Here is a 71,549-nt window from a genome sequence, read left to right as displayed (position 1 = left end):
ATACATCTAAGTAAGACTTAATTGAGAAGGAATATATCCAAATGAGAATAATTGAAAAATACAATCTGATCTATTATAATTGACGGCACGATAATATTGAATCACTTTTATAAACGTTAGGAATAACAATTTAAATGTTAAGAACACAAATAAGACTTACCCCAAACGTTAGGGATAAAAACGATACTTTATTCTAAGCTCTTTGAACCCCAGGAAATTTTATAAAAACTAAAAAGTCAAAATCTTTTTGCTCCAAACAAAATGGGCCTTTGCTCCCACTAAAGTAGACTTTTCACCTCCAATAAAATAGTGTATTTTTTTTGTGATGAATTATTTAATCTGTCGAATTAGAACAGATTAGGGATAAAAAAATTGGTTCACTTCACTGTCCAAAAATAAAAATTTGTGCACTTATATACCACTGAAATGTTTTATTGCCATGTTTGTACAATTTCGAACAAATAGATTACTCCCGTCCAAACAAAAATAATAAAAGAAAAGAAAAGGACAAATACATCTTTATCTTTTTGATCAGCGGATATTTAAATCATCGAAAATTTAAAAATACATTTAAATTTTTGACCTTTTTAAAAGCTGGACTTATCGATCTTTTATGTTCATTTAAGTCCTTGACCTTTTTAAAATCTGGACTTATCGATCCCTCATATTCACTTGGGTCTGTCAAACTTAATAGAAAAATCTGTCCTGATTGATTCGAAAGTACACATGAAAGAGTTTTTAAAATTGGACAAATTAAACTCAGGGATCGATATGTTCAGATTTTGAAGAGGTCAGAGACTTAAATGTATTTTTAATCTTCAAGGACTTAAATGTCCACAGACCAAAACGTCACGGATCGATTTGTCATTTTCTCTAAAAAAACTACTCTTAAACATATACATTTAGGAGTGATTACATATATCCTATCTGTAGGAATTCAATCAGATCGGATAGAGTTACCAATTCGATCTGTCACGGGTAGGATTCTCGTGCGGATCGAATAGGGTGCAGGTTAAGTCTCAATCCTACCCGATCAATCTGCATCATACATATGTATATGTTATATACTTATATAAAAATATATTTCAAATAGATATTAAAGTAAAGACCTCTCACTAAATACAAAAGATCCTTAGTCACTAAAAAAATATCATTAATTGATAATTTAATATTTTTTAACATAAAAATAAATTCTATTTTAAATTATCATCAAGTTATATAATAATGTTACATCTTTTTGGTAATTTGTAGGTAGGATTAAGTATCCGCAGGTTAAAAACAAATGAAATTAGATTGGGATATTCTCAACCCGCAAATAGAATAAAATTAAATTTATATAAAAATTTTAACCTGCAAATAAAATTAAGATTAGATCCAAATCCTACCTTACTCTAACCATTACCATCCCTAATACACCTTCCTAAATTTTGTATATAAATTTTTTAGCCTTTTTTCCACCTTTTTTTTTCTTCAAGAATCAACAATAAAGATAAGTTACTATAAAATATAGAAGACAAAAATAAAAATGTACACTATTACAATTGACTTTCAAATCATTCTTCTTTTCTTTTCTTTTTTTCCCCCTCTTTTCCCCTTCTCTTCTTGGCCAGTTCTAACACGCTGACAATACATGTTAAGTAGTATCTATCAATTTAGATCCATCCAAGCTTCTTTTGACTTACTAAAACAGAAAAAGAAATATAGCAAGCTGAAAACTATTTTCCCTATGGGTACGAGGAGACCTACTATATCAAATACTAGAAAGAATAATATAGACCAAAGGCTTGAAAATTACTCATATCTTAATAATATTTGTTTGACAAAAAGAAGCATAATGGATCGAATCCACAGACAAATTAAGGTGGCTAAAATCGAATTGGACATTGTATTAAAAAAAGCACAAGTTTAAAACTGCAATTGAAATTCAATTCAACCAGTATTTTTATTAGATTAATCTTTATATTTTTGGTATTTTTTATTGTATATCTCTAACAAAACCATCCTTATATATATATATAGAGGCACACACACATATCTTTTTCCATTATTAATTATTTTTTCACAGGATTTTATTAATAATTTTTTTAAATGAAGTTGCAAGTCACAACTTATACAAAACAGATTTTGTTTTGTTAAATAATTTTGGGAGAGTTTACTTATACTTTTTGGTCTTTATAATCTTTTTTTTAGTATTTTTTTTTAACTTTTTATTGTACAAGGCAATATAGCTCTTCCGTTTTAGAAGTCAAGCATTACTACTTACTTCGTTATAAAAATAAGAGAAGGAAAATATGAATAAGACACGTAATGTGTACTACAGTGTAGTAAATTATTCCTAGACAATATTTTTTTCAACAAATAATCAACGTCAAAATATCTCCAAAACTAATTAAGTAACCAAATTGACAACGAAAAATAAAATACGACAATGTAAAGTTGCATTTTGGTCTTAATTCGGAGCAGCAATTAGTCAATTACTATTTACTACTCATACTTTTCTAAGTGGTGTTGTATATCAAGACACAAAAAAGACCAGCATAAAAAAATGTATATGCAAGAAGAATAATATATATATATATATATATATATATATATATATAGTTTCACTATTAAATTTTTTTAAATCCTTTACTCTTGATAACTAAGCACTAATAACTACAAATATATATTATAAAACCAGATTTGTTAGATAAATAATGACTTGTATAAATAATATAATAATGAGTTTTAGAATTCACCCAATAAAATAAAAAAATACTCTACCTCAAAATTACTTTTTAAATCTTAACATAATAATCATCCACACATCTAGTAAATTAAACATCCAACCATTGTTAATTGTGTATGAGTAAATCGAATCAAAAGAAATAATCATTTAATAAAAAATAATAAAAATAATTATTTGCATACATATTGAATTGAACATCTAATATATCTATTATTCATATTATTTAGTATTTTCATTGTGTACCTATATTTTTTTTTATAAAAAAAATTCATGAAGCGGCACCTGTGATCTGAGGAGACAAGAAAGCGTGCGTATTTTTTGGTACATTGTACAGGCTGAGATAATAGATAATAGATTAATAATAAATTCCAACAGTTATGTATTGTTGTGGATCTAGTATAGATAGATTCAACAAAACGTAACTAGTCAAAATGAATATGAATCCACTTGTCGAATGTAAGAGTAGAGTCACACAAAAGTTGCATACTCTTCAATTGCTACACATATAAATTGTAACAACTCTTTGGACTTGGAATTGTCTTCTTATTCAAAGCATTTGGTCTTATATCATCTCTTGCTAGTACATTAATTTAATATAAAGTTTTAATTCTCTGCTGATTTACCAGAATATACAACATAAAAAATATATAGCACACTTCCGTTTGGACTATGAATTTTCTTCGGCTGCTTCACATCATATCAAATATCATACCTAAAAAAAAATAATATCAATTTTACGAGATTCAACTCTATATATATCGTAAGATATTTAATTTTCTTAGCAACAAAGTGTATCTGATCATTCTCTATAACTAATTAGTCACCCTTAGCTTGCATTGGCTTCTTTAATTTCTTCCACAGAATGTTTTCATTTCTGTATTATCTGCTTCTTCTTGCAGTTCCTCTAATGGCAGTAATGATATTTCATCACTTCAAGAAACAACAACACAGAAGAACCACTCTACCACCAGGTCCTAAACCACTTCCCATAATCGGAAACCTCCACCAACTCGACAGTTCCAACCTCAATGTCCAACTTTGGAACCTCTCAAAGATCTACGGCTCCATATTCTCCCTTCAAATAGGTTTCAAACCAGCCATAGTCATCTCCTCACCGAAACTCGCAAAGGAGGTTCTCAAAGACCACGATCTTGACGTTTCAAGCAGACCTCCCTCGCTCGGAACCACCAGACTCTCTTACAACGGTTTCGATTTGATTTTCTCTCCATACAGCGAGTACTGGAGAGAAATCAGGAAGATCTGCGTCGTTCATTTCTTCAGCTCCAAGCGAATCTCTGGATTCTACCACATCAGAAAATCTGAAGTGGAAAGAATGTTAGGCAGGATATCAGAGCACGTGAGTTCTTCGAAAACCACGAATCTGAGTGAGATATTGATGTCCGTTTCGAGTTCTATAGTGTGCAGGATTGCGTTCGGAAGAAGATACGACGGCGAAGGAGCGGAGAGGAGTAGGTTCCATGGGTTGCTGAATGAGATCCAAGCTATATTTCTTGCTTTCTTTGTTTCGGATTATATTCCTTTCATGGGTTGGGTTGATAGGGTAAGTGGCTTGCTTGATCGTGTTGAAAAGACTTTTAAGGAGTTGGATGAGTTTCTTCAAGGAGTAATTGAAGAGCACGAAGAAGATCATAATAATGGAAAGAAAGGGGAGGACATAGTTGACGTCTTGTTTGAGCTTAAAAAGCAGGGTAACTTGTCCATAGATATCACCAATGATCATATCAAAGCTATTACCATGGTCAGTCACTCATTGTTAATACTATCGACAAAATCAGCTTCCAGTATAAAATACATATTAGAATATAAATACACATTAAAAAAAATTAAACCATACATATTTTATATACAAATACATTGGTGGTTGATTTTAGTTTACGAATAGCATTTTTTGTAATAATGCAATTAATTGGCACTCAATGATAATTGCAGAACATGCTTGTAGCAGCATCAGATACAACCGCAGCCACAACAACTTGGATAATGACAGCATTGATGAAGAATCCAAGAGTGATGAAGAAAGCTCAAGAAGAAATTCGAAGTTTGTACGGCAAGAAACCATTCATAGAAGATGAAGATATTGAAAAGCTTGTTTATCTGAAAGCAGTGATCAAAGAAACATTAAGATATTATGCACCTGCACCGTTGGTACCAAGAGAATTCAACAAAAAGAGCAGAATAGCAGGGTATGAAATTGAAGCCAAGACTATAGTATACGTAAATGTGTTTGCCATCCATAGAGACCCTGAAACTTGGAAGGATCCAGAAGTATTTGATCCCGAGAGATTCATAGACAGCAATATCAATTTCACTGGACAAGATTTCGAGCTGATTCCATTTGGTGCCGGACGAAGAATCTGCCCAGGGATACCGCTGGGATCTGCATCCGTAGAGCTTATAACGGCGAACCTCCTTAATTCATTTGATTGGGAAATGCCTCAAGGGATGAAGAGAGAAGACATAGATTCTGAAGGACTTCCCGGACTTGCTAGGCACAAGAAAAATCATCTTTGCTTGCTTGCCAAGAACCATATCTGAATAATGCTAATGTCACATGTTCTTGTTGTAAATGTTCATTTTAAATAAAAGTTACACTACCACTTATATATAGCGAAAGTCTATGGACAGTACTTTTATTAAAATATGGCAAAAAGAAAAAGTGAATAATTTTATACTATTTAATAAAATTTCACATTATTAAAAACATCAATAATAACTAATTGATAACTATAAATCACAAAACTTACTAGTTTCTTTAATATATATATATATATATATATATATATATATAAAAGAGATAAGTTCTATCTTTTATGAAATTATAATTATTTGATTTATTTATGCACATTATATATAATTGATTATAAATTATAATCACATTAGTTATTTTATATTATGTGACTTACTTTTATATATATATATATATATATATATATATATATATATATATATATATATATATATATAAAAGTAATCTTATTTATTATTATAAATATTAAATAACATAAGTTATTATTAGGTAATTTACATAAATAAAATGAACCAGAAAAATGTTATGTAAATACAACAATTGAAAAAACTAAACGCAAATGCAATAATTATATATAATTCGTGACACCCTAAGACGTTCAAAAGTAAAAACACATAAACCGCTACACCCTATAACGGTTCATGAAGAGAGAGACCCAACGTGTATTCCGAGAGATCCTAATTATCAACGGCATGCTACTTGATAAATTTTCTTTGTTCCAATTTTTTTCATCAAAATTTTTTAAATTTATTTCAATCACTAGCAAGGTGAATATTTTGATTTTTTTTATTATTTGTAGTACTCTTTTTCATATTTTAATTTTTATATTTTTTTTTGTTCATATGATATATGTGATTGATTTTATGAAATTTTTATTTTTTTTTATCTATATGAATTTTTTTCTATTCTTTAATGTATTCTATTTTCGTTTTGTATAAAAAAAATTATTCGAGTTTGTAAAATTTGTAATTATACTTATTATATAATACGTTTATTATCAAAATTTTGCATAATATAAATTATGATCCTATCAAAAAGTATAAAATAAATAAAAACTAATTATAAATAATAATAGAATTATAAATAATAAAAATTTATAGTTTAAAATAATATTAAATTACAAAATACTGATAATACTAAAAAAATTATAGAATATTTTTTAAAATATAATAATTACAATTACAAATTCTAAAAAGTCGAATAAAAAATAAAATTTAATGTATAGAAAATATTATTATAAATGCTAAATAGCATACGTCATTACGTTTGATTTGGATTTAAACCAGAATAAAATCAAATATTTTATTTTATTTAAGTTCTCAGAATTTAATGAAACCAATAGTCAAATATAAATAGAATTTCCGAATTTTGGACTCTAAAATTATATTTAGTTATGAGAATATGACATGACAAAAAATATTAAGAATAAGACACAAACAATAGGGACATAATCACATAAATATTAGTGTTCTTATTTTTTGTTTGATGATAAATTTAAACAAATTATAAAAATCTAATTTATTTTTATTTTTTTATATAAAAAATTTGAGAAAATAAATATAATAATAAAAAATATAATTATAAAAAATTGATAAGAATAATAAAAAAAAATAAGTTGTATTATTTGTTATTGTCTTAGTATTTTTGTCAAGAATAATATAAAATATATTAATTCAGTATTTTTTAATATAATATTTTTGTTTATCTCTGATCTGTCAATATAATTTTGTGTCTCCGTATTATTCGCGTTATAAACATACACAACTCAATATGCTAAAATTATTTTACAACTTTTGTCTCACTAGAGGTATACTATTTAGCTTAAAATAAGGATTTGATATATCTTAATTGAGGAATATAAAAAAAAAATTACAAAATCAGACTCTCTTGATCTCTTAATTATGCTCATAAATTTAAGTATACTGTTACGGTCTCATCCCTCTTCTTTAATGATTTAACATAAATGTTCTTAGGTTAAGAAATTTAAAAATTTTTGAACGCTATCATGTTTTTGTTTCAAATGCCTAACATTAACATGCCTATGTTGTTTACCATTTGCTTAAAGAAATTAAAGATATTTTTGTAAAGATATTTTCGTAAAGATATAATTTACTTAATAGTTATTTATTTTTACTTTTAAATTGATAATTTTTGCTCTAAAAAAAAAAAATCTGTTCAAAGAAACGGTTTTGCTGAAAATTTAACTCATTTTTTTCCACCAATAATTTCTCTATTCTAGATTTGATATAATGCCTGATGTTAGTTAGAAATGGAATTTAATTCACTATAAAATTATAAATAATTAAGATTTTGAATAATTCTAGTTTGAATTGGATAAGATTGGATCACAATTTTCATTAAATTGATTTGAATTTAAACACTCCCATACATAAAACTATTTTAAACTGAGCAAAGATATATGATATATCTACCAAAATAAAAAGTTAAAAATCGATCAAAGATATTTAATTACCAGTTTGAAGTTGAGGATTAACCTCATTCTTTTCTTTTTGATGTTTGAATTTCCCCTTGTCATTTACATGGCCGAAATTGATCGATGGTGGAACCTTCATCCTGATCTTCTGTATCAAATCACGGAGCATCTGTATTTCTACGATGATTACATTCGACTTCGATTGGTTTGTAAGGAATGGAACTCTAAACTTTCAAGCATTCCACATCATAAAAGAAATCCGTGGCTGTTGTTACCTGGCACTACTCACGACTCTTCTTTGAGCCATATTCTTGACAAGGAGCAGATCTATCATGTTATGTTTCCCGATTTTGATATTAATGACAACTTAATTTATGGTTCTGGCTATGGATGGTTGATTACTGTTGTAATATCCAATGGAGCAATACGAATGTTGAATCCTTTTACTAAATCTCATCTTGATCTTCCTCCAATTTCAACTTTTCCAGATGTGGTTCGTTATCACCGTGACTGGTGGCACGGGGGTGAATATGTTCTGGTGGAACTTAGTGACGGTTCGATCTATACTATTGACGCCCTTAGTTTTCATAAGTATGAGATTTGGAAGATTGTGATATCCTCCCCTCCTGACAATGAGGATTTCATGGCAGTGGCTATATATGGAGAGTGCGGCAACTTGGCCGTTTGTAAGCTGAATGACAAGAGATGGACAGATATTCCAATGGAAGAGATATCGCCATTGTTTCAAGATGTCATATTTTTCCAAGACAAGATATACGCTGTAGACTTTGATACAAATCTGTATGAGTTTGATAAGAAGGTCATTATGGACGAATTAGGGAAGAAGCCTCGGCCTCAACTAGTGCCACTACTAACCTCCATTGGAGGAATATGTGAACCCCCACCTCCGGCAAAACTGGCCACGCACTATAATTGCAGCATGAACAAGTATGTGATTGGTTGTGTTGACGGCAGTTTGTTAATGATAGTTAAACATGATGATTGGGCTATGAAAATGCTACACATCTGCAATAAATTTGATGTGTTCAAGTTGAACAAGAATTCAAAAGAATGGTCAAGAATCCATAGTTTAAAAGATTTTGCAGTAATGATTGGATATAATTCCTCTGTTCAAATATTTTCTGGCAATTTTTCATATTGTAAGGCAAATCATATATACTACACAGACAACCAAGTAGAGTTGCACACTCCTGGCGAACCCAGCCTGCAAGATATGGGCATCTTAAACTTGCAAGATATAAAGACCACCAACAAAATACTATCAAATGTGGAATGGGCGTGTCCTCCAACTTGGTTGTTACTCTAATTGAGGACTCCTTTATTTATTTACTTACTATCTACCAGAGTTTTTCAGTGTTTTTTCTTGCATTTATGAAGAAATTTCTTAGTCTTCTACTTTATAGGATTTAGCTAAAACTAGTTAAAATAGAAAGTTTATATTTGTGTGTTTGTTTATAAATTTATATATTATTTTATTATAATTCAATTATTTCAAGTAAACTATGATTGAATAATTTGGTATAATCTTAATCCTCGAGTAAACTCTTGCACTTTAAGTAGTCTCAAATCTTAAATAGTTTTAAATTTGAAAAGAATTTAAACTTTAGATAGTCTTAGACTAAAATAAATTCGACATTTCAATAGACTTAAAACTCAAGTAAACTTAGACATCAAATATAAGGTAACTTGGTAACCACTAAGAGTTTATTTTGGAAGTTTTAAAAGTAGCTTTTTTGAGCTTTTGAGTTATAAAAAGTAGTAGTATTAATGTCTGATGTAATTTTCAAAACCAAATTGTAGCCTCCTAAGAAGTTATTTAGAAGCTTATAGAGAAATTAAAAAAAAATGACTCCTCTCATAATAGTACTATTTTTTGTCATATTTCTATAAAATAAACACTTTTAAACTTAAAAATCCAAACACAAAATAACTTATTCATAAGCTACTTTTAACATAATCATTTATTGTTTAAGCTATTTTTTTAAAAGAAACTTAATTAAATTATTTACTTAAATTAAGTACAAGTCTAACTCATTTTTATTTTCTCAACCATGATTTATTTTATATGCACATTATTATTGACCTTATCGATTAAATTCTTTTCAACGTTGACCATTGACTACTTTTAACTCCGATTATTAAGTTTTTTTTCTTACCTTCAACTCTTAAGATATTTTTTGTTGTCTTCAACTCCAGCTATTTATACCAAATTTTTTACACAATAATAATATTTTAATAATCACCAAATAAAAAAAAAATTCATACATAAGTTAGATATCGTAATCTTTTGATATTATAGAATCTCCCTCTATAGTGAAAAGCATGTATAACAAATTTAGTAAAATCGAACATCAATAAAACATATGATTAAAGAATTTTTATTATATTACTATTATTATTGTTTCTAAAATTTAAACACAAAATCATTTTTTTGTTTTGAAGGAAAGAGCTCAACACAATAATAAGGTGGAGCAATTAAACAAAACAAATAAACAAAAATAAATGCTCATTAAACAAACAGACATCCTTTTATAATCATATCTAACAATATTGTCAACAATTAAAAGATTAAACTCAATCCACTCTTATAGCTCCTAATTGATTTGTTAAAAAATTTCGTAACACCTCAGAAATTCCCTAGCCCTCAGGCCACCAGTCCTTTTTTATCATTTTGAGAAACCCTTATGAGTGATCCAAGAATTTAAACTCTAGAACAGTTTCGGATTCCCTAGAAATCTACTATTCTCCACAATCAAAGGACAATGATCAGATAAACCTTTTTACCCGTCTTTCTGCATCGTCTCAAAAAACTCTTCAATCCATTTCACGCTAACCAATACTCGATCAAGGCGACTGCACGATTGATCCCGAAACCACGTAAATTTTCGATCATTCAACTCTAGAACCACCAGCTCCATATCTTGTTGATACGAGCCCTATGGGACAAATTGAGAACTGTCATATGCCAATTGGTCCAATTACAAGAGCAACAACTAAGAGAATAAAAGAAGGTTTTGCAAACATGGCTAAATCATGCGTGCAGGAGATGCATCAAGAATTGGGCAAGACAATGATTAACGATTATCAAAAGTTACACGTCTTACTATTTTACAAGATGCATTGAATACTCTCATTAGTCAAGATGAATTAAAAGAGACATCACTTTCTTAGAATTTATTCTATGTTTATTTTATTTTATTTTATTTTATTTTTTTGTTATTTGTTTGTTTTAGGCCAAATTATGATTTGGCCCATATTTTATTCTAGTGAACTTATGAGTTAGGGATTTAAATTTAAGAGGTATAAAAATCCTCTAAAACCTGGTAACCATTTTTTCACTTAATTTATGAATGAAATTTTCTTTGAGTTTCTTTGAGAAACTTAGGTGTAAACAGGTGAGGTAGAGTGATTCCCTTAGCTGTTGCATCAGAAAATCAAATTGAGGTAAAGGAGTCCCTTTCTTTGATCTTCCATCTTATCCTGGGTTACGTTCCGTATCACTTGTATCCATGTTTTAAAAACTACTGCTGATAATATAAACATACTAGCTCATTTCTTTTCTTCCACTTGCACAACCTGATTAAAGTCACCCATGTAACAAATAGGGACTTGACACAAAACATAGATAAAACTCAACTAGCAGAAAGCAGAATTAAAATTCTTGTTCGTCAACACCCCTTCCACACACAACCATCTCTCCCCTTTATAGCAGTTACGCAAGTCAAATATCAGTATGTCCCACAACAACAAAAAACCTCTAAAAGCACCGTCCGGAACTCACAAGAACCCAACCCACTGCATCATTTTTCCAAAATTACACTGCATCAACTTTGTATCCACCTGCTTTTTCGTCTCTATTAATCCTAACATGTTCAAACTATATTTTGTCTTAAATTTTTCACCATACCCAAGCTTCCAACACCCCCTAAGTCCCTCACATTCAAAAACTAAAATCATTTAAAAATTGTATTACACACCTTATTCCAATTTTTAGGACGACTCCTTCTTGCTTTCTCTTTTTGTTTTGCTTGAGTTCATTCTGAGTTTGAAGAGCAGCCATAATGTCATCTTCTTCATCATAAGGAACAACTACTGATTCCATCGCCAAATCCCAAGTTACTCTATTATCCTCCAAATCTGCAACGCAACTACCACCTTGCTCTACCTGGTACGGCTCACTGTCAACGTCATTATCCGAACGTCCCGACTTCTCCAAGTCCCTTATAGCCCCTTCCTCTTGGACACAAATTTCCTCCAACAAAACAGTTTCACCCCTTGAATCTAATTCCTCCGCTTCACCATCCCTCATCAAGCTAGCTCCAATGTTCCTTTTGTCAGTCACATTCACCCTATTTGCTCTGGCGCAAGATCCATTCAACCCCCAGCTCATTCCTAGCTACTGTTTGCCCTACCTCTCCTGCGCTTACAGCGTCATCCACTGCACCAGCCTCATATCTTTTCTTTGTCAGTTCCTCATCAGAATATGCCATCAACCCAACACCATTTACTTTGTTGGCTAAGCAGTTCTCCACCAGACTCGCCTTTTGCTCTGCACCACTGATCAACTCCTTCCCGGCGCTGGTCAGCTCAGTAGTGGCTCGACAAGCTCCTCGCGGTTTTCTACTATCCATGTCATATTCCTCTGCCCGACGGTCATCACAGCCGCCACCACCAACAACCAGCCGTCCTGCTTCCTGCCCTCCCGTTCCCCCACCATTCTCCTTGTCGCTGTTGGGCCTCACAAACTCTACAGCCGCTGCGTGAAGGACAGAACCTTCCACCCTCTTCTCTTCCAAGATCGCGCAGTCCCCTTCACCGGCGCCCGCGACCTCCGCCAAAGCAGACTTAGGAATACGCAGAACAATGTACGCACCATCGCACCCCACCTCAAACTTTCCTACGGTGCAACTGAAGCCATGGCCATCCCCAACAAGAAGTTGCTGGCCTCTTCTATCCGTGTAAAGCGCCGCTGGATTGCTTCTGGTTGTGAGTACCTGACCTGCTAGGGCTCCAGGCCTATTCCATCATATGAGCTTGTTTGGTATTGGCCCATATCATACCATTTATCTTTATCATGCTGAGCACTTTTATTGGGTCCCTTGTATTTTAAACAACCCATATTAGAGTTCAATTTTACTAAAGTAGCCTCCCCAAATCATACTCCCCCATAGTCCCAGGATACCGTTTTTTCAGACGTGGCTTCATTGTTACTTAATGGGGATCCCAAAAAATTCGTAGATACCATACCTGCCTTCCTAATCATAAGATTTGTTGTTTTTTTGTTTGAATTCCCATGCTGCCATTCATCCAACTCCTTGATTGAAAAGACCTTTCTACCCTTATCATGATCTTCTTCTTGTGGCACCTGTGTCAACATCTCTACCGCCATGTCCCAACCTAGTTTCGAAGATTCCTCCCTTCCTTCATCAACTTTGTTGTATCCTTCTTCAAAGGCAACTCCTCCTTTTGTTACCGGTCCTATCTTCTGCAAAATATTCACCTCGCCTACACCGACTTTTTCCACGGTCGATGTACTCTTTCTCCAATGGATTGTTACTATCTTCATCCTCCTTATCCTTTTTCGCCTTAACGTCAATGTGCCTTCTGTACTTAGCCTCTCCCACAAATATCTCTTTTTTTTCCGCAATCGCATTCGGTTAATCTCTTTTGTTGCTTTCAAAGTCCCTCTTTTTGTTGTGTACCTTATAAAACCAAAAAAAGTGAATTCTTTCATATCTCTCCTTACGTGACAGGTATATGTCCTTTATCTGGCATGTCCACTTTAACAGATGAAATAATTCTATTTTCGACGCATCATCAGGTAGGTTATCCACAAAAATTGTAAAAGAGTCTTTTTCAATTGTCGATATTCTTCCCGATTCCAAATCCACGGATCTCGGATTTGGATTCTCTAAAATTTGAGTTTCAAAGTGTGATCTCTCACCATTTATTTTATAGGTGGGACCAAGAATAAATATGAAAGAGAAACTATTAAAGGATAGAAGATCATATTTTACTCTCTAAAGTAAAATTCAAATTTTAGAGGATTCAAATCTACGAATCTCTTACATGATATGTTTGCCTAACTCTAAACCATCTTGTATTTTCCCATCCATTCCTCTCTCCCACGATCTTTCATTGAGATTTTTTCTCTCTGGAAATTAACACAAAATCATTTATTAAGAGATAAAAACTTAACTAATTTTATATTTATTATTAGAATTTAACTAACATGTGACCTCATGATAAAGTTATAAATTAAATTTTTTTTTTAAAAATAATATAAAATTTAAATTTTAAATATATTTATTGTACATTTATAAAAATAAAATATTTAAACTTTTTATTACTAATAACTTTAATTTGTATCCTTAAGCAAAGGTTAGCTAAACTTTTAGTCTTTTATTATTATTATACACATTTAGTAATAATAATAAAGTAATAATAAAATAGTAGATTAAACGTTACATTAATATCTATTACAACACTAGTAAATCGTAAATGCTATATAAAGATCTTCATGTGGACCCTTCTCAAATAGTCAAATTTGTGTCCTAACTAACTAACTAATGAAACTGATCAACATTCAGTAAAAATTCCGTGCCAGTGGAACCTTCAAACGTGTTACGTGTCACATAGCGTGAGTTAAGCAAAGAGAAACCAAAGCGAGGAAATTGCATAGCTAGCCTTCCATGGTGGTTATTAGTACCAAGCAGATTGTAGTATCAATATCCCTGCATAAATAAATAAATAACAATAAGAATCTGTTTAAAATTCTATTTCTTTTGAATAAAATAAAATAAAATGAAAAATTAACATTCTGAAATTAAAATTTAGACTCATGCACTTACAGACTAATAAAATACATTCTGGCTCCTGCTTAACAAATCCTCCACCAGCAGATTTTATGCACCATGCATTAAGCCATTTTTCTTTAATCGACATAATTATTTCAATTAATAAATCAAGAATTACAATGCACAAAAATAGGACTAGTGTCACATGATGACACTTAAAAGAATAATTCAATATGGTTCTTTTATCATCTTAAATCAGAATTAGTTGGTCATATACGGTTATCAAATTTCTTAAACACACTAACGCAAGATGTACTTTAAGCAATTTCAAGTGAAAAAATAAAAATTTGTATAAAGAGATAATTTAAGCTTACATTAATTATTGTATGTATCCAACTATGAAGTTTTCTGTCTCGTTTATTTACAGTCTGTAAATGAAATCAACAAGGTGGTCAGCATCCAATTCATTATAAATCAATCCATTATTTCTGGAGAAAAAAAAAATACAGTAATAATTTTTAATATAAGAGTAATACTACACACAAAAGTTATTTTATACTTTTAAGTTTAACTAAGTTAAACAATAAAATTTAAAATAATGTTAGTGATAACTGATTTTTGTTATGTTATATCAATTTAGTTCAAATTTAATTAACAAAAAGATTTAAATGTATAGTATTATTCAGATGATAGATTATAATTCCTCTTACATGGTAGACAAAGAGACGATCCAGCTGAATCATAATTAACCATCAAAGCAGCTTTTAAAGAATAGCCTAAAAGATGCAAGAACCATATAAATTAATTAATTAATGAATAATCTGTATTATGAATCAATTATTTCAATAAAATAAAACAGATTAACAGCTTTAAACAATTTAAGCTCACTCACCAGAATAAACAAGATTGGAAGAAGGCCACTTATCCATTGTTTGATGCACAAAAGCTCCATCCATTTTCCCTGGCAAGTAATATACAGTAACATATCAACACATTTATGTTTAAATTTCATTACAATTTATACGCGACAAAAACACAGATCAAAAATCGTAGTTGATGATGATATGGAGAATATTGTAATTATATTAGAACAGAACAGGAAATCGTTTTTGGTTTCTGTTCTTTATTGGAAATTTCGCTGTTAATCGCGATCATCAAAGAAATAAAATTACGGTAAGTTGAGATCGAGGACAATCGCTGCAGCGGCGGCGCGTGACGACGGAAAATCGGAGAATCAACAAATCACTAATTGAATTCCACACAGGAGAAAGATAAAGTGCAGAGTGTGTGAAGGCGCGTATTTAGAAGTAGATCTGATTCGCATTCACACAACATGTGTTCCATTTTTGGAACACCTAATCAAAATGCTTTTGAAATTTGTATCTTATTCTTATCTTATTTCAATTTTAATGATAAGTTAAACATTAAAATTATTATTATTATTATTATCAATTTATCATTTTATTAATTTAGCAAGTGATGCGACTCGGCATTTGTCATTGTTCTACTGGATGGATGGTCCCAAAATCATGCATGAAATGTAAGTTTGAAGTTAAAGCATTTTGATTTGATTTGCTTTGCATGAAACGGTTTTGCTGAAAATTTAACTCATTTTTTTTCGCCAATAATTTCTCTACTCTAGATTTGATATAATGCCTGATGTTAGTTAGAAATAGAATCCAATTCAATATAAAATTATAAATAATTAAGATTTTGATTAGTTTTAGTTTTGATTAGTTCTAGTTTGAATTGGAAAAGATTGGATCCCAATTTTTTTAAATTGATTTGAATTTAAACACTTCGAAACACAAAATCATTTTAAACCGAGCAAAGATATATTTACCAAACAAAAAAAAAAGTTAAGAATCAATGAAAGATATTTAAATATCATATATAATCAGCTCGAAGTTGAGGGTTAGCCTCATTCTTTTCTTTTTGTTGTTTGAATTTTCCCTTGTGACTTATATGGCCGAAATTGATCGATGGTCGAACCTTCATCCTGATCTTCTGTATCAAATCACAGAGCATCTGTATTCCTACCATGATTACATTCGGCTTCGATTGGTTTGTAAGGAATGGAACTCTAAACTTTCGAGCATTCCAAATCATAAAAGAAACCCATGGCTGTTGTTACCTGGCACTACTCACGACTCTTCTTTGAGCCATATTCTTGAAAAGGAGCAGATCTACCATGTTATGTTCCCCGATTTTGATATTAATGACAACCTAATTCGTGGTTCTTGTCATGGATGGTTAATTACTGTTGTGATATCCGAGGGAGCAATACGAATGTTGAATCCTTTTACTAAGACTCACATCGATCTTCCTCCAGTTTCAACTTTTCCAGATGTGGTTCGTTATCACCCTGACTGGCACGGAGATGAATATGTTCTGGTGGATCTTTATAACGATGTGATCTATAATCTTGACGCCATTAGTTTTCATAAGTATGAGATTCAGAAGATTGTGATATCCTCCCCTCCTGACAATGACGACTTCATGGCAGTGGCTATATATAAAGAGTGCGGCAAGTTGGCCGTTTGTAAACTGAATGACAAGAGATGGACACATATTCCAACTGAACAGATGTCGACATTTTTTCAAGATGTCATATTTTTCCAAGACAAGATATACGCCTTAGACGATGATACAAGTCTGTATGAGTTTGATAAGAAGGTCATTATGGACGAACTAGGGAAGAAGCCCCGGCCTCAACTAGTACCGCTACTGACCTCCATTGGAGGAATGTGTGAAGCCCCGCCTCCTGCCAAATTGACCATGTACTATACTTGCAGCATGAACAAGTATGTGATTGGTTGTGTTGATGGCAGTTTGTTAATGATAGTTAAACATAATGATTGGACTATGGAAATGCTACACGTCTGCAATAAATTTGATGTGTTCAAGTTGAACAAGAATTCAAAAGAATGGTCAAGAATGCATAGTTTAGAAGATTATGCAGTAATGATTGGATATAATTCGTCTGTTCAGATGTTTCCTGGCAAATCCCCATATTGCAAGAGAAATCATATATACTACACAGACAACCAAGTGGTGTTGCACACTCTAGGCAAACCCAGCCTGCAAGATATGGGCATCTTAAACTTAGAAGATACAAACACCAACGAAATACTACCAAATGTGGAATGGGTGTGTCCTCCAACTTGGTTGTTACCCTAATGGAGGACTCCTTTATTTATTTACTTACTATTTACCACAGTTTTTTAGTGGTTTTTCTTGCGCTTTGTAAAAGTTATTTCTTAGTCTTCTACTTTACAGGAGTTAGTTAAAAGTAGTTAAAATAAAAAGTTTATATTTGTGTGTTTATTTATAAATTTATGTATTATTTTATTATAATTCAATTATTTCAGTTAAACTATGATTGAATTATCTTAAATTATTTGGTATAAAGTAATCTCAAACTTTAAATAGTTTTGAACCTGAAAAAAAATTGGATTTTAGATAGTCTTAAGCTGAAGCAAACTTAGAGATTTAGAGTTTAAATAAACTTAAAACTCAAATATGTCTAACTCATTCTTATTTTTTTCAACCATGATTTGCTTTATAACTATTAAACTCTTTCCAACATTGACGGTTGACTACTTTTGACTCCAATTATTAAATTTTTTTTCTGACTTTGACTCTTGAGATATTTTTTATTGTGATCGTGGAGATCTTTTGAACTCCGGCGATTAACACAATAATAATTTTTTAATAATCACCAAATAAAAAAAATAAGAAAAAAAAAATTCATACATAACTTAGATATCTTAATCTTTGATATTATAGAATCTTTCTTTATAGTGAAAACATATATATTTAGTAAAATCAAACATCAATAAACATATGATTAAAGAATTTCTATTACTATTATTATTTTTAAAATTTAAACACAAAATCATTTATTAAGAGATAAAAACTTAACTAATTTGATATTTATTATTAGGATTTAATTAACATGTACTCTTATGATTAAGTTATAAATTAAAAAAGTTTTTATAAAAAATAATATAAAATTTAAATTCTCAATGTATTTGGTGAGTATTTATTAAAATAAAGTATTTCAAACCTTTTATCACTAATAACCTTATTTTATATCTTAAGAGATAGGCCAGTTAAATCCTTATTATTATTACACGCATTTAATAATAATAATAATAATAATAATAATAATAGTAGATTAAAAGTTACAGATTTACATCTTCTAAAGTTTAAATTTCACTTTAAAGAATAAAGTGTGATCTTCTACTATTGAATAATTTCTCTTTCATATTTATTGTTGGTCCCACCTATAAAATTAATGGCGAGAGATCACACTTTACTCTTTAAAATAAAATTCAAACTTTAGAGGATTCAAATCCAAAAATTACATTAATATCTATTACTCCACTATTTATTAATATCCAAAACTTTAGAGGACTCCTTTATTTATTTACTTACTATCTATCACAGTTTTTTAGTGATTTTTCTTGCGCTTTATAAAAGTTATTTCTTAGTCTTCTTCTTTATAGGATTTAGCTAAAAGTAGTTAAAATAGAAAATTTAGGATTTTTTAATGTATTGAAAACTTAAAAAGTTTGTATAATTTATTTGGATTTCTTAAAGTGTGTATTTTCGTGTAGATTTAAAAAAGAAAATTAGAATTTTTTGGTTTTTATTCTTTAAATTTTTTTATAATAGAATACAATGCTTCTTTGCATCATAGAGGATACCTAGTTTATTTTTTAAATTTTTAACTATCATTTGGTTTTCTATAAATATTTTTTTATATAATAAAATATCAGTTTATCCACGGTCATCACCATCACCCAGCAAATTAGTAACCACTCGTATATAAAATTTGGGCCTTAAAAGTTAAAATTGATAAATAGTCAAATACTACTAGTCTACTACCATATAGATAGAAAAGTACCGAGAAACCTAACTTAAAGCTGGATAATAAACCGTCATACCTCAAAGTATCTAATTTATTAATCAAGAAATAACTGAAGGAACTTAAAATTAAAATTATTTCGAGTAGTTAGGTTTGGTTTAGTAAAATTTTTATTTTTTAAAATAATTTATTAAAATTATTTTTAAAAAAATATCATAAAATTCAATAATTATTAAATATTACATTAAAATTTGGCCAATAATAAAAAATGAGCGACAAAACCTCCTCGTTTAAGAATTGGCCTTTCCTTGAAAGGGCACCTAAGAAATTCTGAATACGGTGAAAATTTCACATGTGCGTGTCCCGGTTTCGGAAATTCTTTTATGAAAAGACACTTTTCTCCGCGAAGACCAAGATTCTCTCTTCAATCTTCATTGCACTTTTTCACCCGTTTCCACTGTCTAAAGTCTAAACCTTCTTCTCTTCCTTTCGCTTCTCTTCTAAGTTCTAACTTCTCTCTAGGCAACTCCCTTTCGATCCATGCGTTGTTTTTCCCCTCTCTATTTCTTCAAGAACTGTTGCAATTCAAAAGGCAAAGCTTTTCTTTTTATTGATCATTTTGTGATTGGACTTCAGGACAAAGGTAACTGTTTCTGTTATTAAAGAAAGGAGAAAGATGGACGCTATAAGGAAGCAAGCTAGCAAATTAAGGGAACAAGTTGCAAGGCAGCAACAGGTGATGCTTCCTTGTTCTCTTTCTCGTGGAACTTCTTTTGGTGTAGTTGCCAATTCGGGTTCTGCTTACTGGCTGTGTTCACTGTTTTAGGTTAATTTCTACTGTAGCATGTGATTACGAGTTTACCTTGAAAATTTTCAAGTTAGGTTTTGTGCAAAAGTTCATTTTTTTTTTAATAATGGAAACTGGAAAGCGTAGAATGACTAGACTCGCTGGTTGTCACTGTTGAATTTTGTTTCTGTCCTTGTTCGAGATCATGATTTTTTTTTTTTTTAACTTTTGCAGGCTATACTTAGACAACTAGGCCAAATCAGCAATGAACCGCTCATGACAGATGAATCCGAACTTGAATGTCATGAAAAACTTAGAAAGTTATACAATTCAACAAAGACTGCTAAGGTGTATTTTCATTTAAGATTAATTTCTATGCACTTGTGGTTTAATATGTCAACCAATCAAATTACAGGAAAGTGAGAAATCATGGTGGGTAGTTATGGTAATGTATAGTTGTTTATACTGATTTGGCACTTTCTTGCAATTTCATTCGTTGATATTGTATACTTACTTTACATTAATTCCTCCTTTTCATTCATCTAATGGCTGGAATTTAATGATTTAAGAATGCTTATTTGTCTGTGTGATGCTTGCAGCATTTTCAGCGGCATATTGTTCGTGGTATTGAAGGTTTGATCTCTGTTAGTTCCAAGCAAATGGAGATAGGTGAGTTTGCATTTTTTTGTTTGTCTCTGTTTAGTTAGTTTCTGCCTCAGGGATGATAATTGACATTGTGTTCTATGTATACTTCAGTGAGGAAGTTGGCTAAGGACTGCTGTAAGTATGGCACTGAGAATCAAGGGGGTGATTACCCTCTGGCAGGGCCTTCTCTTCAATTCGGTAACTCATACGAAACATTGGAAAATGAGAGAGAGACTTTGCTTGGGATCCTAGGTGATCAGGTAATCTTTTGGGAACTATTACTAAATTATCATTGTTGCAAGTTTTTGTCTTTTTTCTTCAATTATATCTCATATACTCATATTGATTCCTCAATTTTATGCAAAAACAAAGAAGAATAAGAAGAAAATGGAGATATCCAACAATTGCTTTCCCTTATCCCACCTTGCTCTCAAATTTTATGCTCCTAATCCTGCCTCAGGTTTATTTTGTAGATCTCTGAGCCACTGCGAGCACAAATAACTGGCGCTCCTTTGGAGGATGCACGCCACCTCACGCATCGCTATGACAAACTTCGTCAAGAAGTAGAAGCCCAGGTAATAATTTACTGCCACAGTGGCATGTATATGATGGTGTTCAATGCAAGGTATTTATCACAGTTGTCTTCTCATCAGGCTGCTGAAGTTTTGAGGCGTCGATCAAAGTTGAGGGATACTTCTGTGTCTGCAGAAAATTCCATGAGGCTTCAAACTGCAGAAACAAGGCTGAAAGAGCTTAAATCCGCCTTGACGGCACTTGGCAGGGAAGCAACCACTGCTATGTTGTCAGTTGAAGAACAACAGCAACAAGTAACCCTCCAGAGCCTTTGTACAATGGTAAGCTAAATTCTATGTGCAAGGCGTTTCTTGCTATCTGATTGTTGATTTGACTTTTATGTGCCTGAGTTATGCTGATCATCATGGCCTATTATAGTAAAAACGTATTGCTGGTATCAGCTGAATGGGATTTGAACATAAAGAAACTTTAGAATATCAGATTCTTGGTTACACAAGAGGATGTTTACGTTAGTACGTTTACTAAGTCGTTGATCATGTTATAAATTCCCCCTTAATTATTGACCAATTTCCTTCCCATACTTCTGTCTCTCTGTGTGTGAGTGAAGGTAAAGACTGCAAACTATCCATGGTCCATTCTTCCCTTAGTGTGTATACTTGACATGATAGTGAATTAGTGATCAATTGTGGTTTCTATCCCGCCGTGGGTTAAAACCTTTATGAGAATCTAAATTCATAATGGTAAAATTTCTCATCATATAATTAGTTTTTCTTATATGATGTAGATTGGTTACACTATTTTATAGTTGAGAAAAATTATTTTCATGTATTTTCCTATCCTAAGCCTTGTGTTTCCTTTCTCATTTGGTTTCCCATTTGGTAGGTTGATGCTGAGAGAGCCTATCATCGAAATGCCCTTGTTATTCTAGAGAAACTATATACTGAGGTTATCCCTTGTAGCCTGACTCTTCCTGTATCTATTCTACATGTTTGCCTCTGGAATGATATTGCAAACAATTTTAGTTTTACTTATCAAATTCATTGTATCGGGTGCTACTCAGATGATTGATGAGAGACATCCAAAAGAGTCTTCTTCATTTCCACCACCAAGAGTTGGGCATAGTCAACCTACGACTGAGAATGCTAATTCAAATGGCGTTGATCATAAACACAACAATCAAACAGGAACATTCTTTTTTGCTAAGGTATGTTGTGTAAAACAAACGAACAGATCTGGAATCTTTTGATTTACATAAAATTAAAGTCCTGTTATCTGATATAATTTCAAATTTGCAAGAACTGATGTGTAATTTTTAATTTTTGTTCATAGCTTAAAAGTAAATAATTTCTCTATTACTTTGTAGGTCATACATCCTTTTGATGCTCAAGCCGAGGGAGAATTGAGCCTATCAGTTGATGATTATGTTGTAGTTCGTCAGGTACTTCCTTAAGAACTTTTCAGCTATTTATCATGGACTTCTCTTCGTTCATAATTATGTGTCCTTGGCTGGGTCCTAAAAGCCATTTGTATTTCTTCTTGCAATTTAGAATCCAAGGGAGGAAGTAGTAGTGAAATTCAAATTAAATCATATTTCACTTGTATAAAAAATTCATCCAAACATAACATTTGGCTTGAACTCTATCTTGAATGGCAACAAAATGAATCATCTTTCACAGGTTGTTTCTTGTGATTTGGTTCCCATACCTTCCCCTACTCTCATAGCTTTTCACTGTTTTTTGTACATCGAAAACAGATAATTTTGATGTTGCCATCTTGATAGCATGTTATTGGCCACATCTTTACACCTTAACATATTATGCTTCTTTTGTATTATCACTTAGTTAATTTGCATTTTGCAACTACTACCACTGTTTGATTTATTAATAGAGATATAAGCTATATTCTTTATTCCCAACGAAATCAGCTTGTTACTGGTTTGACTTGTATTCTTACTCACCGTCCGCTGCATTTCTAGGTTGATCGGAATGGATGGTCTGAAGGAGAATGCAAGGGCAATGCTGGATGGTTTCCCTCTGCCTATGTACAGAGACAAGACATAATACCAGCCAGCAAGATAGCGGAAGTAGAATAACATCAAGTCAGTGCAACCTTTGGTCTTTTGATTAGGTGAGGCAAAAATTGTATATTTTTTTTTTTAATCACGGAATAGGTCTATTTGGAAAGCCATATAGCATGTGTTTGCAAGTATTTTTGGGTGATTTTGTAATTTGTGCAGTATGATGTATAAGTGGGCATATAAATTATGATAGGAAATAGCAATTTTAATATGTATATTGATGTATCTTTGGTATTTTCTTAGGGGTGGATAAATTTTAAATCACCTTGACCTTTTTCTATAGGATGAAAATATGGTTGTATTAAGAATCTTCAAATGTATCAATATGAAAAGAAGTAATTTGTATTTTTTAAATTGTTAGTTGCTTGATGGTGGACTTAGCAAAAACACACTATAGCTATTGTTTCTGTTTTTGTTACTGGGTCCCAATAATTTGAAATGTTGGTATTCGGTAGATCATATGAAAGCATAAATGAATGCTTAAAAAGGACTCTCAGATCATAAATTGAATTGAATAAACTGGATTGGATTCCATTGCATCAGATGTGTACAGCCATACAAAGTTGCATGCCAGCCTCGCAGCCTGTTTGCTACAAATTCCTTCCATTGCTTTATTAATCATTTCATTATGTTGTATCTTAAGAAAAAGGAAAGGCATCATAATTCCTCCCAGGCCCACGCTACTACTTTGTTATAGCTTAGGATTTGTCACCTGAACTTGCATTAAGCTTTTGTTGTCCTAAGCTGAGTTGTTGCATATATAACAAAATCAGAAAATGAATAAGTCATTGTGAAAATACCAAATTATCCTTTGAAATATTCTGTGTAGGTAGGGAGATTCATTTTGCCACTATATTGAGGTGTTCTTGGCCAATTCACATAACCTTTCTCCCGGTACAAAATCTACACTGCAATTAGAATTACATAGTCATGCAAAGGTGACTTGAAACAACAATTACTACTAGTTTGGCCATATATAGATAAAATGATTTCTTAATGTTACATCATTAATTATAAAGTCACTTGATAACTCTTAAAATTTTAAGCATATCAACAAGTGATGCTCTGAACAAAAGATTTAGATGCCCAAGACTTGTCTGGTCATAATAGATGTTATCCAAGGTAATTTCTCAATTTACTGCAACAATATGAAAAGACCTTGAAAATCATCCCAACGAAAATAAAATAGCTGTAATATAGACAATGTCTAATATGTATAAATTTGTATAGATGCAGCAACTATAGCCTTCATATAAGAACAAGTAGTCATTATGACCCTCGAATCCAAGAAACTAACATTCTTATAGTAATTAATAACAACTACTCTATTGGTAAGGAAAATTCTTGACATAAATGCCAAATGCAGTGATATCCTTTGCATTGTCTCCTAATCTGTATCACTGAGTTCATGATCAATGACATTAACATTCATCCTTGCAGATTCCTGTTTAGCCCACTCCACAATCTTCTCAGCCTCGCGGCTAATCTTCTGTTCCTCCTTCAATGCCTTCTTAAGAATCTTCTGCTGCCTCTTGCTCGAGAAGCTTCTCAAATCCGAAAGCAACTCATCATCCTTGTCCCAACCAAGAACACTCCAATCAACCTCCTTACTCTTCTTCCTCGAATCCTTCTTCGGAGAGCACCAGAAACACCCCGCTCTTCGAGGTGGCGAAGGAGAAGGTGAAGACGCCGAACCAGAATTCTTCACTTTCACTTTGTTCTTGTTACCCTTTTCCGCTGGTTTGAACATTGAAGACAATGAACTCTCTTCAGACCCATCGGAAGAACCAGAACCAGATGAAATGGAGCCAAGTTTGGATTTTGACTTCAACCCATTTCTCCCATACGAAGAATCCACCGAATCGGAAGGTGAAGAGACACACCCCTGTTGCAATTTGGGGTCCAACGCCATTTTCCCATTTGGCTTGTTCTTTCCTGAAGGCGAAGAAACGGGAGCCTTGGCGGATTGATGGAAGCTTCTAGAAGAATCGGATATGGGAAAGTTTTCATCTTTGGAATGGTCGGGCAGTGGGGTTGTTGGTTTTCCGGCAGCAGCGCGGTGGGTGGTGGCCGGAAAAGACTTGAGCTTGCGGAAGCGAGATTCGAGGTGGGAGGGGAGAATGGAAGAGTCAGTGAAGGAAGAACAGTTGATGGCGGAAATTTGGTCGAGAAGGCATGCGTCGTTTGCTTGTGATATGATGTCGTCGATGGCGGAATCGTCTGTGTCAGAGAGGTCAGAGAAGAAGCCCACCATTTTTGTTTGGGAGTGAAGAGTGAAGTGAGAATCGTCAGTGATTTTGTGGGTGAAAGTGGGAGCCTGATTTTGGGGGCGGTGGAGTCAGTGGGTGTCAACTGTCAACTCTGATGCCTGCAACGGCTAACTCTCAGCTTTTCAATCCAACGGATGAGATCCAATCTCGCATTCTCAAGGACCCACAACTTCTGGAATCCTATTCGCATGAACCTTTAGGAGGATAGGTATTAATTTTGTAAATAATTATTTAAAAAATAGATGTAATTATATGATTATATAAAATATTTTATATTATTAATATATTAAAATTAAACTTTTATTTTTATATAATTTTATTAATTTGATATATTTAATTAAATTATTATTAAATAATTTTTTATTATTTAACATATAAATGTTCACCCAACTTTAGGTCTTACAAAATTACAATATTCGCATATACTCTACACTTACACGGTCAGATTTAGAGTTTAGAATTCTAGCCAAATTTTGAATCTAGATACATCTATTAAAAGACATAGATCATTATCACTGGACTAAGATTTTTGAATTTTTATAATAATGAATTAATTTAATTAATATAATATTGGATATTTAGTTAATTGGCAATTTAATTACTAGATATATAAACATGAATATTCTGTTAACTAAATTGGTAATGCTATGATTAAACTGAATATGATTAAAATTTATAACTATATTAACTACTTTTTAATTTGAATATGGAAACAAAAATGATGTTGGAATTAGATATGGGAATACAGGTGTTTTATAGCCATGTGGTATTAGTGGAACAGAATTGGATTATGCGAGTTTTCCATCAGAAAAAAAATTGAAAACAACAAATAACTTGGAGGGTCCGTTTTCTAACTTCCGAAATTCATATTTGCCCAACCACAAGTCAGATCATACGATTTCTTAAGCAAAATTTTAAAATTAAAAAGCTCGCATAGTCCAATTTGTGTACTTTGAGTTTTTTCAATTTTTTTTAACATAAATTGGACCCTCTAATTTGTGGACTCTGAATTTTTTTAACTTTTTAAACACAAATCAGAAGATCTGATTTATGTATATACTCCCATAATTTTAAAAAATACCAAAAATTATCATGTTAAAATATATCGTTCATTTTGTTTCTATATCAAAAATTTTTAACCTTGGCCATGAGGTGAAAAACTAGGAGACTAAATTAAATCCTAACTTTAAAAAAAATCTAAATTATTTCTTGCAATATATTCTATTATTATATCATGATCCAATACATTATTATAAAGACCTCATCTCAACAACTCCATATACATTGTGTCATTGATTTTCGCACTTAGATCAGAGGAAATAAAATTTGTTTGCATGCATGATGGATGCAGAATACTCAGCAGGAGGATCAGGTTGTTGCTTTTGCTTCTCCGTCACCGGCAAGAAGAGCACCGCTGTTCCGGTGGCAACAAGGAAGAATGACAAAAATGGTGGAGTTGAGTCGATTTCAGAGCAGGTCAAATTGTGGGGAGAGAAGGATGGAATGCTGTCTGACATGAGCACCTTCTCTGTGAAAGAGCAAGAAAAGAGGCTCAAGAAAGCGTTGCAAGATGAAGAGAAGGTTAGCATAGAAGCAGACAGAGTTGTTCTTTGGGTGAAGCATCAATCTGCTAAAATTAATTAATTAATTAAGGAATACAAATTGTAATTTAATTTACTTCATTGATTTTCTGCCCTTTTCTTCATCTTTTGTAGAGTTGTATGTGTATCTATGAAATTCAGAAATAATTAATGCTGTGTAGAAGCATCTCTTAGAAAATTTTGATATATTTGATTAAAGATAAAATGAGGTTAAGAATGTAATTAGCAATCTAGCTAGGATCATTGAAACAAATTTGGATAGCTTTGGATTCAAGTTAGGTAGGATGAAATTGTGGTAGAAAGGAAGAAAGATAATTTAGTTGACCATGTCCATAGAGGAAGTTGTGTTGGACTTTTGCTCCATTCCGTTTCTTCACATAAAATTCCTCTTTTTCAATCACCAAATGTGTTCTTCTTCGCCTTCACCAATAAATGACTCACCTATGACATGTACATGGGAAGAGAAAAAAATATATATATAATCAAAAAATAATAAATGGTCAAATTCATATATAAAAGATGGTAAATTATATAGTAAAGATGTAAATTTATAGATTTTTTTTTTTCATGAGATAAAAAGAAAGAGTAGTGCTAGGGAACCAATGACTTAAGTGTACAATGTGTACAATAGGCTAAATCTTTGATCCATAAATAGAATAAACATCACACATACTATCCAGAATAACCATCCGGATACCAGGATAAATAAACATCTCATATCATAAAATCACTCATCCCAAAAACTTAAGCTGATTTTGGGGTTCACTAAAGATCAAACCCCTGACCTTTCGGATCTAGAACTCTAATGTCATATCATGAAATCACTCATCCCAAAAGCGTAACCTGATAGAACAATGTAACACTAATGATTATATCTCTAATATTTCCTAAACCTCCATTGTACGTATTGTATGCTTAAGCTATTGGCTCCCTATACTTTCCCAAAAAGAAATTGAGAAAGTTAGGATCCACATTTTAAATAATAATAAAATAATAAAAAATAATATAAAAAGAATTTATACTCTCTCTATACAATTTTAATCTGTATAGTAGAGTGTCCTATAAAAGATTACTGATTTCTTAAATTAGTTTCTTTGAAAATTATAAATTAATCACATTAGTCTTTCTCTTTAGGATTGAGTTTGACTTAAAAATCTTTCAATTTGAAGTTAATTTAATTTAATTTTATAAACTTATCAATAATCAATTAAAAATTGTTAGTTATGTAATATAATGTCATTTAACGTGCCAAATCAACAAATTTTGACACTATCAACAACGAAAATAATAAAAGAATTAATATGACTAAATTAAAATCTTTGTAGGATGAACTTAATTTAAAAAAATCTTTCAAATTCTAATGTAAAGAATAAATAATTTTTTAGAGATAAGTTTAACCATTTACTCATAAATTTTTTTAATTTTAATCATTAAATCAGTATTGGTCTTCTATTTGTTAGACATATTAATTTTCATTAATTAACAGTTTAGTGTATACTATTCATGAAAAAAAGTCTTCAATATTTAGTTCAATTCTTAGTAAAATACACAAAAATATACATTTTTCGTATTGAGTATAAGGCTACATTAAGAAATACAACTTAGAGAGTAAGTAATAATTTTATTTTTAATGTGTATTTAAAATTTAATAAATATTTTATACTAATAACTAATTTTAATGACTAATTTTAGTTTACATATAACATAATTATCTCATGTGTGTACCTGTGTGTAATAAACAACTAGTTAATCTGATTGCTATAAAGGCTATTCAAGTTTTGTATCTCTTTCAACACTTCTTTGCTTGCCACAAAATCACAGTGGATTAAGAAATTAGAAAAAGATTGTACAATGAGAAGGATTACAGCAACTTCTTTCGGGAAAAAAAATGAAAGAACTGAAACTCTTTTAACATGCCTTGCTTTTAATTATTAATTAATGTATTTATTGATAGAGAAGAAGGGTAAATCCTGTGAAAATCTTAGAATTATAGAAACAAAAGTAAAAGTTATTATGAGTAAACAATCAACTACTTCATTACAAATAAAAATCCAGAAATTCAACCACAATAAAAAAGATAAAATTGAGTTCAGGTGGTAGTAGTTTGACTATTTGAGTCGGTGAGTTTGAGCATTTTTTTACTCAGAATATTTATTATTATCAGATACAATAATTAATTTCTTTATTTCTAAATTCTAACTATTCATTTAGAAATAAATGATGATTTGTTATAGAATATTTTTTATGTTAAAAAATAAAAGTGTAGCTCGAGTTTTTTTCTTAAAAGACTAGATGATGTATTATTAGATCATTCCCACCTAATTTATACTCTACTTGTATAAATAAATAATTAAAAACAAAAAATATCTCTTAAAATAAACCTATTATAAGCGGAGTCATATATCTATAATGCACCTTAAACAAGTATTTGAAACTCGAATTCTATTAGTAATTTATTGGTTAATAACAAATTTTGAAATAAAATTTTAATCTGCGACAGATTAGTATTTAGCGTGTCAGATTAAAAAATACCGTGAAAAAAGAATAATATTATATAGATAATAAATATTATTATTTTTTATTAGCATTTAGGCAGTAATAATTTAAATTTTTTACACACAAAAAATATATAATTTACACTTATATTTACCAGAATTTTACACAAATAAATCAATACAATTTGCATTCACAATTTTTTAAAATTTACACATATTAATTAGTAAAATTTATTTATTAAATATAATTTAATATTTATACTAATTAAATAAAGACCAAAAATATTAAAAATTGCCAAAAGAGTTTTTCAAAAAAAATATATTTATACATATATAGCACCGTTGATATTATTATAATGCACCTATTTACGTAGAGTAACTTTTTTGCTGCATAAATTCTTAATCAAGTGATTTACTAATTATACATTTCATTGCATAGCAGAGGATATATGCTAAAAATATAAATTAATCTAAATATGTTTATAGATGAAAAATGTAAATAATGGTTTTGTTTCAATTAAAATAAGAGAAAAACATATAGTTGCTAAAAAAGTACCAGTAATTAAGTAGATAATTAGGAGAATACTAAGAAACTAATACTTTTAATTAAAAAAAGTAAAGAGTTTATTAATTTTAATTCAAATCTAAATATAAAAAGAACTTTAATTACCCAATTTAATACAACAGTACTGCATTTACAAGCAAAAGCAAATGGTTCTAGCTTATTACCAAATTTTATTAGTAGTATGATAAGTAATACTAACAAACCCACTACTACTCCCCTTTTATATATACGTAGCAGGTTTGATTGAAGATAAATTATTTACATACATTTTTTGTCCTATATACACTATTGGTCCAGAGTATTTTGTTTTTGACTTTTGACTTTTGACTTTTGATGTTGAAGATTTTACATGAAAGTAATTAAATTTCCATTTGATTATATATATAGTGCTAGCTCTTTTCACAAAAGTAGAAATTAAATGTCGTCAAAGATCACATGGTTGAGATTTTGGAAGAAAATTAGTCAAAGGTCGAATGAACAACATTACACTAGGGTTGACTAACAAAAATGATATAGTCACATGATCAGCATTTTCTAAGCAAATTGATGGATGCTTTCTATTTGGTAGTTGAAATTGGAGCCAGAAAAGTAGTTTAATTTACACATTTGTTGCTTACACTTCTTTCTTACTTCTAGCACCGTGTTCTTCGTTTTCTCTGCAGTTAATTGTGTTTGTTTGCCTTACATTTTGGCGCTTAGTAAAATAACTCTATTAAATGGAGAATAAAATAAAAAAGATGGAGCAATTATGTTAGATTTTGTTCAATTTATACCAGGAGTTAGAATAACAAATAAAAAATAAACGCTGCATGCACAAGGCGGGATTCGAACGCCTGACACTTGCTTAAGCGGACTAGTAAACTAACCATTAGACCAACTCAACTTGGTTTATTTTTTTATTAAGTGCACGAATTATTAAGTCTTCAAGGCCCAATAATACATAGGACACCAAAAACTAAAAGTGAATCATTCAATCACTTTATGGTGTTAGAGAAAAATTTCCGATTTAAACATTCAATCATTTTCCTTAAAAAAAAAAGCAAACAATCAATAAAAGTTCGACAAAATAATTCTAACAAGTTAACATTGTTTAATTTATTAAATTACTAATGATCAAACTCATTTTCACTTGCTCCGTCTCTAAACTACTTTTGGTAAAGAATATAAACTTACATAAAATATTATTCAATTTTTAAAAGTATTTTTTTTTAGAGTTCAACGTTAATTTTTTTTATTTAATATTACTCAAATTTTTTAAATTATTTTTATTTTAAATTTTAATCCCTAAAATCTAAAACTTAACTCTAGACTCTGAATCTCCAAAAAATGAGAATAAAAAATAACTAATATTAACTAATTAAAATTTGATTTTTAATATTTATTCTTTTTAACTTAATTCTAATTTTCACAAAGTTGAGCCAATTACAAATATAACCTCATGAAGCACTCCAAGTTTGTAACTGCTCCTCTTTTGGTTGGGACCATTTGTTGCTCGTCAGTATTTGTGTTTCTGAATAGAGACAGAAATTGATGCACTCATTCCCTTCGTCACAACCTGTGGCTTATACGGTACTTAATTAGGTACTGAATTAAAGTATATATTAGCAGACAATTTTTTCTTTTTATACTTAATATTCATTGTGAAATGTGAGAGAGATAAGATTAATTAAGTTTTCTTATTGGCATATATGTAATCAATTATACAATATGAGTGGAAGTTAAGTTTAAAAAAATATATAATTGGCAACATTCGTATCATGGATCAGATAATAAGGTTCTAACTTTTAATCAACCACAAAGCTAATAGTTTAAAAATTTAAATTAATTAATCGTATCATTAGGCGAGCTGGCATAAATAAGATATACTACTATATATCTAGACAATATTGTAATTATCTTCCAAGCAATTGGAACTAGTAGATAGCTTCTCATCAAAGTTTGTTTATATACATAATTTTGTAATGTTATTTCTAGAATGCTCATTTCCTTAAATTGTATTGAACTAAAATTTTTTAAGAAATTTTTTTTTCCTAAAGTTAAGAATGAGATTTGAATCCGCGATATTTAAATGAGTATGGAAAGATTATACCATTTGAAGTATAGATTGTTGGTTTTTAAAAAAAAAAAATTATAGAAAATAAAACTAAAATACAAATATTTTATAAGAACAAAAAATTTTATTTAATTTTTATTAAAGTACAAATAATTAATCATACAAATTAGAAATGGAAACTATATCAAGTATATAGTTCATTCATCATTTTCTAGATAATTCTCTTATATATGTTTAAGATGTATTATATGATACCTAGTTTTTTAACTATTTGATACAAAAATAAAAGTAGGATTCACCTTTGCTCCTCTGAATTTTTAGATAAATTAAGCATTTATATATTAGGCATCATAGAATTTGTTTATGTTTAATTACTCTCTCCACTTGCAATGGATCGGATAGTCAACACTTAAAGTAAAATATAAATATAGTGTGTTCTTCTCTTCCGCATGAAGGCACTATTTTAATCAAGAACCAAAAATATATAGTATGTGATTAAAGTGTTGAAATAAGAAAGTATTTTTTATGCACCAATAATGTAAAATAGTTTTACATACATGCACTATTAGTCCATACAAATTCAGAAAAATGCATGAGAAATTATGAAATTCAATTATATACAATGTATATTGTTAAGCAGTATTATTTAAAACAAAATATTGAGGGTATAAAAAATTAGCCACTATATTTATCATTATGTATTTACATAATTTTTTTACTTAAATAATTAGTCACGAAAATAATTAAATATGTCAAAATAATATAATCAAAATAATAACACAAAAAATTAATAAAATACCAAATATATAATTATGTATGCAGGACTTCACATGAAGTTAATAGTTGAAAGTCGTTACATGATTTGATTGAATTGACTAAATTTTTATCTAATAACTTTCAGTTTTTAACTTCGCGTCGTCAAGTCGACTGTATCTAAATTTTCACGTTAATAATTAACATAGGATTTAATAAATCCTTAAAATAAAGAAGACAATATACATGACTAGGAGTGGTTAGAGCAGTTGAAGAAAGAATCTCATGCCACCTCCACTTTTGGTATGTCTCCATCAAACATGAAAATAAGAAAGAAACCTTATGCAATCTTATATTATATGATCTATGGTAGCATCTCACACATAACACATTTTCCAAAAACATGAAGCAACCATCATCATGGAGGCCATTCACAACAAATTGTTGCTCAACAGAGGACCAAACCATATTCACAGGGTTCAGCAAATGCAAGCCGTCACGCTCCGATTTATCGAAGGACGTGGCGCCGTTACCGTCTTTTAGGAGGTTATCATTCTCGGAGCTTAGCCGTTCATCGTCCATAAGGATCAATGAGGAGCTTTCGCTTTCGTTTGGGCCGGATTTGTATGATTTTGAGCTGAGTGAATTGCGAGCCATAACTCAAAATTTCTCGAGCAATTTCTTGCTTGGTGAGGGTGGATTCGGAACCGTGCATAAAGGGTATGTTGATGATAATTTGAGGCAGGGTTTGAAGGCTCAACCTGTTGCTGTTAAGCTTCTTGACATTGAAGGATTACAAGGACACCGTGAATGGCTTGTAAGTGTTACCTAAATCATTTTTTACTAGCAGTGTAATTAAGTATTCTTTAAAAATTATCCATTATTCAATTTTTAAAAGAGAAAAAACTAAAAAATAAATAATTTTTCATAAAAAAATAAATAATTTTCTATAAAAATAATAATTAAATTAATTAAATAATATTATTTTAAAAAAATAGACTAAAAACTGAAAATTTAAATAACAAGTAATATTTGTCTTTTATCAGTAGTAATAATTAAGTATATATATATATATATATATATATATATATATATATATATATACTCCTTTTTTTTAACACCTTGATATTTATATAGTTGTAGTTTTAATTATAAGAACAAAATTTAAAATTTTGATGAAAATTATAAATTGGACTAGACAACATAATTATTATATCACTCATTTTCTGATGCTTGGTATAAGGTTGAAGGGAATTAATATTAGCCAATATTAATATAGATGACTGGCTATAGGTATTATTGAAAATAACTACGTACACACCATTGTTTTTCTATTTTTTAAAAAATAATTTTTTATTAACTGCTAGTGTAAAATATGTTTCTATTATTAATAAAAATTAATTTTATCAATAAATACGAGTCAAATAAATGAACATGAAAAAAAATGAATTATATATGTAATACATTCAGTGATGAGTTAGTAACTTAATATAAGTATATAACAAATTTTGGTTGATCAATGGTCAGCTCAATCTGTAGCTCAGATTTACGATTTTTTGGTTTATCGGTACATAACATAAACAACTAAAAAACAGTTAAAATTTATTATTTTTTATTATTATTTAGTAATTAATTCAATTTTTTTAATTTAATTTTTTTTAATTTAGTAATCTAATCATATATTTTAATTTTAAACATTAATAACTATCCTAATAACAAAAAATAATAAATTTTAATTGCCGTACCATTCTTCTTGATTAGAAAAGGCATCCACCACTAACGAGTTCATCGTGTACCGAAGTAGGTTTTGAATTCATTAGTCAAACTCACATTACTTTTGTCATATATAATTGTGAAGGGAGATGCTCTATAAAGACCTGTAAAATATTTTTTTGTAAAAATATGTATGTGTTATATTATTATTAATAGTATTAATGAACAGATTATTTTTAAAATTAATTTTTTATTATAATAATAATAAATTCAATTTTTTTAGAAATTTAATTATATATTTAAATTTTTAGAAATTTAAATGTTCACAAAACTAAAAATTTAGAATATATATCTTTTTATCAAAAAAATTAAAAATATTCAATTTAAATTGTGTAATTCGACCGGATCGAATCGAATCTAATAATTATAATACAGACTATTTGATTTATTATTGTTACTATAATAAATCGATTTTATTCTAATTTATTAAAAAATAAATTATTAACTGATTTAATAAAAATATCTAACAATAAAATAACACATATAAACGTTTTTAAAAAAATATTTTAAATATGTTTATTAAAGTGATCTCCAATTATAAAGTCTTCACCATTGTTTTTCCCTTTAGGGCCCGGCCCTAAAGTATGTAGTAGTTAGGGTTGTACATTCGCAAATCACAATTTTATAATACTATGATGATCAAGAATTCAAGATGTTGAAAGGAAGAGATGAGTCTTCAGTCTTCACATGCACATTCACATTCAGTGCCTAATTAGAGCCCCAAGCCCCAATCATCCTCCGGCAATTGGCATTGTCTTAGAGAAAAAAAAAAAAAAAAGGTCAAGGAATTGAGTATCTTATGAGACTTTAATAATATTGGTACACTTTTATATACAAAAAAGACACATGTGTTGGTCCATGTATAAAAAGTTAGAAGATGTTTAATAATAAAAAATGACATCTTACTATTTTTTAATATATCTTAAAGTATATGTTTTTAATTCTTTTCATTATATTTAATTTTAGGATCTTGAAAACAACTATTTTAAAGACACTCTTTAAAAATATTATAATTTAAAATTTATATAAAAAAATAAGTTAAATGTAATATTTTTAATTTTTCTACATTAAATCATTTAAAAACCAAAATCTTCCACTTTTATTCTTTCAACTAATGTCTTTAAGACACCCTTTAACTAAATTTTTACTTTTATATCTTAAAATAGAAGGCAGTGGCAGATTCAAGGAGGTTTAAGGTGGCCATAGTCTCCCCAACTTTTTTCAAAAAATTTATTAGTACTATTAATATATCTAATATTATATTATTGATTAATTATATGTTAATATATTAGAAATAAAAAATTACATATAAACAATTCAATATGTATAATGTGTATTACAATATATTAATAGAAAGTAGTGTTTAAAATAATAATAATAATAATAATAATAATAAAGAGTATAAATATATTATGTATGAATATGTGATACATTTATAATAAATATAGGTTAACATAAAAATAATAAGCTATCTCATTTAAAAATTAACTTGATTCAAATAAAAAATTTAATATATTTTTTTCTTAAATATTAGTATCAAATGTCTACTTAAGACAAATATTAATTTATACAATCAATAAAAAATGTCATACGTATTGGAAAATTTGTGATTAACAATTTGCGTAAATAATTTAAAATTTCAATTGAGAATGTTCATAACTTATTTTGATAAAAAATATTTATGATACATGCAATAATAGAAAATGACTTCATATTTGTTGGTCAAAGTCAAAGTTCTGATTCTTGATCCAATATGAGTGTTAATAAAAAATATAATTGTGGGTTTGCAGGCAGAAGTGATATTCCTTGGGCAGCTAAGGCACCCCAATTTGGTTAAGTTGATTGGTTACTGTTGCGAGGATGAAGACCGTTTACTCGTCTATGAATTCATGCCACGTGGAAGCTTGGAGAATCACTTGTTCAGAAGTATATATATATAATTATATATGCATCACATTATATAAGAATTTCTCATATTTAGAACCTACTTAATTATACTTATATAATGTGATTTCATTCAGGGCTAACATCACTTCCATGGGGAACAAGATTAAAAATTGCTATAGGTGCTGCTAAAGGTCTTTCTTTCTTGCATGGAGCTGACAAACCTGTCATTTACAGGGATTTTAAGACTTCCAATGTCTTGCTTGATTCCGTGCGTGTTTAACTAATTCATTATGTCTTCTTAATTATTTCATTACTATTTTCATTGATATATTATGAATCATAATAGGATTTCACAGCAAAACTCTCAGACTTTGGATTAGCAAAAATGGGACCAGAGGGATCAAACACTCATGTTTCCACCAGAGTTATGGGTACCTATGGATATGCTGCCCCGGAATACATCTCAACAGGTAATTACGTTATTGTCCTTTCTTTGTCATCAATACAAATTATCTGCCTCAGATGATACATGATAAAGTTTAATGAGATCGTTTGATTCATATAATTGATTTATCTAGTAGGATAAAATTTTGTTGTTGTTGTTGTATATTATATATTAAACTACTATTCCACCTTAGCTCATGACAACAATAAAGAAGTTTCATGATCTACAAATTCAACTCAATAGAATACATAAATTCAATTACAATTTTAGTTTTTATTATCTTATTTTTTCTTTATCTTACCTTATCTTTATTTGCTTGTTTTATTTTCTCAATTCAATTCAATCAAAAAATATAAAATACAATATTTTTCATCTTTCTTTTTTTTTATTCTTTTGTAGTTTTATCATTATATAAAATTTTCACACGAAAAAATCTATAAAAAAATAAAATATCTTATTTCTTGCAGGGCATTTGACCACAAAAAGTGATGTATACAGTTTCGGAGTAGTCCTGCTAGAACTCCTTACAGGAAGGAGAGCAATGGAGAAGACAAGACCAAAGACAGAGCAAAACCTTGTGGATTGGTCAAAGCCGTACTTAAGGAGCAGTAGGAGGTTGAGGTACATAATGGATCCAAGGCTTTTAGGGCAATACTCTGTGAAGGGTGCAAAGGAAATGGCTGTTTTGGCATTGCATTGTGTAAGCATGAATCCTAAAGACAGGCCAAGAATGGCAACGGTTGTTGACACTCTTGAGGGCCTACAACAGTTCAAGGACATGGCGGTTACTAGCGGACACTGGCCGGCGGCGAGTAAGTCCACTAGAAATAGTAATAATGGAGCTTCCAAGAATGTGAAGGGCAGAGGTGGTGCTAACCAAAAGAAACCCTCTCCTATAGTCCCAACCAAAAAGACTTGATTTGTACACTATCAATTAGAAGAGTGGTTTTTAAGGTAAAGTGTAAGGTACCACATGTGGTATGGCTACATTATGATTGTTGGCCACCCTATACATATGTGTGTAAATGTATAAAATATGTGTATGCAATATAGATAAACTATTGAGTGTATAATAAATCTTGCTTTACAAAAAAGATTTTTTCTTGGTTTATGTATTAAATTAGTTATGTTATATACATTATTTTTGTGTATATCAAGAGCAATATATACATATATATTTATTGTATTAAAAATTTGCATCTCTCTTAATCTACACAAGAATATATAGTATCTTTTTTTATTATTCGATCGAGTATTTATTATTAATTTAAAAATCACATTTATTTACTAGAATATAATATTTTTACTTAAGTAACTTTTTATAATTATCAAGTATTATGGTTTTATTTAATTTCAATCTTATGTAGACTATGTTAATAACAAAAATAAAAATATTATTCGTACATTAAAACCAGTTAATAAAATCAGTCATCAATATATTTTTGTATAAATACATGTGTGATTTAATTTATTTTTAATGTATATTTATATTTTAATATATATTTTATACTGTGACTGATTTTTATGACTGATTTTAGTGTATACGTAGCATAATTATAACAAAAATGATTATTTAAATTTGTAGTAATTATACAATAAAATAAAATATAGATATATTTTGAAAAACAAAAATGTTAAATGTACATAAAAATTAATTATTATTATTTAAATATAATTATATATAATTTAATTTATTTTTAATGTATATTTTATATTTTAATATATATATTTAATATTGATAATTAGTTTTAGTCGTCGCTTTTAGTAGGCAAGAGATCTCCATAGGGAGGAAAAATACCAATTAATATGGGAGTTGGTGACGCTCATTGCTTCAAGTTGAAACCTTTTCCATGTGATTGGCAAATTATAAGAGCAATTGTATTCTCATGCAAACGCTATGTACTCAGTTTTATACAATGTCATATGGTTTTGACTATGGTTTATATATACTCCAAAAGTGGTGAGATACCAAATCTTTAGGCTTTCAAACCATGTACGCAAATTGCAATACCCGTTCTCCGAGTCAAACCGTTGACTTCTATTATAATAAAAAAGGTGGTTTATTAAATTTTAATGTAACAAAGTAGATGGATATTAAATTTGGGCCATGTTAGGGGGAAAAATTCCTTATCTTACCTTTTTCATATAGTTTTTATATTAGTGAATATAATAAATAACAGTCCCAATTTCAAAAGATAATTTATATATAAATTTAATTTTAATACACTGAAAATATAATATTCAATATAATTATCTATTAATACCATTTTTTTAGATAATTATTCAATAATAGATATAAAAATAGATATTTTTATGTGACATAGATGCATTAGTAAAACTTATAGTATCAAAGTTAAATTCATCCTTCTTTATATAAAAGATATGTATACTTTTGAGATGTATAATTAATGGTTTAGGGTTTATTTTTTAATTTTAAAAATAAAAATGACAAATTTTCATCCATATACAGCATAACAATACCAATAATATACACTGAAATTTTATAGAAGAGCAGAATACTTGTGATCCCATATTTTAATGCTAATATGCTTATGTAGCAAATAACTTAGGCTAGCCACTTTTGACTCTAGATGAAGAAGAAGAAGTTAAAAAGTTTGTGTATAGCATGAAAAAAGACAAGTTAGGCATGAATTCAGGACAATAAAATAATAGTCCATAATGGCATGATAAATAATAGAAACAATATCAAACTCAAAACCTTACGAAAGCTATGGCACATGACTCCACTTTTTCTTTCCCATCAAAGGGGCGTGAGAAACGCACTGAAAAGAAGAAAATTCCTACCCAACACACGTTTCAGTGCACCCTTACCTTCCTAGCTATACTTTCCAATCTCCATAGATTCTTTATCACTTCACAAAACATTCAAGTTCCTAACAAAACATATCATCAGAACCCATCTTGTGTTTAAACATGGCCTTAAACAACAAACAAAGAAAACCCAATTCCCCTTTTAACTTCAACCTCTGTATCACCCTTTTCTTTGTTGTTCTCTTCACTTTGCCAGCACTTTTCCTCCTCCACACCCCAACAAACACCTCCATATGCACCACCTTTTCTAAATCTAAGGCCTGGTCCGGCGATCTTCGCTTGGCCGAGTTTTCGTGGAACAAGCTGGATTTCTTCAACCACAAGCAACCTCCTATATCTCTCAAGATTGCTGTGTTCTCTAGAAAATGGCCTATTAGCACCACCCCAGGTGGCATGGAGCGCCATGCTCACACACTTCACACAGCTCTAGCGCGCCGCGGCCACCAAGTTCATGTGTTCACCTCTCCTGAAGGAACTCCAGTCACATCTGATGATAATAGTCACCAAGCAGATGCACCTTCCTCACCTCACATTCATTGCCATGAAGGGGAGCCGGGTAGGTGGCGTTACAACAAAGCATGGGAGCAGTTTCTTGAAGAGAATCAGCGCGAACCATTTGATGTTGTCCACTCAGAAAGCGTGGCGCTTCCTCATTGGATAGCAAGAAACCTTCAGAACCTTGCCGTGTCTTGGCATGGCATAGCATTGGAGAGCTTGCAATCAAGCATATTCCAAGATTTGGCTCTTAGGCATAATGAGCCTATGTCCCCTGATTTCAACTACAGTGTTCAAGGGGTTATCCCTAAGGTTTTGAATGAGATAAGATTCTTCAGAAACTATGCTCATCATGTTGCTATTAGTGACAGTTGCGGCGAGATGCTAAGGGATGTTTACCAGATTCCAAGCAGAAGAGTGCATGTGATTGTCAATGGTGTAGATGAGGATGATTTCAGAGAAGATTTGGAACTGGGAAAACAGTTTAGAACCCAAATTGGGATTCCAAACAATGCAAGCTTGGTTCTTGGTGTGGCTGGAAGATTGGTTAAGGACAAAGGGCATCCTCTGCTTTATGAAGCATACTCAAGGCTAATTCATAAGCACCCTAATGTGTACTTGATAGTCGCCGGCTCTGGACCGTGGGCGAATCGCTACAAGGATTTAGGGAGGCAAGTTCTTGTTCTAGGATCTATGGATCCATCCATGTTAAGAGCATTTTACAATGCTATTGACATATTTGTTAATCCTACATTGAGGCCACAAGGGCTTGATCTTACTCTAATGGAGGCAATGATGAGTGGGAAGCCACTTTTGGCATCAAGGTTTCCAAGCATCAAAGGTACTATTGTGGTTGATGATGAATTTGGCTTTATGTTTTCTCCCAATGTTGAGTCCCTATTAGAGGCACTTGAGGCAGTGGTGATTGAAGGGAAAGAAAGGCTTGCAAGAAGGGGAAAGGCATGCCGTGAATATGCAAATTCTATGTTCACAGCTAGAAAGATGGCATTAGCATATGAGAGGCTATTCCTATGCATTAAAAAGGATGCATTTTGTTCTTATCCTTGACCAACTTAGATTAGATAGATACTATTCTTTTTTGTTTACTTTTGTTGTTTTTTTCTTAATGCTTCTTTCATTCAGTATTACATGATCATAGTACAAATTCAAAAATGTATCAATTCATATATAGTTCTCATAACTGTAACATCTTGTATCACACTATGGCTTCCATCTTGGAATACATAACTTCTGTATGATAATTATTTTGCAGCCAATAAAAAAGAAGCAACAATAGTTTCAGCAATCAAAAAGAGAACTGGCAGTTCATACACATTAACATTGGCACCTTCACTGATACATAAAACAATGAAACTTTTATTTTCTTTCTTTTTTCATATTTGCTGCGAAAGACGCATGCCAGAGGTACTTCTTCATTAGGCTTCTAAGGATTCTAAGACAGTCATGATGATTCTGGTTTCTGCTGCGACCTTAGCAACTAACAACAGGTGATTAACCAGAATTTGAGGTAATAGCAAAAGGACTTGAAATAGTAAAAGCCAAAAGGTCTTGGTTAAAGTCATAAAATCAATGAAGCTTGTCTTTTTGCTCTTACCAAGAAACAATAGGCCCTAAAAATTACAAAATTGGTTTCTACTTATCATCTGGCTTTGTATATAGATCTAAAAATCTCATATCATAGCCTATATAAGATATGTCAAGTTTCTGCTATGATTGCTATATACAATCCTATGGTGATCATTTCAATACAATGCTAAGAGTTAAGAAACAATTGGTGTTTGTGTTGAAATTCGGTGTCTCTCAAAATGATCATAAGCATGTTTGGTTCTCAAGAACAAGAGCAGACTAGAAACTAGTCCCACAACAGATAAGCATCCCCACAATACAAATGTCCAGAAATAGCATTTCCTTCCCATGCATACCAATGTTTCAGACAATGAGTTCCCTGGTATTGAGTAAGCATTGGAATCATACACCAGAGCAGCAAGAAAACCATAGAGAAGTGACCCAATTGGGATGTTTGTTATGAGGATGTTGTGATTAACGCTCACACTGTTAGGTCCAAAGAGTTCTGATGTAACTGACACCGCGGCTGCAAATATGAATCCAGAGCTCAAGCCAATTATTGCAGTGCCTGCATGAAGTGCTGCAGCACTGTCTGATGAAGCAAGCAAGATGAACGCGATTGGGGTTGGCATAAGCGCAATGGTTAGCCATCCAGTCCTTGCAAAGTAGAACTTACTGCCACACATAAACGATAGTACCATCATAACATGTTACAAGATTCAGTTTTAAAAGAAAGACTCAGAAGTGCAATGGTTCCTGAAAAATTCATACACACAGTATAGACTTCAAGAACAAATTCCCTTCCCCTACATTATTCCCCAAAAGCACTGATATAGTATAGAGTATAAAAGGATGAGGAAGTACTTACTTTCTAATATAGTCTGGTGCTGCTGAAAGCAAACGGCCAAAAAAGGAGAAAGATGAGTATAGTGTAACAAGTGTTGAAGTAGTTGAGCTCATGCCTAAAGATTGTGCTATCTGTCCAAGATTGTTGCTGTAGACAAGACCAATTGTACCTCCACAGAAGTATGCAACATAGTAAAGCCAAAAATCCAACCTTCTAACAAGAACTCCAGCTGGGTGCTCTTCACCCAGCATTGCCAACTGATCCTGCCCAAACACTCGCTCACAACACACATCACTACTTTTAGCACTTTGAGTTCTATACATGGATCCATTCTCATTCATCAAGGTATAACCATCTCCATTGCTGAGAGTGCTGTTTTGGCGAGCAAGGAGTTCTTTATGGAGCTCAAGATCATTAACATGGACAAGAATGAAGCCAGAACCATCAATTCTAATGGTGGAATGAATGGTACGGTGAAACCAGTCCCTGGCATATATGATTCCGGGGATGCATAGTGGAGATACAAGAAGTATAAGGGCTCCACCAAGGTAAAACCTTGCAGTGGTTACATCAGAAGTTGATGAACCAAAGAGGAGAAGGTAGATGCCAGTGAAGATTGCTAAGATGTTGAGTATGAAGAATATGACTGAGTTTCTTCTGACCCCATCTGGGGGAAGAGGATCAACAATGGGTTGGCGAAGGATTGGGACAAGTGCTGCAAAGGAAATGAGGAGGGGAACAATGGCATTGAGAAGAAGGTATATTGAATCTGATGAAGGGTTTATTGAGGTTGCAGCAAGAGTGTAGAGTGCTGCACTCACACCATTGTAGCTGACAGTTAAGGAAAGTGCAAGGGGCCTGTTGATTTGGAAGTTCCTTATGCATAGGACAAAGCAAACTGTGTTGAACCAGCATATGCTGCACCCACCTAAGAAGCTCAGGAAAAACACCTACCACATGCAAAAGCAAGAGTTAAGTCTTAAGAGCTAGTTTACTACTTCAAGCAAACCTATAAGCAATTCTTTATCAATATTGCATTGCATATTTGCATCTTAGAGATAATCATAACATTGCAATCTCAAATTAAACTTAACAGTCATATTGGCATGAGTTGTGTTATGTTCAAGGATCACATACTAGATATTCTAATGGCCAAATTTAGGGTAAAATATACTTTTTTCTCTCTAATATTTGCAAATTTTTTTAAAGATATCTTTAATCTCATTCAATTTTATTTTTAACATTTTCAAATATTAAAAACAAAATATACTTTATCTCCAAATCTAAATTAGAGTTTTCTTATTAAATTGAATGAGGTAATACACATGATATTTTAGCTTAGGCCAACGTTGCTATCAGTTAGATTGTGCTTGCTGGTTGCTATAATCATATGTCCATTATTTGCTGGTTGCTATATATATACACAAAAAAATATATATATTTAGTCTTTAGCCAGAAAATTGAAATACAAAAGCACAGATTTTTATTATAATTCAATGATAAATATATTTATGTCTCCTTGTTAGTATGTTAGTAACTAATAAACTGTATATTTATATTTGTGTCTCACATATAGTAAACAAATGAAACGTTATGTCATGTGAATAGTCAATAGTCTTCTCTAAATAAATATGGTGATGTGGGGATCTAGCAGGTTCTAGGAAAGGGACACCTTAGCTCGGTTCAGGAAGCATCAGTGGTAGTTGAGACGTGTAACTAACGGTGTAACCACCGGAAAGTACAAAAATGAGTATGACAGTTGAAATGGTTGGTTACACTTGGAAGGGATTTAGTGATTTACACCAAAAACTAGACCACATAACCGAAGATATGAAGATATACAATATAACATCATAAGAGCAAATTAAGAGAGTAATCACCTCACAATGAAAGTCATAGTTAAAAACTTAAATTAAACTAGCAAGAAAAACGACTTCCATCTCTTGGGGGTGTGGTCAACAATGAATACGTAAGAACGGGGGACACTTCCTTTTCCTCTCAATCTCTCGTGGCCCATATTATTTTCTTTTCAGATATTATTGGTCCACTGGCCCATATATGTCTGACATGACACGCATGTAAATTGAATGGTGGCAAAAATGGAAAATTGGCTGACTCCCAAAAAAAGAGAGAAGAAAAGAATTGGAAGATTGGAAGAAAAAGAAAATTTCAGAATAAAAGGTCAACTTTTTTATTAATGAAGTTTAGGTGCAGAAGTCGTAAATTGAATGTAGTTTCTCCAAAACATTGTGACAAAATTTGAATTCAGAATATTGTGAATAACTAACACTTTTACTTCTTTCAAAAACAAATATACCGCGAGGGAACAACTAAGGTTAGCCAATTTCTGCCAATTTTTTAATAGATTGGATTTTAAAATTTGTCTTAGTAAATATAAGTTGATATATATAGATGTTTCTTTTATTAAGTATTATGAAATTTTTTAATATATTTTTAAAATTTAAAAAATTTAAAATTAATTATTAATAATTATAATTAATTGAGTTCAATTCTTGATTAGTTATACATTTGGTTCCTATATTTTTTCAAATAAAAAATGTTATTTACAATAATGAGTAAAAATAACACAGCTGACCAAAGATATATAATATAATAAATAATATTTCTCATACATACATATAATAATAATAATAATAATAATAATAATAATAATAATAATAATAATAATAATAAAAATCTCATAAACAAGTGTTTAGAGACACTAATTAAAATATTTACAAGCAAAACTCTACTAATAAAACAAATGCAATTTTCTTTATGTGATCAATTAATTTACATGGCAGTGACGTAGTTATCACAGCATGCGCCATCCTACAGTCCTCCCACTTCCCAACCCTCCCAATTTTTATTTATACTGTAAAGTATAATTTTTTAGTAAAATAAAAAATATATAAATAAAAATAAAATTTAATTTCAATGTATTTTTTAACAGATCAAATTATATAATCTCACGTTAACAAAAATAATCATATTTTATATTAATAATAGTCTGTATATTAAAATGAAACCCATAAAATATTACATAATTAAATATCAAATTTTATAATAACTAATAAAAAATTTTGAGAAAATCTATTAAAAACCCCTTATGTTGCTAAAGACGTCCACAAATAAAGTAGAAAAATTAATATTTTATATAAAACAAAAAATAAATGAAAACATAAAATAATAATAAAATTTAAATTATAAATTATAAATTTATTTAAAATTGTAATACGAAAAATTTTAAAAATTAAATTAAAATTATAGATACTGTATTGTGGCAAATGCTAATAATTAAGAATCCATGAATAATAATTTAGCTAAATTTATTAAAGGGTAAAGTATATTTTTTGTCTTTGAAGTTTGACAAAAATTTTAAAAATATTTCTAAATTTTATTTTGTTATAGTTTTGTCTCCTCTAACAACTAATTTTTCAAAAAATTTAAGACTAATTCAGCAATAATTTCATAAGAATAATTTTCAACACAAATAAATCAATCATAATTTTTATACATTATTATTAGATTGGTCTTAATTTTTTTAAAAATTTAACCTTTATCAAATTATTTATCAATTTTTAAATATCAACAACTAAATGCAAATTTTACTAATAAATTATAACTTAAATGATATAATATAATCTCTCTATACTCACCTAAGGATCCCGAGCTCAAATCTCAATCTCACTACTAATTTTGGAGAAAAAATAAAAAATAAATGCGAATTTCGTGTGGACAAAATTACTTGTGAGAGCGTAAAAAAGCCGATGAAGTTGTTGATAAGAAATGTACCAGAAAATAAGGGAGAGTGATGAAATTGTTGAGAAGAAGCCACTGGAGGCCGTAACCGACGAAGCCGATGAAGGCGGCGATGAACATGACGAGGGAGAGAGGAAGGTACATGAGAGCAAGGCCCGATGACCAGCCAAAGAGTTTCCCCATGTCATTGGCGGTTGCCAGGTAGTTGAGCTGCACCTGTGATATGTTGAGTGCGGATTTCATGGCGCTGGAGTACTCGGAGAAGTCGAAGTTGGTTCCGGTGAAGGCCTGAATCCAGATCGTGGCCACCAGTATCATCCATTTCCTCGACTGCCCCGCCATGAATCTTTATTTTCTGTTAATGTACGAATGGGAGAGTCTCTACGTGGCTTCTTTTTATATGTGAAGGTTGAAGGCCCAGCTGCCGCAATTCAATCACGTCTTTTTCACCCTCCTATCTTTTTCTCTCTCCATTCCTCTCACATAGTCACATATATATATATTTGAACATTTTTTAACAAACAAATTAAGAATTTGATCATTTTTGAACAACAAAATTAAGAATTTGTTCTTTTTTGAAAAATATTCATCTTCCACCCCCCTTTGTCCCTTTTTTTTCCTCAACCCATTCCCACATAATAGGATTAATTACATAATTGCATGACGGAACATCCAAATCATGTATACCTCATCGTTTTTTCCCAATTAATTTTAAATTTTAACACAGTTATATATGTATTTAATTATATAGTTCCGCCTTAATAAAAATATTACTCCTTTTTACATGAGATGCTCCTCTGTCTCTTTTTAGAATGAAGATGATGGAAATATCTGAAAAATATTTTAATACTTTAAGTAGATTAAAATTAAAAAAATACGTGTTAGAATATTTATAGTTGGTAAGTGATGAGTTAGAAATTACTTCTATAACAATATATAATGGCAATACATGAGTTTGGTGTCCAAGATTTCTTTCCAATATTACTCTTCTTATTAACTTCTCCACTACTTAGCCACATTGACATAATGGCAATACATGAGTTTGGTGTCCAAGATTTCTTTCCAATATTACTCTTCTTATTAACTTCTCCACTACTTAGCCACATTGACATAACTTTCACCCGTTATCTTTCACCTTTTATCCGTTTCTCTCTTCTCATCTCATCTGTAATATAATTATTGAATACAGATAGAAAATTTTTTATTTTATTTGCTTTTAATCCAATTTATTTTTTTAAAGATATATCAAATAGACACATGCCCAGAATTATTAACCTTCAATATTTTACTTAAAGTACTCTATCTAAATTAATTATTATAAATTATAAATAATAATTTTTTCGTTGATTATTACTATTATACTTTTGTTTTTACTCTTAGTAGCTATGATTTATATAAGAAATTACTCCATTTTTGGTAAAACTTAAAAATACATTAATCTTATATTAGTATTATATTTGCTTTTTAAATATTCACATACTCAAAATAGTAGTAGAATTGGACCAAATTCAAGTAATAGATGGAACAGTAAAAATAAGTGGATATAAATTATCTTTTTTTCAAAAACTTTAATTCATAATTAGTAAACTTTCAATTATTTCTAATATAATATGTTACATATATCTATAATACACACAGTGTATTATGATTGATAATTGTTCATTTAAAAAATTTATACTATTAATTTAATATTTGAATTTTTTTATTATGGTACTATTTTAATGTACTCTAGATTTTTATTATGTATTTATAATTTTCATGAAAATCATTCTTAGAAAAAATATTAATCTTATTTTCTAATTTTTTTTGTCCAGACAATATTAAATTATTTATATTAAAAGATTTAGATAATTTAAAAAATATTATTTATATGTTAATAATCTATTTTTTAAATATTCAAGTATAGAATTGGTCTAAATAATATACTGAATGATGATAACATTTGTTAGTTGTGTATATATATTCTATTAGTTTGTTAATTTTATCTCTTGAATTATTTTTTATTATGGTACCATTTTAATGTACTCTAATTTTTTATTGTGTATTTATTATTTTAAAAATAATTATTCTTAGAAGAAATATTAATTTTATTTTTTTATTTTTTTAGCTCTGATAATATTAAATAATTTATATTAAAATATCTATAACAATATATAATGGCAAAATCTGTTTTGGTGTCCAAAATTTCTTTTCAATTTTTTCTTTTTTTTTTAATAATCTATCCCACTATATGTCAGTTATTCTACTTTAAAAAAACTTCCACTACTTCATCTTCTCTTTTATCACATGCATTTACGTTCTCTCTTATTTCATTAATTCGCATTCACGAACTTCTATCATTATCTCTACCTCCTTTACCATCTATCATTTCAGATTACCGTTACTGCATAGTAAAAAAACTTTTTTTTTCTTATCCAGCTTCTCTTACATCCTTTTCAATTCATTTAAATATACCATAAAACCTAATATAATTTGCCTGAAAGAGGTGAAATAATTTTTTTTATCTTATAATCATTTTATATTTTTGAATTCAAAATTTTGTATTTTTATTTTTGTTCGAGGTTTATTTTTATGTTTTATTTTAGTTTCATTAATAAAAAAATATTAACATTAGTTTTAATATTTAACCTTTAGGATAAATAAAAAGATGTGACTTTTTTTTTTATAAATAAGATGATTGAAAAAGTATTTATTATAAAAAAACTTAAGTCTATTTCTTGACTATAGAAATATATATAATTCACTCTTAAATTGTTTATTTAATTTTTTTAAATTTTACATCAATTATTAAAATCATGATATAATAGATGTAGTCCAATAAAAAAAATGAAAATGATTTTATAACTATCTTTTTCTGTTAGACCAAAACATGACTCAATAACTATAAAGTCTAATCTAAACAACTATAGATAAGTAATAAAAAATGGATATAAAATTTAACTTTTTTATTATTTGGTACAAAAATAAATATAATAAAATAAATCACTGTTTTCATACGTAATGACATAAAATTTAACATTATCCTTCTCTAGAGCTATCTATTTTTTTAGTTTTTATCCTTATGTTTTTATTTTATTTTAATTTTATTAAATCAAAAAATACTAATATCATTTAACTTTAATTTTTAACTTTTATCATAAATAAAAATATATGACTTTGTATGCATTAGATAATAAAAAAAATACTCATAATAAAAAAAAGTTAAATTTACTCATTCGTTATATTTATAGGAGTGTAGATGATTCACATAAGAGTTATGAGATTTTTTTTAATTTTATTTTTAAATTAGTATTCACTTTTGAGTGTAATAATTATGAACTAATATATGATAGTAACTAACTGCGATTGAATAGAAGATGAATGAAAAATGGAAGAAGAAAGAGAAAACAAGCTAATATAAGAATGGTAGTGAGACATATGTAGATAGATATATAATGGTAAGAAAAAAGAATAACGAAACTAAAAATTAAAAATTCTAAAAGAATAATAAAACTAAAGATAATTTAAAATGTTAGAATATAAAATTATAAGAAATAATTTTTTTTAGCTATTAAAATTATGCGAGAGAAAAAGTTATTTAAATATAAATTTTTATAAATTTATAATTGGGAAATAAATAAATTTACAAATATTTATAAATTTATATCTTCATTGTTATACATAGTAACAACGTAATGATATTAGTATTATATCTAAATTAATTTAAATTCAATAATTCTATATATTAAAAAAATTATATAACTTATAAATTTTTTTATTTTTTATTTTATTATTTTATACAAAACTTTTGAATGCTTGATATCTTAAAATTTTTTTAAATTGATAAAATATGACTTAACAAGTAAGTATGAAAAATAAGTATTTATATAATAGTTATACATCTAGATATCTAAATCAAACAAGAAAAGACAAGTTTTCATTTTGGCAAGAATCTTGGAGATGAGACTGTAAATGTTACTGTCCCGAATTTGGTGGAGAGTGATTTGCATGCTGTTCATGTAGACCATGCACAACATGAGGATTTGGAAGGTTGGACTCAAGTGATTAGGAAAGGAAAGTATAAAATGGGTCAAAAGCCTTCTCCTAGTACCCATCAGGTCCAACCAAAAGCAAAGAAGACTCCTAACAAGGCTACCAGTACTTGGACAAGGCCTAACCACCAACGTACAACACATGCTACTGGATCCAAAGTAAAATTAAGCAGGGGCATCAATATTGGAAAATCGGTTAGTGTGGCTTCTTCGGGGACTCGGCACAATGTTCATTATCAGCAGCAATGTGAGACAACAAATGGCACTGTGCGAAAGCGTCCTCGCCCAAACTCTTTGCAGAATTCACCAGTAGATAAGGATGGAGCATCGACGGCAGGTATGGTGCAAGTTTCGACGGAGAAAATTGGGCTGCCACTTGAGAGTCCATTAAAGGCAGGATTGTCGAAGACAGGGACAACATGTTGAGTCTCGGGTTTGTTATTGGAGCTCCCTTTTTGCTGTTTTTTATGGATAGTTTCAATATCATAGCCTGGAATGTGAGGGGTGCGTCTAACAAGATGGCCCGTGTGCATTGCAAAAATTTGGTGAGAATATATAAACCATCTTTATTCTTTCTCTTTGAGACTCATACCATGTTTAATAATTTAAAAAAAATTTGGGATAAGTTGGGTTTTCATTGTGTTGGTATTGAGGAAGCAGTAGGACACAGGGGTGGCATTTGGTTTCTATCTTCTATTGCTAATTCGTCTTGTGTGGTTATTGATCAAATTGACCAATGTATCACAGTGAAAGTGAGTGTGGGTAACTTAGTTTGGCTTTGTAGTGCAGTATATGGGAGTCCTCAATTCGAAAAAAGATGTATGCTTTGGGATCATTTGCGTTCTATTAATTCAGGCCATAATAGACCATGGATGGCCATTGGTGATTTTAATGAGATTGTGGCACCAGATGAGAGTACAGGTGCTTATTTTTCTTCTCACAGAGCTAGTCTATTAGCTACTACTCTAGATGACTGTGAGCTCTTTGATCTTAAAGTGACTGGTAGGAGATATACTTGGTATAGAGCAGTTCAGGCTAGCAGGGACTTGGCTAAAAGGTTGGATAGAGCTCTAGTTAATGAGGCGTGGATGTCAATGTTTCCTGAGGGTTATTCTGAAATTCTTAGCAGGCTTCATTCTGATCATTGTCCTATTTTAGTTCGTTGTCATGGTAGCCCCAAAGTGAAAGGTTCTCGTCCTTTTAGGTTCCAAGCTGCGTGGGCAACACATCCTTCTTATAAACATGTTATTAGTAAGGCTTGGAATCAAGAGTTTGGAGGCGTTACTGAAAGGTTTAAGATGGTTCAACAGGCTTCTTTGGACTTCAACTCAAAGATTTTTGGAAATATTTTTGTGCGAAAAAATAAGCTGGAATATCAGATTGATCAGATTCAACGGCGTTTGGAGGTTACCGATGTGTTATCTCTGAGAATTAAAGAAGCTGAACTGAGGGAAGATTATAATAGGCTTTTATTGCAAGAGGAACTTTTTTGGTACCAGAAATCTAGAGAGCAGTGGGTCAAGTATGGGGATAGAAACACTAAATTCTTTCATCTTCAGACTTTGGTGCGTAGAAACCATAATATAGTACATGGATTATATGTTAGAGATGGGTCTTGGTCTACTGATCCAGATATTCTCCAGGAAGAAGCCCTCTCTTTTTACAAGAATCTCTTTGGTACAACGGAAGAGGTTGAGGTTGATTGTTTAGGGGATGTTCCGATGCCCACTCTAAGCATTGAGGCTTGTGCTAGGTTAATTGACCCTGTCTCTTTTGCGGAAGTCAAGTCAGCAGTATTCAGTATGAGCCCTTTTAAGGCTCCTGGTCCAGATGGCTTTCAAGCTTATTTTTTTAAAGAATATTGGGAGATAGTAGGCACTGAGATTTGGAATATTGTCCGGAGCGCTTTTTTGGGAGAGTTCTTAAATCCTAGCATCATGGAAACTCTGATTGTGCTTATTCCTAAAATTGATAATCCTACCTTTATGAAGGATTTCAGGCCTATTAGCTTGTGTAATGTTGTTTATAAAATTATTACCAAAGTATTGACTAACCGACTTCGGCCTTTTCTTCCAGATATTGTTAGTCCTTTACAAGGAGGTTTTATTCCGGGTCGTGGTGCTCCTGATAATATTATTGTGGCCCAAGAAATTTTGAATTTCATGAAGCACACAAAATCCAAGAAAGGTACTCTTGCTTTTAAAATTGATCTTGAAAAAGCTTATGATAGGGTGGATTGGAGGTTTTTGGAGAGTACTCTCATTGCTTTTGGTTTTCCTATCATCACTGTTAATTTGATTATGACTTGTGTCCGTGCATCCTCTCTTTCTATTATGTGGAATGAGAATAGATTGGATAGTTTTGCTCCTAGAAGGGGGCTTAGACAGGGCGATCCAATGTCTCCTTACTTATTTGTGCTTTGTATGGAAAGACTTGCCTGCTATATATCTCATAAGGTGGTCGAGGGTGTGTGGAAACCAGTTTCTGTCACTAGGGGTGGCCCAAAATTTTCTCATTTGATGTTTGCAGATGATCTCTTACTCTTCTGCCAGGCTACAAAAAGTCAGGTCCAAATGGTCATGCATTCTCTTAATATTTTTTGCAAGGCATCTGGCATGAAAGTGAATCTTGAAAAGTCTAAAGCTTTTTGTTCTAAAAATGTGACTGCTCGTAGAAGAGATATTTTTACTAGTGTTTCTTCAATACGTTTTGCTTTGGACTTAGGAAGATATCTTGGAGTTAACCTTAATCATTCCCGTACCAGTAGGGCTTCTTTTCATTCGGTGATTGAAAATGTGAGGGGAAGATTAGCTAATTGGAAAGGAAGGCTTCTAAATAAAGCAGGGAGACTTTGCCTGATCAATTCTGTTGCAGCATCCATTCCTGTCTATCATATGCAGGTATCCTTTTTTCCAAATTGGGTTTGCGATAAATTATCTTCTATGATGAGACAGTTCCTTTGGAAGGGTCAAGTTGATGGAAGAGGTCTTTCTCTTGTTAATTGGAGGACCGTGATCACTCCAAAAAAATTTGGTGGCCTGGGTGTTAGAGACCCTGCGTGTGTTAATATATCTTTACTTGGTAAATTGGTGTGGCAACTTTTTCATTGTCAAGACAAGCCTTGGGTTGCTCTATTGAGGGCGAAGTATCTGAGGAATGAGGGAGTTTTAGATGGCCCTGTCCCTTGCAATGCTTCTCATGTTTGGAAGAGTATCTCAAAGGCTTTTGGTGCTCTTAAGGATGCCTTCTCTTGGTGCGTTGGGTCACTTGATCAATCTTTTTGGTTTGACAATTGGAGTATTGAGGGCCCAATTGCTCAAGATGTCCCTTTTGTACATATATCTGACTCTGATTTAACTATTAGAGACGTTTGGAAAGATGGTCAATGGAATCTCCATGATATTTTCTCTATCATTCCAGAAGATGTCAAACAGCGTCTGAATGCTTATAATCCGGATTTGAATGCTGGAGAGAGTTCGGGTTGGTCGTGGGGTGTGGCATCTTCTAGACTCTACTCAGCTAGGAGTGGGTACAGTTGGCTAGCCAAAAGAAAGTTTGACTTGAATGAGCATGATAATTGGTTGTGGGTATGGCGTCTGCATATTCCTGAGAAGTATAAGTTCTTGATTTGGCTCAGTCTCCATAATGCTATTCTTACAGCAGAGTTTCGTTTGGGTCGTGGTTTAGCTTTATCTAGCACCTGTCATCGGTGTCAGAATGGTTCTGAATCCACTCTTCATTGTCTTCGGGAGTGCCCTAGTGCCAAGGAGGTCTGGACCCTTTTAGGCTTGTATTCAGATAACTCGAATTTACATGATTGGCTCTACAGAGGTGCAAGGAGTGGAGATGCTTTTCTTTTCTTTTCGACTATCTGGTGGATTTGGAGAAGCAGAAATCATGACTTATTTAATATAGATGATTCATGGAGTGCTAGTAAAGTGGTGAGTTTGATTCGTAGTTCAGTAAGGGAGTTTCACACTATTTTTGCTATGCATCAATCTCTGTCTCCTCTTTCACTTTGTTTGCATTGGGTTCCACCTCCAGTTCATTCTGTTAAATTGAATTGTGATGCTAGTTGGTTTGCTCCTTCTGGCTATGCTGGTTTTGGTTGTATTATTCGCAATCCTGATGGATGTTGGTTGAAATGTTGCACTGGAAAAGTCGAAGTGTGCAGTGTTCTTTTTGCTGAATTGTATGCAATTTGGAGAGGTTTACTTCTTGCTTGGGAGAGTGGATTTCGTGAGGTTATTTGTGAAACAGACTGTTTAGAAGCTCTTTTCTTGGTAAACCAAAGAATGCTTAGTAAGGATATTCCGGAATGGGATTTGGCAAAGCATATTCAGGAGGTTATGAATTGGAATTGGAGAGTCTCTATTCTTTTAATTCAGAGGACTGCAAATAGTGTTGCAGATTGTATGGCTAAAGCAGCTGCTTCTGTCGCGGACATTCACTCGAATTGGAGCCAACCATGGAGTGAGCTTCAACATCTAATAGATTTAGATATGACCCTAGCCAATTAATTTGGTTTTGTCTCTTTTTTCTTTCTTTTCTATTTAGTCACCAAAAAAAAAATCAAACAAGAAAATAAGAAAGGACAATAAAACAAGACAACATAATAGTGACGGTAAGATAATAATAATTATACATGTAAAAAAATAATAAGAAAAAATAATAGTATATAGTATGATGAGATGATATAATCAAAATAAAAATTAATAATTTTAAAATAATAATAAAATTTAAGATAATTAAAGATGTCCAATATAAGATTAAAAAAATAATTTTTTATCTATTAAAATTATGTATCTTCTAAAAGAGTGTTCGAATATGAATATAAATTTTTAAATTTATTCCAAATTAAATAGGATTGAAAAAATAAGTAAATTTAATATATAAATAACTAATTTATAAATAATATTAATAAATTTTTATCTTGATTTTGTATATATAATAGTAACATAATTCTTTTTTTTATTTTTAATTTAAATTTATTTATTTTATACTTTTTACATATATTAAATAATTTAAAATATTTTATTTGTTCATAATTTATTTTTTAATTATTAGTATTAAATTTATAATTTTAAAAATAAAAATATAAAATATTTTTTTAATCCAATAAAAAAGCGGCTGAACAGGCACGGCAGTGCCTGTTGAGCCGCTAGTATTCATAAAGTGGGTATAGATACAAAGATCGGACCGTCAGATTTGTGTACCTCACACAAATTTAAAAAACATAAAAAATTACTATATTAAGATATATCACTTATATCACTTCTATATTTAAATTTTTTAGCCTATAAATTATATATAATTTAACTTATTTTTAATATATTTTTATTTTAAAATATATTTATATTATTGGTTGATTTTGGTTTTGATTTTAATATATATCTAGTTTTATTGTATTTTATCTTTAATTATATAAATGATTATACAAAACAACTAACAAATATAATTTAACGATTTTGTAAAATATTTTTATCAATGTGATTAAACTCTTAATTTTATTGTATTTTCCAATTTTCAGTTCTTTTAATTTAGTTCATGCTTGAAAATCAGTGGCTGCACCGATATCAACTACTACTTATTAGATATTACTAGGCAACACTATATTATAAAAGATAAATATTGTTGTTTTTATGAGCATTATATGATTAGTAAATATTATTATTTTTATTACTATTTAATTAATAATAATTTATATTTATATTTATAAAAATTTTGTACATAAAAAATATATAATTTATATTTATATACTTTTAGAATTTATACCCATGAATTAACATATATAATTTGTATTTTTATTTTTTAGAATTTATACACATAAATTTATAAATTATAATTTATTTATTACAGATAATTTAATATTTGTGTTGATCAAATAATGACAAAAAATACTAAAAATTAATAAATCTTAGAATTTCTCTATTTTTATTTTCAAAATATTTTTTTTATAAAAATTCAGATAATATATACATAATGCAAAAAAATTATATCTATAATTATGTATAATAATGTAAAATAGTATTATAAAAAATGATAATATTATTTACCTTATTTATATACTTATATTATATACTTAAGAGCAATGGAAAAGTAGCAAACGGTGGAGCAACTTCCTTAACAAGGACAGCAAGGGAAAGAAAAAACAAGAAAAGTAGCAAAATATCAAGAAGCAATTGATAGAAGCACCGGTGCAGCAAGACAAGTAGTATATTTATTGCAAATAACGTTATTATTTAGTACAAGCTAATATAATAATTAAGAATATCCAATCATGATATCAAAAAAATCATGATATCCCATATCACAACAAAATATCGCCTAAAACACAAGATATTGTGTATGGATTATGGAACCACAGCAATGCCTTAAGAGTGGCCATCATCATCATCATCATCATCATCATCATCATCATCATCAGTGAGAGAGAAAATACCAAAACTAGAAACACATGGAAGCAAGCACGCAAGCAAAGACATACCACTGCCTATAAGAGTAGCCAAACATACATCAACACACAACAAATTAATTAAAAGACAACAATAACATATCACAAAAATCCAACATAGGACACAACTGATCATCCCAATTAGGATCAGAAGCATCATCACTACCTGTCCATATTGCCATGTCGGTTTAATTTATTATTATATATATGTTGTTATTGAAATCGAGAGGACTACTGTTCTTTTCAAAAAGAAAATAAATGTGTAACGGCAAGTTATAATGATATATATTAATTATAAGATTATTTGTAAGTACGATTATTTGAGAAATTAACTTAAAGTCATGAGGAAATTTATCCCATTATTATTATCCGATTAAACTCATACTTTACAATATCAATGGAATTTCGTGTATTAAAATATTTTTTTCACATTCTCGTTATTTGAAAATATAATACATCAGACATCACCATCATCTATCACATTATTCTCTTCTAATTTCATTGGATGTGCAAACTGGCCAGATTTGGGACCAGTATACAAATTTGTATTGATTTGGGATGGTACGTGTGTGGTAAATAGAGTTATTTGTTGATCATATTTTCTACCAAATTGCAAACAATACTAATACTCTCTTTTATTTTGTTCAAAATTAGAGTATTTTCCGCAATATATAGAGAGTTAGAGCTTAATGACATTGGAGAAATGCTTGTTGTACTTATTTTACATGTGATGCATCAAAAACCATCAAATCAAATGTGATTTCTATTAAATTTTAATTTTTCAATTATGGATTATAAATAAATTAGCATGATAGCAATTGAGCTGAATTCTAATAGTTATCCTCAATCCTCATCATATCTTGGAGCTTAATTGAAGTCTCATGTTTGATTCCTACTTCCATTAAAAAAAAAAAAACTACTTGATGGAAAAAATAAAATTACCATAATCTCTTACCCATTATATAGAATGAATGCATTGGAAATTAATTAAATTGTAAATTAAATATTGTGTTTGGAATGAATTTATATTTTATTCTCTAATAATATTATATAATCCTCCACCGCTAATATTCTCTTTATAATAAAATTGACTTTTTAACTTTTAGAATACAAAATTAGTTTTATTTTGTTGAAATCCTCTAAAAAAAAGAGAGAATTTGATATTACTCATAAAATAAATCTTTTGAATTTACAAGCCTAATGACTTTCTATTTATTATTTATTTCAAACTAAAAATTAATTTACAAATGAAATAAATTCCAATTCCAAGCACAAACTAACTCATAAATCATATCATAATTCATAAATGTGTGGGCTAAAGTCAGAAATACTGAGGAACTTCTAGGGTTGTTTTTTGAATGTACAGCCCAATAAGAGTTGAAAAAGTAGTATGATGGAGCCCACAATTGGCCAACTTTAAATAGGCCATAGCCCAAATGACACCCAAAAAGTAGGCCGTAAAACAAAATCCATCATGATTGACCCGACCCAGCCCAAACAAAACCCAAAAACTTTTGTTGATTGGTTTGTTTCAGCTCCTCCGTCCCACGTCTCCTCTCCTGCGAGGTTATGTCGCCCGCGGAAAGCTTGCCCATCTTCACCAAATCGCAGGCAAGCTTCGTAGCCACCTTCCTTCCTTTCAATGGCTTATTCACCAGCGCCGCCGCCTCCTCCTCCTCCTCCCTAAAACGCATCGCATTGCTCAAACCCCATCCCATGCGTTCCACAACCACCACCCTCACCAGGAGGACCACTCTCCCACTCGCTCAACCTTCCCCTCTCTTCACGCGCCGCCGCCTCACTACTCCTCCTTCCTCTTCTCCTTCTCTCCCGCCACGTCATCACAAAAACCCTCCGCTTCACGCTTCTGATTCTTCTTCTCCCCTCACCTCCCTCCCTTCCATCCTCTCCTCCAAGCTTCTCGATTCTTCCAAATGCAAGTCCCTCATTCCCCGTTTGTCCCCTCACGACTTCGATCGCTTCTTCTTCTCTACTCACATCGCCACCACCGCCCGAAATAATCACCACCACCACCACAACCTCGACGTCCTCACCACTTTTCGTTTCTTCAACTTCGCGTCCAAATGCTTCGGTTTCGCTTTCACCGTTCGGTCTTACTGCGTCTTGCTCCGTATGCTTCTCGCTTCGAATTTCTTGCCTCGTGCGAGATCGATTCTCGGAAGTTTGATCGATGGGAGAGCACCTGCTCTGTTCGAAAACCGCCGCAACGGACCAATCGAGATTGCAGCTTCTATGTTGGAGCTTAATGCAGCTACTGGTATGAGATATGGTGAATTGGACTTGTTGATTCATACTCTCTGTTCTCAGTTTAAGAATTTAGGTGTTGGTGTTGCTTTTGATGCATTCTGGTTGTTCGAGAAGGAAGGTATTCTTCCTTCTACTAAGTCCTGCAATTTCTTGCTTAGCTCTTTAGTGAAGAATAATGAGCTTGAGAAGAGCTTTGAGGTTTTCGAGGCTGTTTGTCGATGCGGTTCGCCAGATGTTTACACGATAAGTACTGCTGTTAATGGTTTTTGTAAGGGAGGGAGGGTTGATGATGCCGTTGGGTTGTTTCTAAGAATGAAGGAGTTAGGTGTTTCGCCTAATGTGGTGACTTATAATAACGTGATTGATGGGTTGTGCAAGAGTGGAAGGATCGAAGAGGCCTTGAGATTTAAGGAGAGAATGTTAGAAAGCAAAGTAAGACCATCTGTCGTAACTTACTGTGCCCTTATTAATGGTTTGGTGAAGTTGGAGAAGTTTGATGAGGCACATTGTGTTTTTTTAGAAATGCGCAGCAGGGGAATTGCCCCTAATGAGTTTGTTTATAATACAATGATTGATGGGTACTGCAGGAACAAGAATATGAGCGAGGCACTAAGGATCAGGGATGAGATGTTATCCAATGGGATAATTCCCAATGATGTTACTCTTAATACTCTGTTACAAGGATATTGTAGGAGTAATCAAATGGAGCAAGCTGAGAAACAAGTAGAGCACATTTTATCGCATGGGTTAGCTGTTAACCAGGATGCGTGTTCTTATGTTATTCATTGGTTATTTGGTAAATCCAGATTTGATGCAGCTCTCAAAATTGTAAGACAGCTGCTGTTGAGGAATGTCAAGACCAGTGATAGCTTGCTGACCCCTTTGGTCTGTGGACTTTGTAGATGTGGAAAACATGCAGAGGCAACTGAACTTTGGTTTGGCCTTGCAAAGAGAGGCCTTTCAGCAAATACGGCTACCTCAAATGCTCTTCTTCATGGATTTTGTGAACAAGGGAACACAGAGGAGGCCATCACATTATTCAGAGAGATGATTCAGTGGGGCTTGGTACCAGATAGGATCTCTTTCAACACACTTATATTTGGCTTTTGCAAAGCGGGTCATATCGATGAAGCTTTTGTGCTAAAGGAAGAGATGAATGAGCAAGGATTTCAATCTGATATGTATACCTACAATTTCTTAATGAAGGGATTGGCTGATATGGGAAAAATGGATGAGGTTAATAAGGTTTTGGATGAAGCTGAAGGGTGTGGCTTGGTTCCAAATGTCTATACATATGCACTTATATTAGAAGGATACTGTAAGGCTGACCAGATTGGACATGCCATAAACTTATTTGATGAGCTAGTCAAGAAAGTAGAGCTAAGCCCTGTTCTTTATAACATTCTTATTGCAGCCTACTGTAGAGTTGGGAATGTCGAGGAAGCCTTCAAACTTCGTGATGCCATGAAAAGTAGGGGTATCCTACGCACCTGCTCCACATATTCTTCGCTAATATATGGTAGGTGCAAACTTGGCCTTGTTGAAAAAGCAAAAGAGATTTTTGAAGAAATCAGAAATGAAGGGTTGCTGCCAAATGTTTTTTGCTATACTGCTCTAATTGGTGGTTACTGTAAGTTAGGAAAGATGGATAAAGCTGGGAATATCTTACTTGAAATGTCTTTGAATGACATACAACCTAATAGGATTACCTACACTATTCTGATAGATGGGTATTGTAAATTGGGAAATATGAAAGAAGCAAATAAGCTTTTAAACGAGATGATAGCAAATGGAATAACTCCAGATGATGTCACTCGTAAGGTATTGAAAAATGGGAATTGCAAGGAAAGGAAGCTGCACGGAGCCTTGCAATTGCGTGATCATTTGTCTAGTAGAGGAGAACCCTTAGATGAAATTACATATTCGACATTGGTTCAGGGTTTACATTCTCCTACAGCAATTAGCAATCAGAAATAAAGAGGAAACTATTGAAAGCTTGTATCTTAGTTGGTATCATGACTCTTCTGGACGATAGTGCCATATTGTTGCTGGAACCTCTTGTCAGGAAGATAAGGGCATCATATGCTTGTTTTCGTGATAGGATGATCAGCTGCTATTCTTACCTGAAAATGCTCATGGAACTTCAGAGGTTAGTAAACGATTCACATTAAAATGGTTGATTGCTTCACATCATTTTGGTTATTGTTATTGTTATTGATGGATGGAGGTATTGTTTTGGGATGATGACTGTTCTATTAATGTTTTCATTTCCATGTTTTGACATTTTTCGTGTACCTTTTTTATTATTTTTTTTTTATTTTTATTCCTTTCTTCTTTTAAGACCTGATATTGCTTTGATAATAAAAATAGCAATTTGGTATTCTGATCTGATAATTAGTACTGCTATGATTATAGTAGTAACATGGAAATATTTTTTCTAAACTTTGTTCAGGAAGGAAAAATTTGTCTCTAAAAAGGAAGATGTGTGAATGTTAAGCCAAATTAGTTGACTTCGGAATTAGTTAAACAGATTTGGTCAATTTCTGCTTCTAGGAAGCTGGTTTTATCTCCATATCCAATGTTGCAAAATTTCATTTGTAAGGTATAAATGTTTGTAAAGACATCTTATATATGGAATTTAATTTAAATACATTGACAATGTAAAAAAGAATTTATATTGTCATCCATTCATATACTATCACATCATCTGTTATAATCAGCTCTCTCACCCACTACTTGAATTTGGTTGGTTGACAATATAAAGTAGTTTTACATTGTTAGAGCACACTAATTTAACTCTAAAATATATGTATATATTGGAATATTGTTTAACATAGTCGGTTCAGGTTGTACATGTTTCTTAGTTCAGCCAATATATGGAGAGATTTGGACTTTAGATTCCTAGAGTCATAGGATTCCTTCTTTGATAAAATCTGTTTGGAAGTCAAGCTCTTGTAAATACAAGTTTTTCGTCTTGACAATGCTACCTAATGGAATAAATGCAGATGACTTATTGCAAGCTTAGAAACATTTGGCCTTTGTTCTACTTATGCAAATGTATTTCTGGATTTTTGTTAGCATTCAGTGTGATCTACTTTTTGAAGCAGTTTCCTGTGATTATTAGGTTAGTTTTTCTTCAATTGTTTGGTGTGTTTGACGTACCATTTGATAGTGATGCATCGGGGTTTCTTTTCTTTTCTTTTTCTCTCCCTCTAAAATAAGGCAACTTATGTTTCAGGGTGTAGGAGGATTGCCATTGGAGCAAACATTTTGTAGCTTTTTAACTATGTGCAAGGTTGTTGTCCCTTGTTGGTCCTCCGTTCAATCAAATTGGTAAGATTCTTTTCTTGTACCTACAGTATAAAGATTTTATTGTAGCTATAACCCTAACCATCCTAGGAATTCTCAAAGTGGATAAGTATGAGAATTTAAACGATTGGACTATATTTCCATAAGAAGCCCTTAGGGCCGAGACTTAAACTATGTACAGTGCAAATGGACATGCATTCTGGTTTGAATATGTGAACTATGAGGCCGCGATTGCTTTTCCTACCATGTATGTCCCTTTGATAATTTTGCTACTTTGATATGATGGGATGCAATGGTTTCATTTGGTCCATATAAGCCTATTTTCACTTAATGAGTACAGGCTTGGTTGTTTTATTTTTCCGATTTGACCTATCAGGCCACATAGTTATCAGTTCACATTACTTTCTCCAGGTTCACATTGATGGCCAGAACATAATAGCTTTGCATGCTTCTAGGATGCTCTATATCTAAGGAGAATCTGCTTATAGTAATTTCTGGTTAAAACTTGGAAGAGAATATAGGCTTGGATACAGTTCAGATGAAAGACGTTTTTGAATTTATTATGCATGCTGATTGCTGACCAATAACCAGTGTTTGTTGTCACCATCTTTGCCCTTGACATTGGAAGGATTTGGGGTAGAGAAGAAAGTCTACAAGTCAAGAGGGATGAAGGGTAAACATTTATTAATTTCTTTTAACAAATTTTCCAGATGGAGATAGTGAAGCCATCATCATGATTGTATTTTTTCAAATTTGCTTCACCTTATGGTGTCTATTTAGTGGAACTAATTGTGGTATACAAAAGAAAAGAATTACAATTTCTAACCAGAACTGTACAGTAATTTGTGTATGGATTGTTGTATTCATTAAGGGAAAGGCCAATAAGAATTATACAATTACTTATTTTCCTTAGAAAGGAATTAAACTCTACTTTGAATTAGTTTCTGTTGACTAGTTTTGATAGCTTTGGGAAAAGGAAGCTATATCCTTGGGACAGTGACACAGTGTCCAGTCTATGCCACTTTTGGGTGAATTTGGCTGTAGCATAATTTCCATGTTTTCAATGATAGAATATGGAATAAGCAAGACTTGCGGAAAAAGCTTTGGTGTTTAACCTCTACTTGGTTTAAAGTTTTGAATTTCAAATTTTTTTATAGGAATTTCTCTCTTATGTATGTTGATTGTTAAGACATTGAAAAGCTTTATAAGAGGATAATAATTTTATCCTTGTATGGCTCTGTATTCTTCCTTTCTTTATCTTCTTTTTTTTTATTCTCTTTGGTAGACTTCCTTTCTTTATCTTATTTATATATTCTTCTATCCAAAAAAAGAAAAAAAAAGGAGAGAAGAAAAGAATGAATGTCATCAAACATGACTTTATGCATTTTGGTGGTTTCAGGACTGTGCAACTAGTTTAGACCTGTTCAGTGTACTACTCTTTGTTGTATACATAGTAATGGTATTCTGCTAAAATTCTGCGTGCTATATTGCCTTTGGTTATAATTCTCATATAGTATCATAAGCATGGTTTGATCCACTAAATATACATTACATTGATGCACTCAATGTTTATAACTTTATTTCACGAGCTTCAATATGCAGAACTTACTATGTTAAGGATTCAGATTCATCACCATTATTGTAGAACCTGGAAAGTAACCTTAATCTCCTTCCCACGACTCCCACCCGCCCCAGATGCAAAGGCAAGGTACGGCACTAAAGTTGAAGATGAGAAGTAGACATTGGCTGGAAAATTGGGTCACTCTCCAGTGCAGCTGCAAGTTCAGGCCACAAGATAGCAGACACAGTCCAAGAGCCATCACCCTTGGCACTTTGCCTTTGATTCATGTAACCAACTCCAATCTTTTCAATGGAAGTGTATACTGTCCCTATCAGGGGAGTCCCAAATCCAAAGTCAATTTCAGTGATAGGAAACCTCCTTCCTGAGGACACGACCAAGGTTGGCCCTTCTTGACCCAAGACTGCCTTTGCTATCATCAAACCAGGCCTATGACACTCGATCCAATCAATCAAGTCCGAGAAATGAACCTCATTGTTCACCTTTGAAATTGCCTCATTTACCATGTTAGCTATGTCTGATATAGAGGCTTCCTTCAATTCTTGAATACTTGCTTCCCCTAAAGCCAAAGATAGGACATTGCCAATGTAATTTGACATGGAATTCCTACCCCTACTCATTCTCTCTCTGCCATCGACCAACCAACCCATCTTATACTTTTTATGGCTTTGATCAATGGTACCGATCATTTTCTTCCATACATAGGCAGAGAAAGCCTCAATCCTTGTTCTCTTTGCACCATTAACAGATGCAAGTCTCTGCAGCATGTTAATACTTGATGCATTGATGTGGTATAGTCGTTTAAGTGAGATGTGGTTCATTGATATGTTTTGTATATCCTCTTTGGTGCATTTGATAAAAGTTTGGTCCAAGGATGGGTGATATCTTGGAGGAGTACGCGCATGAAGGGATCTAGTGTGGTCTGGCAGGCAGGTTAGTGGTTTATTTTGGGATATTTCACACCAGGAGGCAATAAATTTACCAAAGGAACTTGCATCCCCTAATGCATGGTCAAAATTAAATGCTATGGAAATACCTCCACAAGTGTAGTCTGTTACCTGAACTTGCAAGGGGAAGTCTGGTTGAATGGAGACTATTTTTCCTCCAATAGTTTTGTTGAGATTATAGAAATCTACACTCTTCAATGGAATATTGATGTGTTCCTCAATGAATAGAGCACCATTGTTGTCACAAATGATTTCCGGCTCACTGGTTTTGGGATTTTCAGCAATTTGGCCAGCAAAAGGGTAGTAGTAATTAAGTACTTGTGCTAGAGAGGTCTTGAGAGCCTCAACGACAGCTCTGAAGTCATCTACTTGTGGCCTGTGGTAGAAATACAAGTATGTAACTGGAAAACGGCCTGAAAGGAGGTCAAGATTTGAGAGTCTGATTGAAAAAGGCTTTGGTAATGGATTGGCAGCTTTTACAACAGTCTTCCTGCTGAATATCACTTCAAAATTCCCATTCTCACCGTGCTTGGTAATATCCGACATTTTTTCAGGGAGGATCGTATTCCTCTTTGGTATTTTCTGTCTTGAGTCTTAGGTTTAAAATTTTACTGAACTAATTTGAACATGGTATATAATGCTTATATAGTGTGCTGGAAATTGGCACAAATAATTCAGTCATAACTGTAGATATTTTTTCGTCAGACATCATGAATCTACTAAGCATGTTGTCATGATTTAAGCTGATCTCACAAATGCTACTTTTGGTTGGTATCTTTGTGCTTTATTTCCACCAATTTCCATTGATGGTTCAATCATAAAAATGCAACAAGACAAAGCCTACCGTCAATTTTGGTAGGCAACATAATTGTGGAATCCAGATAATCAAATATTGTGCAATAGAACTATTCTGGTACTTTTGGTTCATACAGAAACACAAAATCGTCCTTGCAACAGATCAAGTAAGCTTTTTCCAAAATTATGTTGCAGTTTGAAAGTCATGTGACAAATATATGAAGCATTCTACATACACAGTTTAGCCATGACAATCTTTTCAGTTTTCAAGTCATTATTTGATTTTTTGTTTTTTCGTTTTTGGGTATTTATTCAGGAAAAAGTAAATAAATTTTGTAACTAATTAGAGATGATAAGAGCCATGGACCATGACTGAACCTGCAGTTAGAGGGTCCAGCAAAAGTAGATCGTTGCTGGAAACACTATTGTTGGAAAAACATCGAAACAGAACTGAGGTATTCAGGCCATTGAATGGGCATGCATTTTAGAGGAAAAAAGTCATCCACCAGCACCAATAATGAGAAGGATATGTGGAAAACAATGGATTCTATCGAGTCATTCGCTGCTCCAAAAGTTTATTAGTTAATGTCGTGTCAGATGCTAGGTCTTGAGCCACTTTCTTGTTATGGTCTAGTGCTGGTCATTTCAGAGCTAACATGGTTTGGCCACTGGGGTAGGCAACAAAAAATCTTGATGTTTATGGAATATGGAGCACTAAGGGAATTGTCATTTCTCTCTACATGTATCATTTTATATTTTTATTATTAACTGTAAGTATAAAGAATTTCTCTGCCAGCAATACCCCAATATCCGCACCATTATCTTGTCAAAGTTAATGCGTTTTTTTATCTAATAATCCAAATTCCGCACCTTCAAAGCTTCACAAGTAGCATTGTCATTTATTATGAGTGGTTTTGTTGCCATTTCAATCAGCTTAAGATCCCAATTGAGAGAAGAGTAGAAGGAACCATGTCGGTTTTTGGTAGTAATAAGAGTATCTCCAATGCTTATTCTAATTTTATTTCATTTTGGGTTCTACAAGAATATTTGTGGGACTATATGTCATAAATAGTAATTTGAAATTAAAAATAAAATTTGTTCTTCCTATTTAGTATTAGTTCAATTAGAATTGTATATTATTTTAAATTATTTTACCAACATAATTATATAAATAGCAAAGTTTTATTAGTTTTTCATCAAAATAATACTGTATCTCTAAGGTGATATTAGTTTTATTTCATAAATCAACTCCAATGCAGATCTCAAATTTAAATAAATCACTTTTTAAAAGTATTGTGGTATTGGATTTCAGACGTGTCCGCCTATTGAAGCTGCTGCTGAAGAGGGCTTGGAAATTTTCAGGTGATATTTTATTCTTTACTCATTCATTGGCCTTTGATTTTTCTTATATAATGTTCAACAGTAAACACACCAATAACGGTGAAGAATTATATTAGATTCCATTATTCTTTGTTTTCAAAGAGTATGAAAGAGTTCACGGTTCCAATTATTAGCTCTCTATTGGGAAAAACTTTCCTAAAAAATAATGATAATTCATGTCGGATTTGATGGAATAGTAGTACTTTATAATATTAAAAGCATTGCATGTTTCGTTGGGAAAATGTCCGAATATATTCTTTTTCTAATTAATTAAGGCTTTGTTTGGATATAAGAAGGAAAATAGAAGGAAAAAAAATAAGAGGAAAGAAAATGAAAGGAAAGAAAATTGAAAGAAAAGTAGAGTTATTTGTATGTTATTTGGATTAAAAGAAAATAGATGGAAAGAAAATAGAGAGAAAATTTTCTTTTGTTTGGATTGAAAGAAAAGTGAGAAGAAAGAAAATTATGTTAGAATAAAATTACATTAATATCCTTACTTATATTATATATAAATTATAATATATTAATTTTACAAGTAAATAATTTTACAAGTAAATAATTATTCATAAATTATATTATTAATCTCTTAAATTATATTTAAAAAAAAATGAAATTTGATAGTGCTGTAAAATTAAGAAGAGTACAAGAGATGATTTTCAAATGTAAAAAAAATGAAATAAAATATTTTGATCTTTTTATTAAATAGAGGGTAAATTTGTAATTATATCATTATTTTCTCTTTCTTATTAGTTTTCATCTCCCAGCCGAAGAGAAAATTTTTTCGTGGACCCCACTCCACTTTTTTCTTTTTCTCTTCGTTTTCTTTGATAAACCAAACAATAGAAAACTTGATTTTCCACCCGTTTTCTTTCCCTGTATTTTCCTTCCTCTTATTTTCGTTTGAACCAAACACTGTGTAAAAGAGTACAATTGTTTGTACAGGAAAAAATTGAACACTGAAACGATTTCGATCATGTGAATGAATTAACTATGAAGGTTCACTAAGATGCTAGAGTGCTAGTAGAATAATGTAGATCAATCATTCACCACTAATTCTCTAAAGTGAGTTTGGTACAAAGAAGATTCAAGAAAACTAACACGGTACATACCCACTACTGTTTTTTTCCGGGGAAAACAAGTTGTTTCTATGTACCCTTTCAAATCATTGTGACGCCCGTATTAACATTCCTATTTGATATGATTTGACCCCACTTTGCAATTTATAATGAAAATTACTAAGATAAATATATCAAAAATATTTTTTTATAATTAAAATTTAATATATATAATCGATTAAATTATATTTTTTATTAAAATTAGACTGGATAAATTAATTTAGTTAAAAAATCAATAAATTAAATTTTAAATTAGTCTAAATTAAATATATTTTATAAAAAAGTAATTATAATATTTTTATTATATATATATTAATTTTGAAAATTTTAAATTATAATTCTATGATAAAAGAGAAGTAAAATGCTAGAATTTAGAATTTTTAAAATTAATATATATAATAAGAATATTTTAGTCATTTTTTATAATAAAAATATTATAGTTATTTTTTATAAAAAATAATATTAATTCAGATCAGTTTAAAATTTAATTTACTATTTTTTCAGTTAAATTAATTTGTTTGGCCTAATTTTGACAAAAATAATACGGTTTAATTGATTATATATGTTAAATTTTAATTATTAAAAAATATTTAAAAAAAATATTTTAGTCGTTTTTTATCTGAGTGACTCACATTTATAATAGTTTTAGAAAAAATATAGAGTACCAATATATTATATGCTAATTTATTGCCAACAATAATTAATATTAAAGACACTTTCATTAGAAGATATATGTATAAAAAAACAAATTTAAGAGATATATATACAAAAATGTTTCTATTAGATACAACCATAAAAAGAGATATTTTTATTGGACATCTTCATAAAAATATTTTTATTAAATACAATAATAAATAAAAATTGGTAGAAATTGATAGAATTATTATTGATTACGTAACGGAATGGATGGTTTTATATGTGATGCTCTCAAACTTTTTTTATTGGCCGAGAAATTCATCAATTATCTAATATTATTACTGCTCCACTCCACTTTTAGACAACTGATTAATTAGTCAGGAACGGATTCAATATTTTGTTTTTTTAGAGAAGTGCTAGGTAAACAATGATTATCTTAAACAACATGAACAATCACTAATCAAATATAAGTACATTATATCTTAATTTAATATTATTTATTAAATTTATTCTTTTAATCTTAATAATTCACATTGTTCAAAAATATTATTAATTATCTATATTTTTTCTTTGTTTTATTATCCTAATACTTAAAACTCAGCATATAGTACTATATGTAGTTGCAACATAAGAAAAATTTTAAGTATACCTAAAACATTGGTATTTTAATTATTTTATTTGTTAATTTTAATAAATATATATTATATATATTTTTTATAATTGAGATGAACGATTTAATGATATATATACAACTTTCTTCCAAATTCTATATTAATGTCAAGATATATACCATACGTGTCCTTTTATAACAACTGAAAATATGTAGAACTAGAAAATAAACCTTATAGTTAAAATGCTTTGAGAATGGTAGTATATTTAATACAAATAAAAAATGTGATTGAAACAATTAATCATAAAGAATTTCAAGTTAAATGTGGAATGGCCTCATCATCACAGATAACTAAGAGAAGAAGCGCCAGCTCAATTTCACGTGAAGTGATGTTCCATCAATTAAGGCAAAACACAACGTGAGAATCAACATTGCATGCTGCAGCCACAAACAGACAAGAAAGCAAAAATATTGGTAAATTAAAGAGTATTAATTGAAGCTCTTGCAAATTAGGGAATGGCGTAAAGACAAGCAAAACCGCCACAACCAGTAACACCGTCAAACCCCCATAATTTGAAGTCAACGTCATTATCAATAACCAATTTTAGACTCTGTGCGACTATATTTTTCTTTATGTATGTTTTTGTGTTAACTTCTCCAATCTCCATGATCACGCATATGTACTTTTGTTTTCTGTTTAGTTAACAGTTAAGACACGCACATAATGAGAAACAACAATCTTATTAGTAATGTATATTTGGTGATTTAAATTTTATTATCATTAATTAAGTGATAGCTATATATGTACATATGTCTATTTTTTTTTCAATAATCTCAAATTTGAGTTTTAATTGCACAAAAAGGAACCATAGTTCCAATTAAATTATGTAAAATTATCTAATTATCAGTGTTTTTTCTTTTCATGGACATAGTGGTTCCTGGTTATAGCTCAAAACATTTTATTATAAATATATGCGAGACCAATATAGGTAACAATCCAACATATATAAGATTATTATTATTATTGTATAAATTGCTCGCTGGCTAGAGATTTTCGTTTCTAACTTGAGCTTACAAACTAAGTTTGAATATGCGGGTCTTGTAACACATATTTCATAATATATTTTAGAGCTACACACGAATCGGATCAAATCGCATATAGTTTATAATTTTATCTGATCTGCACTGCAGTCATAAGATCGGATCGGATACGATATCCACAATTTTTTAAGTTGAATATCGGGTATATCCGTATAATTCAAAAAAATTGTTTTAAGATTCATTTTGGTTCTAGAAAATCTATTTTTTTTCACTTGTTTAAACCTATTTACTCATAAAATATTATCAATAAAAGTTTTCTTGGATAACAAAAGAAAAATAATAACACAAGATTTAAGTTTAATTATTCTAAGTTAAAGTACAACATAAAAAGTTAAAAACATGATATCATAAAATTCATAAAACAACACAATAAAATTCATATCACATTAGGGTTTATTTTCTTAAACTATGTTATTTATATGAAACGTGCGGATATGCGAATCTGCAAATCGGATCCACAGATATCACTGTCAAATCTGCAATTCGATTCTACTATAGTGCGGATCGGATCCAAT

General features: G+C 30.9%; 10 protein-coding genes and 1 long non-coding RNA gene across 19 annotated transcripts; 7 read left to right on the top strand and 4 right to left on the bottom strand.

Annotated features, from left to right (window-relative positions):
• The first annotated feature begins 3,213 nt into the window (after positions 1–3,213).
• LOC112800173 (6,7,8-trihydroxycoumarin synthase-like) lies at positions 3,214–5,354 on the top strand. The gene is made up of 2 exons (XM_025842303.3): positions 3,214–4,487; positions 4,679–5,354. Exons 1-2 carry the CDS (start codon positions 3,591–3,593, stop codon positions 5,282–5,284), a joined length of 1,503 nt encoding a protein of 500 aa, XP_025698088.1. The 5' UTR covers positions 3,214–3,590; the 3' UTR covers positions 5,285–5,354.
• A 2,462-nt stretch (positions 5,355–7,816) lies between these two features.
• On the top strand, positions 7,817–9,037 carry LOC112799907 (putative F-box protein At4g17565). Its single transcript, XM_025841897.1, has one exon. It carries the CDS (start codon positions 7,817–7,819, stop codon positions 9,035–9,037), a length of 1,221 nt encoding a protein of 406 aa, XP_025697682.1.
• Positions 9,038–15,238: 6,201 nt separating this feature from the next.
• LOC112804076 (uncharacterized) lies at positions 15,239–15,805 on the bottom strand. The gene is made up of 3 exons (XR_003202721.3): positions 15,701–15,805; positions 15,421–15,489; positions 15,239–15,304 (listed from the first exon to the last, which is right to left on the bottom strand). It is a non-coding gene; the product is annotated as an uncharacterized lncRNA (long non-coding RNA).
• Positions 15,806–16,493: 688 nt separating this feature from the next.
• On the top strand, positions 16,494–17,708 carry LOC112799906 (putative F-box protein At5g55150). The gene has a single exon (XM_025841896.1). It carries the CDS (start codon positions 16,494–16,496, stop codon positions 17,706–17,708), a length of 1,215 nt encoding a protein of 404 aa, XP_025697681.1.
• Positions 17,709–19,675: 1,967 nt separating this feature from the next.
• LOC112800170 (SH3 domain-containing protein 1-like) lies at positions 19,676–26,023 on the top strand. Of its 6 annotated transcripts, XR_011861815.1 has the most exons (12): positions 19,676–20,137; positions 20,423–20,536; positions 20,788–20,857; positions 20,945–21,093; positions 21,307–21,408; positions 21,487–21,687; positions 22,250–22,312; positions 22,428–22,571; positions 22,731–22,805; positions 23,343–23,494; positions 24,274–24,338; positions 24,885–26,023. XR_011861815.1 is itself a non-coding variant. In XM_072196262.1 (11 exons), the coding sequence occupies exons 1-10, from the start codon at positions 20,078–20,080 to the stop codon at positions 23,457–23,459; spliced, it is 1,095 nt and encodes a 364-aa protein (XP_072052363.1). In that variant the 5' UTR covers positions 19,676–20,077; the 3' UTR covers positions 23,460–23,494; positions 24,885–26,023. The 6 variants fall into 6 exon arrangements, 5 of the variants coding, with proteins under 5 accessions (XP_072052363.1, XP_072052364.1, XP_072052362.1 ...); XM_072196262.1 differs by lacking the exon at positions 24,274–24,338; XM_025842301.3 differs by lacking the exons at positions 24,274–24,338; positions 24,885–26,023 and having other exon boundaries at positions 19,724–19,923; positions 20,038–20,137; positions 23,343–23,798.
• On the bottom strand, positions 24,631–25,698 carry LOC112800172 (uncharacterized). The gene has a single exon (XM_025842302.3). The coding sequence runs from the start codon at positions 25,696–25,698 to the stop codon at positions 24,832–24,834; it is 867 nt and encodes a 288-aa protein (XP_025698087.1). The 3' UTR covers positions 24,631–24,831.
• Positions 26,024–33,442: 7,419 nt separating the features above from the next.
• On the top strand, positions 33,443–38,406 carry LOC112800169 (probable serine/threonine-protein kinase PBL15). Its single transcript, XM_025842297.3, has 5 exons — positions 33,443–33,998; positions 36,745–36,880; positions 36,976–37,109; positions 37,188–37,311; positions 37,754–38,406. Exons 1-5 carry the CDS (start codon positions 33,585–33,587, stop codon positions 38,203–38,205), a joined length of 1,260 nt encoding a protein of 419 aa, XP_025698082.1. The 5' UTR covers positions 33,443–33,584; the 3' UTR covers positions 38,206–38,406.
• A 1,367-nt stretch (positions 38,407–39,773) lies between these two features.
• On the top strand, positions 39,774–41,926 carry LOC112800168 (uncharacterized). Its single transcript, XM_025842296.3, has one exon. The coding sequence runs from the start codon at positions 40,221–40,223 to the stop codon at positions 41,679–41,681; it is 1,461 nt and encodes a 486-aa protein (XP_025698081.1). The 5' UTR covers positions 39,774–40,220; the 3' UTR covers positions 41,682–41,926.
• Positions 41,927–41,967: 41 nt separating this feature from the next.
• On the bottom strand, positions 41,968–47,671 carry LOC112800167 (protein NUCLEAR FUSION DEFECTIVE 4-like). Its single transcript, XM_025842295.3, has 3 exons — positions 46,843–47,671; positions 43,069–43,997; positions 41,968–42,875 (listed from the first exon to the last, which is right to left on the bottom strand). The coding sequence occupies exons 1-3, from the start codon at positions 47,149–47,151 to the stop codon at positions 42,395–42,397; spliced, it is 1,719 nt and encodes a 572-aa protein (XP_025698080.1). The 5' UTR covers positions 47,152–47,671; the 3' UTR covers positions 41,968–42,394.
• Positions 47,672–58,582: 10,911 nt separating this feature from the next.
• Positions 58,583–66,171, top strand: LOC112800165 (uncharacterized). Of its 4 annotated transcripts, none has more exons than XM_072196260.1 (4): positions 58,583–61,711; positions 62,801–62,895; positions 63,283–63,544; positions 64,474–66,171. In XM_072196260.1, exon 1 carries the CDS (start codon positions 58,864–58,866, stop codon positions 61,537–61,539), a length of 2,676 nt encoding a protein of 891 aa, XP_072052361.1. In that variant the 5' UTR covers positions 58,583–58,863; the 3' UTR covers positions 61,540–61,711; positions 62,801–62,895; positions 63,283–63,544; positions 64,474–66,171. The 4 variants fall into 4 exon arrangements, with proteins under 4 accessions (XP_072052361.1, XP_025698074.1, XP_025698075.1 ...); XM_025842289.3 differs by lacking the exon at positions 64,474–66,171 and adding an exon at positions 62,568–62,686 and having other exon boundaries at positions 63,283–63,787; XM_025842290.3 differs by lacking the exon at positions 63,283–63,544.
• On the bottom strand, positions 64,234–65,943 carry LOC112800166 (coniferyl alcohol acyltransferase-like). The gene has a single exon (XM_025842294.3). The coding sequence runs from the start codon at positions 65,941–65,943 to the stop codon at positions 64,588–64,590; it is 1,356 nt and encodes a 451-aa protein (XP_025698079.1). The 3' UTR covers positions 64,234–64,587.
• Positions 66,172–71,549: the final 5,378 nt, after the last annotated feature.

Source organism: Arachis hypogaea, chromosome 5 (genome assembly GCF_003086295.3).
Source record: "Arachis hypogaea cultivar Tifrunner chromosome 5, arahy.Tifrunner.gnm2.J5K5, whole genome shotgun sequence".
NCBI lineage: Eukaryota > Viridiplantae > Streptophyta > Magnoliopsida > Fabales > Fabaceae > Arachis > Arachis hypogaea.
This window is presented reverse-complemented; position numbering and strand designations above follow the sequence as displayed.

Coding starts and splice junctions, on each gene's coding strand:
- LOC112800173 (XM_025842303.3), top strand. CDS start 3,591: ATGTTTTCATTTCTGTATTATCTGCTTCTTCTTGCAGTTCCTCTAATG. Junction 4,488..4,678: donor ATATCAAAGCTATTACCATG/GTCAGTCACTCA, acceptor TGATAATTGCAG/AACATGCTTGTAGCAGCATC.
- LOC112800167 (XM_025842295.3), bottom strand. CDS start 47,151: ATGGCGGGGCAGTCGAGGAAATGGATGATACTGGTGGCCACGATCTGG. Junction 43,998..46,842: donor TCACTCTCCCTTATTTTCTG/GTACATTTCTTA, acceptor TGCATGTGGTAG/GTGTTTTTCCTGAGCTTCTT. Junction 42,876..43,068: donor GCACCAGACTATATTAGAAA/GTAAGTACTTCC, acceptor TATGTGTGGCAG/TAAGTTCTACTTTGCAAGGA.
- LOC112800166 (XM_025842294.3), bottom strand. CDS start 65,943: ATGTCGGATATTACCAAGCACGGTGAGAATGGGAATTTTGAAGTGATA.
- LOC112800172 (XM_025842302.3), bottom strand. CDS start 25,698: ATGGTGGGCTTCTTCTCTGACCTCTCTGACACAGACGATTCCGCCATC.
- LOC112800168 (XM_025842296.3), top strand. CDS start 40,221: ATGGCCTTAAACAACAAACAAAGAAAACCCAATTCCCCTTTTAACTTC.
- LOC112799906 (XM_025841896.1), top strand. CDS start 16,494: ATGGCCGAAATTGATCGATGGTCGAACCTTCATCCTGATCTTCTGTAT.
- LOC112800165 (XM_025842290.3), top strand. CDS start 58,864: ATGTCGCCCGCGGAAAGCTTGCCCATCTTCACCAAATCGCAGGCAAGC.
- LOC112799907 (XM_025841897.1), top strand. CDS start 7,817: ATGGCCGAAATTGATCGATGGTGGAACCTTCATCCTGATCTTCTGTAT.
- LOC112800170 (XM_072196262.1), top strand. CDS start 20,078: ATGGACGCTATAAGGAAGCAAGCTAGCAAATTAAGGGAACAAGTTGCA. Junction 20,537..20,787: donor ATTCAACAAAGACTGCTAAG/GTGTATTTTCAT, acceptor TGATGCTTGCAG/CATTTTCAGCGGCATATTGT. Junction 22,806..23,342: donor ATTATGTTGTAGTTCGTCAG/GTACTTCCTTAA, acceptor CTGCATTTCTAG/GTTGATCGGAATGGATGGTC.
- LOC112800169 (XM_025842297.3), top strand. CDS start 33,585: ATGAAGCAACCATCATCATGGAGGCCATTCACAACAAATTGTTGCTCA. Junction 33,999..36,744: donor AAGGACACCGTGAATGGCTT/GTAAGTGTTACC, acceptor GTGGGTTTGCAG/GCAGAAGTGATATTCCTTGG. Junction 36,881..36,975: donor GGAGAATCACTTGTTCAGAA/GTATATATATAT, acceptor GATTTCATTCAG/GGCTAACATCACTTCCATGG.